This window comes from Coptis chinensis, chromosome 3 (assembly GCF_015680905.1).
Source record: "Coptis chinensis isolate HL-2020 chromosome 3, ASM1568090v1, whole genome shotgun sequence".
Taxonomy (NCBI): Eukaryota; Viridiplantae; Streptophyta; class Magnoliopsida; order Ranunculales; family Ranunculaceae; genus Coptis; species Coptis chinensis.
Genome location: NC_141458.1, coordinates 73,523,983 through 73,589,553, shown reverse-complemented (window position 1 = coordinate 73,589,553; position 65,571 = coordinate 73,523,983). Strand labels below are relative to the sequence as shown.

The 65,571-nt window shown below is 37.4% G+C and overlaps 4 protein-coding genes, 1 long non-coding RNA gene and 1 pseudogene across 11 annotated transcripts; 3 read left to right on the top strand and 3 right to left on the bottom strand.

Annotated features, from left to right (window-relative positions):
* Positions 1-17,865: 17,865 nt before the first annotated feature.
* On the bottom strand, positions 17,866-23,527 carry LOC147510751 (DExH-box ATP-dependent RNA helicase DExH10-like). 7 transcript variants are annotated; one of them, XM_086602593.1, is made up of 8 exons: positions 22,588-23,527; positions 22,418-22,489; positions 22,203-22,316; positions 21,683-21,904; positions 21,385-21,470; positions 20,571-20,613; positions 18,306-18,331; positions 17,866-18,211 (listed from the first exon to the last, which is right to left on the bottom strand). In XM_086602593.1, exons 1-5 carry the CDS (start codon positions 22,756-22,758, stop codon positions 21,387-21,389), a joined length of 663 nt encoding a protein of 220 aa, XP_086458719.1. In that variant the 5' UTR covers positions 22,759-23,527; the 3' UTR covers positions 17,866-18,211; positions 18,306-18,331; positions 20,571-20,613; positions 21,385-21,386. The 7 variants fall into 7 exon arrangements, with proteins under 7 accessions (XP_086458719.1, XP_086458717.1, XP_086458718.1 ...); XM_086602592.1 differs by lacking the exon at positions 18,306-18,331 and having other exon boundaries at positions 17,980-18,211; positions 22,588-22,923; positions 23,384-23,400; XM_086602596.1 differs by having other exon boundaries at positions 18,127-18,211; positions 21,385-21,538; positions 22,588-23,525.
* LOC147510750 (uncharacterized) lies at positions 22,368-27,010 on the top strand. Its single transcript, XM_086602599.1, has 3 exons — positions 22,368-22,482; positions 25,124-25,954; positions 26,036-27,010. Exon 3 carries the CDS (start codon positions 26,285-26,287, stop codon positions 26,750-26,752), a length of 468 nt encoding a protein of 155 aa, XP_086458725.1. The 5' UTR covers positions 22,368-22,482; positions 25,124-25,954; positions 26,036-26,284; the 3' UTR covers positions 26,753-27,010.
* Positions 27,011-30,018: 3,008 nt separating this feature from the next.
* Positions 30,019-31,908, bottom strand: LOC147510749 (protein FAR1-RELATED SEQUENCE 5-like). Its single transcript, XM_086598233.1, has 3 exons — positions 30,449-31,908; positions 30,271-30,339; positions 30,019-30,171 (listed from the first exon to the last, which is right to left on the bottom strand). The coding sequence occupies exons 1-3, from the start codon at positions 31,796-31,798 to the stop codon at positions 30,019-30,021; spliced, it is 1,572 nt and encodes a 523-aa protein (XP_086454359.1). The 5' UTR covers positions 31,799-31,908.
* Positions 31,909-31,949: 41 nt separating this feature from the next.
* Positions 31,950-32,639, bottom strand: LOC147510748 (protein FAR-RED IMPAIRED RESPONSE 1-like). Its single transcript, XM_086598232.1, has one exon. The coding sequence runs from the start codon at positions 32,637-32,639 to the stop codon at positions 31,950-31,952; it is 690 nt and encodes a 229-aa protein (XP_086454358.1).
* Positions 32,640-43,561: 10,922 nt separating this feature from the next.
* LOC147510747 (uncharacterized) lies at positions 43,562-46,214 on the top strand (annotated as a pseudogene).
* An 8,402-nt stretch (positions 46,215-54,616) lies between these two features.
* LOC147510746 (uncharacterized) lies at positions 54,617-55,103 on the top strand. The gene is made up of 2 exons (XR_015216869.1): positions 54,617-54,699; positions 54,789-55,103. It is a non-coding gene; the product is annotated as an uncharacterized LOC147510746 (long non-coding RNA).
* Positions 55,104-65,571: the final 10,468 nt, after the last annotated feature.

Below are 65,571 nucleotides of genomic sequence, written 5' to 3'. Positions count from 1 at the left end.
TTTTATTTAATATAAATTAAATATTAAAAAACTAAATTAAATATATCAATATTCATAAATTCAAAACTATTAAAAATAAATAGCCACAAAATTAAGTTTAATATTTCTTAATTAAACTTTAAAAACATATCATAAGTCTTAACAAAACAAAAAAATAAAAAAATTGAATTTTTAATATTATTTTTTATTTTTTTAGGTCAAAATCCGCGTCCTGACTATGTTGACCGCATCCTGACTGCGTCTTAACCCGCGTCCGATTTAGTTGACTGCGTCCTGACCATGTTGACCGCGTCCGACGTGCGTCCGTGTCCGACACGGACACGGCCTATTAGGAGGTGTGTCCATGCTTTAGAGTTTAGAACGTACCGGTGACAGATATACGGATTGTAAATCGCTTGTAGAACTAGTATAGTGTGCGGAGATAATTCTTTGATATGAGTAGAAGAGTCTCATTGTACCAAATGATTAAATTAGAGAAAGATAGAGATTGATTTGAGAGAATATTTACTTGATTATTTTCTATAAATATTGCAATGGTTTTTTATAAAGATTACAAATTCCTAAAATAGAAACTAAAATATCAAAGATCTAATATCAATACAAATACAAACGGTGCGAATATAACGAATAGTACTCGAGGCGCGGGCGCACTCGAGAGTGTGCTTGAAGAGAGCGCAGGCGCGCTCGAGAGTGTGACTTGCGAATCAACTTCTAATACTCCCCCTCAAATTAGAGAGTGAATGTCAAGAACTCCCAATTTGCAAATTAATCTAAAAAAGGTGTCCTTGCCGAGAGGTTTAGTGAAGGCATCAGCCACCTGATCTGAGGATGGAACGAACGTAGGTGATAGTAATTTGGTCTGTATCTTGTCGCGTAAAAAATGACAGTCCAATTCGATGTGCTTCGTTCGTTCATGAAAAACTGTATTTTGAGAGAGATTAAAGGCAGCCTGATTGTCGCAGAAAATGTCCATCGGAGAAGGATAAGAGATGCCTAAGTCATGCAGAAGATACTTCAACCATTGAAGTTCACACACAAGGGTATCCATAGAATGATATTCGGCTTCAGCAGAAGAACGAGATACAGTGCTCTATTTCTTTGTTTTCCAAGATATAGGACTAGAACCAAGAAAGGTGCAATAACCACTAGTAGAACGATGAGTGACAGGGCAGCCAACCCAATCAGAGTCACAGAAATCAGATATGTGTAAAGACCTATTAGCTGATAAGAGAATCCCTTTGTTGATCAAACATTTAAGGTAATGGAGTAAACAATGAGTAGCATCTAAATATGGAGTCCGTTGAGACTACATGAAACGGCTGAGATAAGTAACATAATAAGTGAAATTTGAACGTGTAACTGTGAGATATAAGAGACGCCCAGTCAAGCGACGATAGACAGTAGGATCCTGAAATAACGTGTCATCATTAGTATGGAGGTTGATGTTCTGTTTTATAGGGAACTCATAAATACGACCACCAGTGGTACCACAATCAGACAGAATGTCCAAAAGACATTTGTGCTGTGTAAGAAATAATCCTTCTTTGGAACAAGCCACCTCAATGCCCAATAAATATTTTAGACGACCCAAGTCCTTGATATATAACTTTGATTCTAAAAAATGCTTCAAGTTCTGAATGAGAGATGGATTGTTGTCTGTGAGCAGAATGTCATCCACATAAACAAGGACAAACGTATAATTAGACCCACAAATATTTGTGAATAGAGAATAATCATACTTAGACTGAGTGAAGCCGGCAGTGATAATAGTGGTAGATAGTTTGGCAAACCATTGTCGAGAAACCTGCTTGAGTCCATATAAGGACTTATTGAGGCGACAAATATTGTGCTCTCCTTGTTTGGCGAATCCAGGAGGTAAGGTCATATAGACAGTTTCATCCAAATCGCCTTGGAGAAAGACATTGTGGACATCTAGCTGATGAAGAGTCCAATGTCTGATAGCAATAATGGAGAGAAGTAATCAAACAGTGACTAGTTTAGCAACGGGTGCAAAAGTGTCGTGATAGTCTTGGCCTTCAATCTGATTGTAACCCTTGGCAACAAGACGAGCTTTGTAACGTTCAATAGAACCATCTGAATGATATTTAATCTTGAAAACCCATTTACAACCAATAGGCTTATGATGAAAGAATGACGGAACAAGAGTCCATGTGTTATTTTGTTCCAAAGCTGCAATTTCAGCAGCCATAATAGCTCTCCATTATGGAATTTTGACAGCTTGAGAAAAATATGTAGAAACAACTGAATAAGACACTTTAGATAAAAAAAACTTTATGACAAGTATAAAAGTTAGTGTCAGAAACATAGAAAGCCATAGGATATAGAGTGGAAGACCGTGTTACCTTAGAGTCCGATTGGATGAGGTTGGTCGAACGAGGGACTGTAGGTGCCTTGGTGAGAGTAGAGTAGTGATAATCTTTGATGAGAAGTGGTGGGGGGTTTCGCACTCTAGTAGATCGAGGTGAGGTAGGAGGGTTGGGGTGTGGTGGCTGAGGGAGTTCCAAAAATGTAGGTGACGGATCTGTCCGAGTTGGAAGAGTGTCAGGAGGGAGGGCGCGGGCGCACTTTGTTTAAACTAGATCAGAGGGCGCACGCGCTCTGTCTACTGGAAGAGTGTCAGTAGAGAAGGTGCGGGCACGCTCGATTTGTGGTGGCTGAGGGCGTGGGCGTGCTATGTCTACTGGAGTTACATGAGATGATTGAAGGTCGGATGTTTCATTGTCTAGGATGGGTAAGGGATAAACTGGCAGATGGAATGGTGGGGAAGATAAATGTTGATAGGGGAAGACATTCTCATGGAAAATCACGTCACGGGAAGTATAAATTTTATTGGAAGATAAATCATAAATGTGATAGCCTTTCTAAGTATAAGGATAACCAATGAAGACGCCAGGTTTTCCACGGTGATCAAACTTATGTTTAATGGAAGTGTTGTGAGCAAAACATAAATAACCAAAAACACGAAGATGGGTAAGAGTGGAAGGTGTTGTAAGCAAAAGCTTATGAGGTGATTTGTCATTTAACAAGGTGCTAGGAATTTTGTTAATGAGATAGCCAGCGGTGAGGATGCATTCACCCCAAAAAGATAACGGGAGATGAGCTTGAAAACGTAATGCTTGTGCAAAGTTCAATAAGTGACGGTGTTTTCTTTAAACAACGGCGTTTTGTTGGGGAGTAGCAACGCAACTACGTTGGTGGATAACCCCATGTTTGGAAAAAAAAATGTTGCATGTTATGGGATATAAATTCGGATCCATTGTCGAATCGAAGAACTTGGATTTCATGAAAATGGTCATCAATGTTGCTATGGCTAGATATGAGCGAATGTATTGTAGAATGAAATTGAGTATGAACCATGACAAAAAAAGATTGTAAATGCATGGCAGCTTCAGATTTGACAGTCATAAGATAAATCCATGTAGCACGACTAAAATCATCGACAATAGTTAAGAAAAAACGAGCATTGGAATGTGATGGTAAATGAAAAGGACCCCAAATGTCACAATGAATCATTTGAAAAGGTCCAATAGTTTTTATTGAACTATGAGAAAAAGATAAACGTGTTTGCTTAGCTTGCAGACATACATCGCAAGTAGCATTATTGGAACTAGAAATGAAAGGAAACTGCTTAGCTAAAATCTACAAAGACGTGGAAGAGAGATGTCCTAAGCGATAATGCCATAAATTATTGGTGGTGGAGTTATGAGATGAGCAAACGAAAGCTAGTTGGAGATGGTAGAGTCCCCCATTAATTGCCGTCCCAATCCAATCTTCTTCTTCGATAACTGGTCCTGAAAAATGCAATAATCATTAGTGAATGTGACAGAGATATGGTGAGATTTGACTAGTTCACTAATGGAAAGCAAGTTAAAATGAAAAGTGGGAACAAACAGAACGTTGTCAAGACGCAAAAGAGGAGATAGAATAACACTACCAACATGAGTAATTAAATGGTTTGTTCAATCCTAGAGTTTAAGAGTAGAATGTGTTAAACAAGTATGATAATGAGAAAACAAATGTAATGATGAACAAACATAATTGGTAGCACCAGAGTCAATGATCCATACGGATTTAGAAAAATACGAGAGAGATATACCTGTTAGATTTGCTTGTGAGATGGTACTACCTGAATCAAGCAAACTGATAAGTTGGTTGTATTGTTTTGTGGAGAAAACAGGAGAATTGGAGCCTGTAGCAACCGAATTGGCTTGAGCAGGCTTAGGTGGATAACCGTATAGTTTGTAACATGTACCAATATGATGTCCAATTCGGTTACAGTGGTTGTAGAATGGACAAGCGCGTGCGCACTCTGGTTGCCTTGTATCGGAGGGCGTGCGTGCTCTAGGCTGAGGTGAACCAGTGTTGTGCTGCGGAGGTTTAGACGGGTCTGATTTCGAAGAAGAAGCCCAGTTGGCCTTTTGAAAGTGAGTACTCATGGCAGCAACGTCTGGAGCAGAAGGAAGAGAGAGAGTGCATGAATCTCTTGTTGCTTCTCTTCCTGTCGGATTAAATAATAAATCTTAGACATATGAGGAAAATGATCCATTAAGAGAATTTGACTACGGATGGATTGAAAATGAGCTTTTAAGCCTTGCATAAATTTTATAGAACGACTGTCTTCAACCTCTTTGGAAAAAATAGATGCATGACCACAAGTACAAGCAGGCATAGTAGACAAAGAACTTAATTCATTCTATAAATATTTAAGCAAAGTGAAATAAACAAATACCGGACGATTGCCTTGCTTGAAAAGAGTGACGAAATCCTTCAGTTGAAAAACCTTGGGTGCATTAGTTTGTGAAAAACGATCACCTAGATCTTTCCAGATTTCGGATGCAGAGTCGATATAGAGGATGCTTCCACGGATATCTGGAGTAACAGAATTGAGAATCTATGAAGCAACGAGGTCATCACATCGCGACCACTTGGATTTTTCTTTAGGAGTACTGGGAAGTGTGACAGAGCCATCGACAAAACCAAACTTATTCTTTGCTTGAAAGACTCTAGAGATAGACCGTAACCAAGTCGGATAATTGTCACAAGATAACATAGGAGATACGATAATAGCCGTGGGGCTATTTGAGTGGTGTATAAAGAAAGGATCATCAGAACATGGAGGAGAGTCATTATTGGTGTTTGAGGCGTCGATCATTGAGAATTGAGAGGAGACAAAAGTTTAGAGTGGTTAGGGTTAGGATTTGGATTGAAATTAGGCTGATACCATGATAAATTAAAGAGAAAGATATTGATTTAAGAGAATATTTAGTTGATTAATTTCTATAGAGATTACAAGTTCCTAAAATAAAAACTAAAATATCAAATATCTAAGATCGGTACAAATACAAGCATTGCAAATATAACGAACAATACTCGAGGCGTGGGCGCGCTAGAGAGTGTGCTTGAAAAGAGCGCAGGCCATTTCGACTTGCGAATCAACTTCTAATAACTTTAGAGGATTATTATCTACACAATTGGGTGCAAGCTATAGACATCATTACTTCGCGTAGTCAATGCTTTAGAAGAAATGAATTTCCTGTGGGCACCTCAAATGGCCACATCACCAAACCTTGTGAACTAGTGAATTTCAAAACGGATGTTTGGTGGAATTTGTTACTTTAAACACAACCTGTTTGTCGTCAACTACTGGTTCTCAAAACAGATGTTTGGTACTTTGGTGTGCACTAGTTGTTTGTCTGGTGGACAAGGCTTCGTTTGATTTCCGAATGTGAGACTTTTTTACTTTGTTTACCAGCACATGGTATGAATGAGACAACGGATATAGAGGCTCCAACTTTATTCCGGACCTATTCTATACCGGGCCCAAGTTTGGATTCTAGACAAATGAATTCGGTATGACATGAAATCTAATAAGACGTATATTCAACTCAAGCCCTACAAGTACTATAAGATGTTCAGCCCAATCCTTTACTTGAAGTGAAGCCCATGGACCCAATTGCACAAAGAACCAGTTCACCAGGCATTGTGTTTCCAGTTTCCACAGATCTACAATTCGTTGTTGGGCTATATTGTTGGGATTGGATTGGGGCTTCCTTGGCCCTTTCTTTCTTGATTAAATGTACCAGACTCTAAGTTCTTGAATGTAAAATAAGTCCAACTTTGGTCTCTGTCCAATGATTGGGAGTTGAGACTTGAGAGTTGCATTTTGGGAGGTGGGAGGTGGGACTCATTTCATTTCAGTAAAATAGAATTCCGAATGATTTGACGATTAAAACACTAAAGAACAAAAAATAAATAATCTATGAAAAAAGACTAATAAACCAAAGTTAATACGGGGATACTTAAGATGAAAGGAAGCCATCTCTTCCAATATAATGTTGTATGAGTTCGGTTCAAATTGTGAAGTGGAAGATCCGGCCAGCGTCACGAAGGCCAAGCCTAATAAATGGGACTTACTCTACAGGACCTTATTCAACAAACTACTACATTTTGTGATGTCCCTATCAGGTTCCTTTTGTTCATTCTTTTGTTAGCCCATAAGCAAGCACAAGCATAAATGGATGGGTCTATGATCATGACCAAGGACCTCATTCTCAAGGAAGAAAGACAACCAATTCTGAGACTGGAAATTGGAGTGCTCAATTCTCCATCCCGAACCACAATTCCTGTATCCAAGGGCACATGGCACATGAAGAACAAGCCGGTGATCCCCATCCTCCAGATTTTTGCTTAAAAAATGTAATCTCCATCTACCCATAAATGCATGGTGTTGGTGTAGAACTTTGCATATAGAAGAATGGAAGGTTGTTGCACAACCTCCATAAGAAATTTCGGATGTTTAATTTGGCAGGAACTCGAAGCCTCCAGCCTGTCGTTAGATTTATCCTGGCCGCAAGAGTGTAGACCCTTGCCTTTGATTTCTCTCCATGCTAACTATTAGTTCATAAGCATATTTCACTTAGTTGAATTTGAAACCCAGCTCATCTTGTCTTTAGTGATTGGTCTAGCTTGGATACCATTGATAATGCCATTCAGCACCATATCAGGAAGCCATACTACGAGCCTAGCATTGTCCCAACACAGATCCATCTGAATACCCAAGTCTGGTGATACATATATTTTAGCTCATTAATGACCGCGCGATCTTAGCAATGCAGCTCACATCTCACCTATAAATATGAGACATAGAACACAATTCTGCGCAATTGGATACGTAGACATCTTCATCACACTAAAAACAACAATAATTACCATTAGTTCTCCCAAAACCTTTCTCTTCATATCTGTAAATGTCTATTTTTATCCCATTAGTCCACTTACAGGATATTACACCAAGTGTTTATGACTTAGCTCTAATTTAGATGAAGGAAGGGGATGATTTTGGTTGATGGAAATGGTTGCTCTTCATGAGTAAGAAGATGCCTATGTATCAAACATTGTGTAAGTGAGACTGGAATCAAGCCAACGTAGTTCTGGGGTTGGCTTTTATAGGTGTTGTGAACAAGCAGTTGGTAGGACACGTGTAGTGCTATGGACAAGTGTGCTGCTAGGATCGGATGAGCGACACATCCTCACTAGTTGCACGTGCGTGGTGACTCCAAGTACTAGGATGTTTGAGCTGGCATAGTAGGAGAGTAGGATTAAGGGTGTAATGATGATAAAAGTGTAGTAATGATGGTGTTGATCTGAATATTACGGCGGATAAAAGCTCGATGCTAATGATAACAATGATGAGAGTGACAAGTGATGACGTCACGAGACAGAGTCGAGTGACGAGTCATTAATATTTTGACTAATGTGCGAGTCACTGAGTGTGGTGAGTGCTCATATGTTTGAAGTAGAGTGGAGTCGTTGTGTCTGGACTACATGTGCATCATGTGTTTGCTTGATAGAATGTCCCTTATATAGCCCTCTCTTGTTAGCATGTCGTTGAAATGGGCGTGTTGACGAGAAATTCAGAATTTGTAGGCACGTGATAGGACGGTTACGTGAAGTAGTGGCGAATAGCGGGAACAATAACTGTTGCTGTTATGATTGTTTTTTGGTTTGAAGAGTCGGCACTATAAGAAAAAATGTTTTATATCACTGTTAAAAACAGTAACAAAAAGCCTTTTGTCACTGTTTTTTTTTTTCCAAAACCGTGACCAAGTGGGAGTCATTTTTTTTCCCAAAACCGTCACAAACACTCTTTGAAGAACAGTCACAAAAAAGTTAGAAACAATCATAATATAACCACCTTTTAGTGATTGTTTTTACTAAATAGTGATAAATGTTATGCATAACTATCATCAAAAGTAACCCTTTCATACCTGTTTTCACAAAACCGTGACAAATGGTTAAAATTTTTACAAAAAAAAAAAAAAAAAAAAAAATTTCACTGAATTGGTTCTGCACTCCATATCTCTACTGAATGCTTATACACCTTTAAAAAAATCTTAACAAACTTAATCCATTAAATTTCCAAATATATATCATTCACAAATATACTAATTCCATTGAACCAATCAAATCCAAACTAGACTTAGATAATTGTTACATGTATTTAAATAAAAATCAAAATGAAACATCCTAATAGTTAAAAAATAAATCATCCTAGCCCGCCAGAGTCATCACATGAACTGAAACACACTTATCGTTCGTTTTGAGCATAGTCCTCAACACGTTCTTGGATGAAGCCAACAAACTCGTGTCCTTGCTTCTCAGCGTAGTACACTTCTAACATGACTACAATACTTCGGAGTACCTCACAAGGTGGGGACTACTCTTAGGATAGCTCCCTCAACAACTCGATTATGATATTTGATAAGAGCTCAAAACTGTAGTTTTAACCCCTCAATAATCATACTTTTAGACCAGTTATGCGAGTAATAAATAAGAGTTAATGCTGATTACGTGTTTTTATGTATTTCAGGCAGTAAAGTCAATTATGTGCAGAAATGTGCCACTTTGGCGAGATAAAGGAGCAAGGGTTGGTTGCTAAGAACTTATGTGATAAAGGCCAAGATTCAAGGAGACAAAGCCTTTGTAAAGCCCGGTCAAAAGTGAAAAAGTCAACACGGCAGCGGCTTGATTAACACAAGTCGGCAGAACTTCCGAAGACCGTATCTTTGAACTCAGACCTCGGAATTGGGCCTACCTTACATCAAAACGACCGGCTCGGAAAGAGCTTTCCAATGGTCTAAGCCTTGACTAAATCAGAGGAGCAGAAGTGGACGAAAAGTCTACTGAAGTCGAAGCCAGCTGAAACGAGCTTTGTGGACTGAAGAAATTGGGCTTTGGGCTCGATTTTCCGGCCCAAAACATGGCTCCTCAGCCCATGCACGAAATTGTGGATCTGGTCTCCTCCTTTGTATAAAATAAAACTTAGCTCTTAAGTTAGATATATTTAGATAGGTTGGAGTAAAAAGTAGCCATTAAAATAGCTTCTAGATCTAGTTTTATTTGAATTCAATTAGTTAAATTAATTAATTTCAATTCATTGTTTTAGATTAATCCTTTAAATCATTGTTCTTCATTTAGTTAGATAAATAAAATAGTTATTCTTGTCAATTCAATTTTTGTCATTTTAATTTATTAGATCTAATTTCAATTGTTGTTATTCAATTCTTAGTCATTAATTAGATTTGAAGTATTGGTTAATTAAAAGTAGTAAAGTTCACATCTTTATATATGTCATTTCGTTATTCGTATCTTGTCGTTCGAATTCACGTCGTAGTATAAAACCTCCACCATTGCTCTCATTAAACTTTGGATTACTAGTCAATTGTAGAAAACTTCAATACTAAGGAACTGAGAGTGGAACGAACTTTTTACTCCACTCTATTTCGATAGAATTGAGAGTATAGAAATCTTTGATAGCTTTTAAGTAATTTAGTTTAGTTTTCTTGCGTTTTGAGTTTAACGCTCATTTTAAGTAGGTAAACTACTCTTTTTACGTTTATCAAATAGCGCCGCTGCCATCTTAGTACTCTTTAGTATTGTTTTATGTAGACTTGATAGTTTTTCAAAGTCCCATATCCCACCCACCCTTGTTTGGATTTTCACTGTGGTTGTCTGTTTCAGATTTGAACGTTTCCACGAAAAATTACTTTCGGGCGCACTGCGCCGGCAAAACAAAGTGGAGCGCACCTGGCTGCACACACTCTGGAATCTCGAATTTTGCTGAGCCACCACCAGCCTCTACCAAGGCCAACTTGGAGTGCCACCTGCACCCACACGCCTGGAATCCCAATTTTTGCCTGAGTGCGACCTGCGCCTTGTCTAGGCATATTCCGGAAAGCCCCTTTCTTTGAAATGGCCCGATTTCCACAGGTTTGTTCAAATTTCCATTGCTTTCAAGTTTTTCAGTGTTCTAACTTGTGATATACACTGAGCAAGCATAAACAAGACACTATTCATAAGCGAAGCAAGGAGACTTTCAGGTACTCTTTTCTTCCACACCTCGCATCTTCTGTTAGATGTTCATATTAGTATATCAGGATTGTTTGGAGTGTTGTTGTTTTAATTAAGATTGGTCTTAGCCTTGTATGAGATTAAGGTCAGGCCGAAGAAAAATGCCTAACGTAATTAACCGACAACGTCATCAAACACGCCTTTCTAGTATACTACTCACTTTACCTCTAGCTAGCACACCACACACCACACCTGAGATTATGGCTGAAGAAAGAGAGTCTCCTCTCTCGGACTTTTATAAAGCTTTGAGCGATAGCCCTAAATCTTGCATCGTTCTATCAGATCCAGTGGGGGATTTCCGAATCCCCCCGAATATATTTAATTTGTTACCCGTTTTTCATGGGTTAGACCATGAAAAACCTTATCGGCTACGTCGTAGGATTGACCAAGTCCTTACTACCTTCCACCATCCTTCAATTGGTCTTTGAACAAATTAAACCGGGGTATTTCCCTTCACTTTAGCCGATGAGGCGTCTTGGTTAACGCCTGGCCTTTAATCCACAATGGACTCGTGGGTTAAACTTGTTCAACTATTTATAGAACATTTTTACCCACCACTGAAGACCGATGAAATGCTTTCCAAGATTCATTTCTTTCGACAGAATCCTCATGAATCATTTTCAGAGGCTTGGAATCGTTTCACCGGCCTACTTATAGAGTGTCCACACCATAACCTAGCGAAAGACATGTTAGTTCGTGCCTTTTTCGAAGGACTTCTATACCACCATAAAGAAGTCCTTGACATAATAAATGGGGGTAGTTTCTTAAGTAAAGGAGCATCAGAGGCTTATAAATTTTTAGAAGATCAGACTAAGCGGAATAATCATTGGGGGGGGGGGGGGTAGTGATGATATTTCATGTTCCGCTAGTTCTTCTACAATAGCTAAAGCCGCCAGTATGTTTGAGATGAAACCCGATCCGGAACTTAAAAATTTAATAGAATCTCTAGCTAAAAAGGTAGAGGCTATTTCTATCCAACAAACGCATATCCCCGTCATGAATGTAAACTCCAATCCATGTAATTTCTGTTTGAGTCCAGAGCATCTCTCGACTCTATTGTCCGGATCAAGATATGAACAACAACAATCACAACAAGATAATGTTTGTTCCATTAATAGCGAACCTAATGCGGCTTTTGTGACAAAACCCCCATTTCGGTTGGCGAAATAATCAACAACCTCCAAGGTTGTTTAACCCAAATGATAGCCAACAAACAATTACAACCAAGGTCCACCAAGACAAGGACAAGGTCGGGAAATTATAATTATAACAATCAAGCTCAACCACGACAAGGACAAGGTCGGGGTAATTATAATAATTATAACAATAATGATTATAATGCAAATTGAGGTATCGTTCGGTTAATAATAATAACTATCACAACCCACCCATAATAATCAACGTGACATAGTTCTGTCCACACAACCTCATAATAAATACCACTTTGCACAACCGGATCACTTTGATACCTTTATGCAAACTCAACAACAGATTTTACAAGCCATCCAACTTTCCTTACGGCCAGGTAGCTCAAGAGAAGGTACAACCCAAAGGTGTGTTTCGGAATGGCGATACCTAATCCTAAAACACCAAACACACCTTTGAAGTAAATGGTAATACTAGTAACGAAAATGAAAACGTAGGAGAGATAAATTCCATCACCACTCTCCATTCAGGCAGAGTGTTGGATAACAAAGTAACGATGTCTATAGTTACCCCACAAGGAGTTCCTACACCATATATTATACTAGATACGAAACAAACCGAAGATCCTACCCCGTAGAGGTACCGGTTAAACCACAACCTAAGAAACAAAAAGCAAAGGTTAGATATCCAAATGAACCATACGCTAAACAAAGTAAGGAACCACCGCTTTCCCCGAAATTAGCAATGTTAAAAAGAGATACAAACTTTGACGAGATTAGGAAAGTTTTCAAAAATCTAACGATTAACCTACCCTTTTCTCGACGCTTGATTAAAAATTACCTCACCACGCTTAAGTTTTTAAGGAGTTGTACACTACTAGGCGTGGGACAAATATTCCAAAATGATGCCTTTCTCAAAGCGGGTTCCAACTTTATCGAACATAATGGAATAGTGAAGTCACAAGGACCCTAGTCGCCCTTTGTCTGATAATGCACCTTAGGAGATACTCACACGACCAACGCTTTATTAGACACGGGGCGAGTGTTAACTTACTCCCTTATTATTTATATAAACAAATAGATTCTACAAGAAATGCAACCTACAACTATGGCGTTGCAATTAGGCGATAGTCTATCAAGTATCCTAAGGGTGTAGTGGAAAATCTACCGTTTAAGGTTCAAGATTTCTACTATCCTGCGGATTTTGTTATCCTCGATCTGAAGTCGCTAATGACTCTGTCCCCAATCATTTTAGAAGCCCGCTTCTTGGCAACCGCCAACGCTTTATAAATTGTCGCGATGGTTCGATGTCGTTATCTTTTGGCCATCTTTCCACCGGGTCAATGTATTTAAACAGATCACACAGATTCCCTCGATATCAATATCGATAGAGAGGTTAGCATGATCGAGAGTTTAGCTCATGATTATTTTAAAACCAAGTTTCCAAATAATCAGATGCACAAATTCCTTTCCTTTGGAAGTTCCAACTTTAATAAGGACTCCGTGGACGTTGAGGAAATTGAGGAAGATTTCCTTTAACTCTTTTTCAACTCTTCTTCGCCACCTCGAGAGTCCCCTCCTATTGATAACCATTCACCCACCTCACATCATTCACCTTCCATCAATGTACCCTATCCTACACCTTTTCAACGAAACCTAGGGTTTGCACTTGACCCTCTTGCTTCTTCTGTGATTAATGATTTTCTAAATTCTCCTAATATGGAAATAATTACCAAGGAAATGGCACTGGACACCTTCATTTTTAGGATTGAGACACTTCCTACCCACACCATGAATGAGGGTTGTGCTAAACCAACATTTTCATTCTTTGCATTCTTTCCTTCTAATACTTATCCTTATCCACCATATCATCCACAACCATCCATTGTTTCACACTCATTCACTTGGATAACCCCTCGTTCAGAGATGAAAAAGAAGGTGCATGCTTGGTTATGTTCGAGGTCTATCAGACTTCACTTTCATTCCACTAGGTTGCGACGTAGGAAATCTTGGTGCTTAATTCTGTTTGGGAATGCATTCCATGTTATTTATTTATGGAAAGACCCACAACTCTTTCGGTTGTTATATATATATATATCCAGCTAATTGTTCAAGTCTCAAGTATCTGACTATAAACGACTCATTTTGTTGTTTGGTGTGCTTCCTTTCATTTCTATATATTGGTAAGTACACCATTAAGGTAACCGGGCCCTCCCTATGGAGTGTGTGGCTGTAAGTACCGGATCCTAAGTCCACGTTTAACATAATTCACGTTTTTCACTCTTGCATATTTTCTCGATTTTCGAGTCATGTTCTTCTATGGTGTGAGTTATGCTTTTAATGCTTTATTGTTTTTCTTATATTAAATTTTATTCATAAAAAAATAAAAAAACTTGTTAAAATCACAAACATAGTAAGTTAAGAAGTCTCGGGAATCTGACTTTAAAAGACCCACTTTTAAAAACAAATTTTCTCAACTATGTGTCTAAAATTTGTTTAGGGGTGGGGTGCTCGATTCCGTCCTGGATTGTTCAACTTTCCAGTTGTGTTGTTTAGACCGTTTAATTGTATTACGATTCGAGTTGACATTTTCTATTAAGTTAGATTTCATTCGTTTGCATAACTTACGTCATGCACGTACTTCGAGGTGTTTTCCATGTTCTTACATGCCACCCACGATCGGAATAGAGTGTGTTATGGATCATTAGATTAGAACTTCTCTCCTGATCATTTCCATATCTCATTCGCAAAAATTGGACCGGTAACGAAATGACAATTTTAGTTTAAAGTTGCGCTAAAAATCGATTTTTTTTATGGGTTTCGAATTGGGCTTGGGCCCAAGCCCACGGTTCAACCCAAGAACGCATCGCGTTCTTCTTCAAAACCGCCATTAACAAAAAAAATAAAAAAGCTTCAAACCTAAAATAAAGATAGAAATAAAGATAAAACCTAAATACAACCACACCCCAAGTTTAAACCCACCTCAAATCTCCTCCTACCTACACCCACCACCACCTCCACCGATTTCAACAACCACAAACCACCGGAATTTCAAAAATTCCGAACTGCCACCACCACCACTGCGCCTCCTGCCATTATTTTTAGTTAGAGTCTTTTTAAACAAGTCTCCCTACCTTATTCCAACCAACAAAACTTAACAAAACTCCAATGGCTCAAAGACGTCGCATATTACCGGAGCACGCATTTTCTGCCGACCACTTCGCGCCGTTTTACGATGACGAGATGGTTAGGTGAGATTGGAGTGGGTTGTGGTACTCGACAGATGATTTTTACCACGAAGATTTGGTCCGAGAGTTTTACAAGACGAGGGAGTTGGATGGGCATAAAATTTTAGTTAAGGTGGCTGGGAGGAGGAGAGAGGTTACTACTGGGTTGTTGGCTGAGATTTTAGGCATTCATCCTAGACACCATCTCGATGCCACATTACAGGATTCCCAGTTTACTGCTGTAGAACCTTTGATGAACGCGACTGTTTCTGAAGGGAACTACAATGAGAGCTCGCATTGTGTTCGCCAAGCTTTTCTCAGAACCAACCAGCTGGTTGTAGCTTAGTGGATTGGTAGGAATGTAATAGGGAAGGAGAAAGTCAGCGACATCGGTCTGAACTGCTTCACGTGTTATGGATACTCCAGGAGCAAAAGTATGAGTTTTGTATTTTGGAGTTTTTGAGAAACATGATTCGGGGAGTTGGGAAGAATATTACACCTTTCCCGATTTTGATTACAAAGATCATGATGACCCTGAGAATGACTCCGACGTCTGGTAGGATCTGCCTGAAAGAGCACCGAAACCCTCATATTTATAAAGAGTGCATCCAACGAGTTTGGAGGTTGCCTGAAGAGAGGGAAGAGGAAGAGGATGACTCGGAGGAGGAGGAGGACACGGCATGTTTTGATGCCGACGCCTTGGAGCACTGTAGGTCGGTTGCCGAACGCATGATGGTGATTCATCGTGGCATGCGTTCTCTCAATACTATTTGCGAAGACCTCCGGACTCGGCAAGCTGCCATGCATCATAACTTTGAGACTTCGTGCGTGCGAGGATGGCGATGAACAGACGAGGGGCGAGATGGAAGCTTAAGCGCCCGGTTCGAGATGACATGCTTGCGCTTTCCACCCCTGGGGGTTCTTCCGAGGCGATCGTTAGGCACGAAGTCGTCGCCGCAGGACGGATGGCTTAAGCCTTTCGGAAGCCCAAGAGCCATCTCCTTCTCATGCGGATTCCATTACCAGTAGTGCATTGTTTAGGCAGATTCTATCCTAAATTCAACTTAAAAGATATTAGGGTTGTTCTAGAATCAAGAATATGAGTTGTTTCCGTTTTCGGTTTTGGAAATTTTATTATTTTCGACAATTGCCTTAAAGCTTTTTGGCAACTTTCCTATTCATTTTAGCAATTTAAAACCTATAAAAACTGCATTCATTCTACACTCACAACCCCAAATACATCTAACATTCATCTCTCACGTTTTACTCCCCCTTTACCTTATTTTTCCTTCGCACTTCGGCCTATTAGCTCCCCGGCGAAGAGCAGGGCGCCACACGCTCTAAGCACTGTCAGAGAAATTCTACCCCGAAGCGACTTGCGCCTATCCATTGAACCGAGGCCACTGCGCCCAACACACTGGAATTCCAGTTTTCATCCAGAGCGCAACCTGCGCCCATCCCAGGCTAAAAGTAAGCGCAATCTGCGCCCAAGTGCCTGGAACTCGAAATTCATCAGAGCGCACCTGCGCCTAGCCCAGGCATAGCTTGAGCGCACCTGCGCCCTAACCCTTGGGGGTCCAAAAAAAAAAAAAATTCCAATTTTCCGAGGATTGTTCCAGGATAGTAGCAGCTGTTCTCGTAAGTAGTTTTGTGATGATTTCTCCTATAGTGATACCGAAGCAGTCCTTCGAACACTTGTTAGGAAGCGAGAGTTATGGACATTGGTTCCGCGAAAGGATCTTGGAGTTAGGCTGGAGGCATCTACTGGTAAGTGCCACCGACTCGTATTCCCCTAAGCTTATTGATTTTTTTTACAATAATGTTAAGTTCTATTGTAACCAAAACGGAGAACAAGAATTCTCCGCCACGGTAGATGACACGCCGCTAGAATTCAATAAGTATGTCGTAGCGTTAGTTTCAGGAATACCAATACGATCCTATTCACACGGGGATATATGACGATAATGCATACCTCTATGACTATACATACTTATGAGTATTATGGGGAGGGATATTTCAGATAATGGGCGAAGGCGTTACAAAATAGCCCTTGGTAGCCCATCCCTAAATGTAGGCACCACCATGTTATTTATCCCGATGAATATTTTAGGGGATTGGCGGTTTACCTCGCAAATAATGTAATCACCGGGTGACGTTTTTCTTGCTTTAGGCGAGGGGCGTCGGCGATATGACATTCCCCGAAGATTAGTTGCTAGTATTAAGAGAGCTAAAGCATGAGGCATAAGTATCTTCTTATGCTGTTTTAGTTTCTTGCGCATCATGCTTTCGGTTACCTAGTTGAATTACGTACCCGGTTCGCGGATTGGAAAGGGTCGAAGTCATGAGACCCACCAATTAGGTGGTTAAGCTCTTTCCGAGTCATGACTTGGCCGGGATGGCAGTGCAATCTCACTTGGTTGCTCCTTACACCCCATCGGACATAGTAACACTTCGACGAGGTTAGCCAAGTAGATGACACCGCCGGGCAGCAAGTTATCATGGCGTGGCGGGGATCTTGAAGGAACCTCATCTCTTTCAAATGGATGATGAGGAAAGAGGAAAAAGTAAAAAGCGGGAGTCGCAGTGCGTTTTAGTTTCGTTAGTGTCCGCTTATGTCCCAAGCAAAGTAATTTCTTACTACCCCATACCGGGTTGGAACTCTTATAGAGTTAAGGTCGGTTTTTATTTCCTATATTAGTATGTTATAACTTTGTTTTCTGGATGTTCTTGAATTATTTCACGTGCTTCAATGGTATTTTTCTACCCTCTTTATTTAAAATACTTTGAGGACAAAGCATCTGAACTTGTTTGGGGGCATAGAAACCGCGTGTAATTAAGGCATCTCTTAGGATATAGATATGTATAATATGCACTTATGTTCTAGTTAAAATTTCAAAATTTGAAAAATTTGATAAATTCAAAAAAATAAAAAAAAAAAAAAAAAGTTTATCTTTATACACTTAGGAATATTGGTATTGTTTTCCTTCTACCATCTTTCTAATAATCTAGAAGTCTCAATGTAGCTTTTGCATTAGAATAATTTTTAGAAACTTAGGTTAATATGTAGGTAATAATCTTTGCATCTAGCTATAAAAATATTACATGAGTATCTATGATTGTTTGGCGATAAGTTTACGAAACTAAAGTATAGTACTTATTCTACAAATCCTGTGAGAATATAAACCTAAAGCCTTATATGAGTGAAACATTTGAAAAATGACACAAGGAGAAAGAAAAATCCCGGATAGAAATCACATGTCCACTTGCTTGATCACTATACCATATCCTAAGCGAGAATTTAGGCCCTTTTGGATCGATATAGCGAAATTCAACCTTTATGAAATTATTTTCCGTTAGTCGCCCCTCTGAGCCTTTCCTTAGCCTTTCATAAACCGCAAATCCTTTAACCTGTTACAAAAATAAATAAATAAATAAAAAAATCAGCCTACCCATTGTTTGAATGAGTCTGAGAATAGAGATGAAGAATAGAAAAGAGAAAGACCTTTGAAATCAAGAATTTGTCAGTCGCTTCAAATAAGAAAAGAAAGTTTCCATCCAAATATATATAAAAAAAAAAAGAGAAACAAAAAAAAAGAAAATAAAGAGTTAGAACTCCAAAAATAAAATAAAATCAAAGGAGTCAAAAGCCAAAGAAAAAGAAAAATATGGCTAAGGATGGAAATAAAGTGTAGAAACGAAAGTAAGGAACAAAGTCTTCTCTAGTTACATAATACGAAGACTCTATTATCTCATACTTGTTCTTTCTGAATATCCACTTTCTTCCTTCTTAAACCATCTCCTAATCCCATGACACCTAATAAAACCTCTAGCTCGATTAGGAATAGGCTAGTGTGATAGTAAGTGGCGGATGTGTTTGATCGACTCCAACTTCCTTGTGTGTCATTGAGATTGTAAGGTAAAGTGTGCCAACCCATTGGGAGGAGATGAAACTTGAGTTTTAAAAATCGAGTGGTTTTGTCTTGACATTTAAGTGAGGACCTACTTAAGGCGCTTATTCGAAGTTTGAAAACGGACCGCTATTGCATTTCATAGTATTACTCATTGAATATATGTTTATTGTAGATGATTGATTATTATGCATATATTAGCTTAGGTTTCGACTTGATTATTCTATATTCATTGCTAGTGAGATGTATAGTTAATTTAGAGCATGAATAAGAAAACAATAGTTTTATTTCTTAGTCGTCGTAGTATAGATGAAGTTTGTGCGTACCTTCACTGAAAAACTCTCACGAGGCTATAACTCGTCCACTAGGGAATTCTTAGTAGTCTAAGGCCTTGTTGCATATGGTAAATGCAATCGCACTCAGCGAAATGAGAGTAGTTAGAACTCCATTTTTGGTCACTTATTCTAATTTCTCATATTTGCTTGAGGACAAACAAAATGCTGTTTGGGGGGTGGTTTGATAAGAGCCCAAAATCTGTAGTTTTAATCCCTCAATAATCATACTTTTAGACCAATTATCACGAGTAATAAATAAGAGTTAATGTTGATTCGTGTTTTTATGTATTTAAAGGCGATAAAATCAATTATGTGGAAAAATGTGCCACTTTGGCGAGATAAAGAGCAAGGGTTGGTTGCTTTAGAAGTTACGTGATAAAGGCCAAGATTCAAGGATACAAGGCCTTTGTAAAGCCCGGCCAAAAGCTGAAAAGTCAACACCTGAAACATTATAAGAAAGTCGGCATAACTTCCGAAGACCATATCTTTGGACTCAGACCTCGGAATTGGGCCTACCTTACATCAAAACGACCGGCTCGGAAAGAGCTTTCCAATGGTCTAAGCCTTGACTAAATCAGAGGAGCAGAAGTGGACGAAAAGTCTACTGAAGTCGAAGCCAGTTGAAACGAGCTTTGTGGACTGAAGAAATTGGGCTTTGGGTTCGATTTTCCGGCCCAAAACATGGCTCCTCAGCCCATGCACGAAATTGTGGATCTGGTCTCATCCTTTGTATAAAATAAGACTTAGCTCTTAAGTTAGATATAGTTAGATAGGTTAGAGTAAAAAGTAACCATTAAAATAGCTTCTAGATCTAGTTTTATTTGAATTCAATTAGTTAAATTAATTAGTTTCAATTCATTGTTTTAGATTAATCCTTTGAATCATTGTTCTTCATTTAGTTAGATAAATAAAATAGTTATTCTTGTCAATTCAATTTTGTCATTTCAATTTATTAGATCTAATTTCAATTGTTGTTATTCAATTCTTAGTCATTAATTAGATTTGAAGTATTGGTTAATTAAAAGTAGTAAAAGTTCACATCTTTATATATGTCATTTTAGTTATTAAGATCTTGTCGTTCAATTCATGTATGCGTAGTATAAAACCTCCACCATTGCTCTCATTAAACTTTGGATTACTAGTCAATTGTAGAAAACTTCAATACTAAGGAACCGAGAGTGGAATCTAACTTTTTTACTCCACTCTATTTCGATAGAATTGAGAGTATAGAAATCTTTGATAGCTTTTTGTAATTTAGTTTAGTTTTCTTGCGTTTTGAGTTTAACGTTCATTTCGTAGGTAAACTACTCTTTTTACGTTTATCAATATTCAATCCCTCCTGTAAGTAAAACAATTAGTGAGCGCAAATCAAAACTTCTATAGTGTAAAAATTACAAGGCAATACCTTGAACCGTTTTATAAGATTCTTGTTTGAATCAAACAGATTCACAAGTGTGAATTTCAAAATATAGAGAAAACAACGAATAATTTCAATGGACTAAGAAAAGGTTAAAGAAAATATACCTTCAGCAAGTCACCAGCCACAAGCATTATAACGGTTCTCATCCTGAAAAAGCACCATGCCAGTGAGGTGAAAAACAGGAACAAATAAAAAATCATTCATAGCCTAGTTATCACAAGATAGAAAACTTAATATTGCAATAATGAACTCACCACCTAAGTCATTAATGAAAACGTGTTGCTACAAGAACCAACCGAACACCAAAAATCATAATGGGTGTCTTAAGATTTACTAAACAAGTGTGGTCAGGGATAAAGAGAGCCATGGGACTCATTGCAACAGTAATGAACTCTAATAACTTTAACGTTTTGGCTACTTAGGGCAACAAGGAAAACTCAAGCTAAGCAGATTCTGAGATCACATGGTGTGTGTGAGTGTATAATATATTGAATAAAAGGAACTGCTGACTGTTTGAAGGAGGGGGACATAGTGTTGATGTAGTGTGTACTGACATTCTTACAAAAAGCTATACAAGAACCGACTCGTACTAGTGTTGCAAGAAACATTATTACCTCCCAACACAATGTACATGGAATAACAAACCACCTGTAGGCACTATGAAAATAAATGCTGTCGAATGTATGACCTAAAATGGAACAGGTTATGGTGACCTAATTGGAATCCATAATGGCGAGACTATCTTAATGTTTTGTGTAAGCTAAGATGCAAGATGCCAGTTGCAAGAGGTAACCAGATAGTATATACAAGTTTGGCAAAAAAAAATCTCTCCAAAAAAGCATTTTTATGTCAAAACTAGAAAAGCATTTTAGATGTTGTACTCAAATGATATAATATCGAAATGGAACAGAAGAAGACCTTTATAGGATTAAGCTTTGGAAAACTGTTAGGAAACCCTGAGCCCAGTTCTTGTACCGCCAGCAGTTTGTCGTGATTCCATTGGTCTGAGGTCGGAAAGAACAGATACTTTATATTTGCTGAGAGCACAAATTAAAGGTAACTAAATAGGAACCTACAATGAGCAAAATGACAAGAATGTAGGATCAGTAAATGTAATTTGACGACTCAAGCTAAGCATTTACTTTCAACATCCTATCCATAGGAATAATGAACTGACCCTTGGTAAAATTGTTACTTCGCATGAGCTTCAACTCACCACGTGCATTTCACCCTTTTCACCAAGACGGGGTGGACAAGGTTTTGTGTGCGAACCATTCTCAGTTGAACCAGGAGAGCAATGAAACAGAGTATCCAATATATAGCCACTACCGTGTGAAGACAAGGCCGATGGCAAATTGCCTAGTGCTGTGGGGAACTTTTTCATGACATTCACTACCACTCCCCATCCCCAATCAGTTCCGTTGTCACGTATCTTAACCTACCACAAACAATTATATTATGACAGTCATTGCATCACAATATAACATTGATATCAAGTATCAACTTAGAAAATGACAGTCCTAATATCTTGAGATCTTAATTCATGTAAGACGGACATTCTACATTATTCATGAATATAATACAAGTATTAGTTCTTGATAACAAGCAATGTCGTGGCAGTCAGAGATGATTAAAGAACCATTTTTATCAATTAAGAGTAAAACAAAAAATAATGAAGACCAACTGAGGACAGACTATATGACGATGATGGACTCCTCATTCCATTTGCCACTTACCAGCCTACCCGGAACAAGAAAATAGAGAATTTTTTCAAGTTTGGTTATCTCTGACATCATCTTCTCAAGTTGCGCTATATCAAGTCTTATCTTTTGATATTCAGCAACTTTCGCCTATAAATCCCAAAATAAATATATAATTAAAAGAAGGCTATATATGTAGAATAGAAGCTCAAATATATGCAATCATGAAAACAAGTAAAGAGGTGGATCACCTCCCCTGACGTATCAAGCACAAAAGCTTCCTGCTCTAGCTTTGCAACCTTTTCCCCAATATCAGGTAAAACCTACATATCCAAACACATGTAATCATAGTTATGATTCTTATTACTAGCAACAATATACTTCTGAACTGGTAATATCAATAAGGTAATCCGAAATATACCTTCTCATACCGGAACTGGTGAAATGAATTTTTAATAACATGCTCAGCAGTAGTAAATTGGCCCTCGACACAGCTCATCAAGTTCAAAATCGAGTAGTAGTTCAGTCTGAAGGTACTAACTAAAGGTGCAGGTTTACTTAATACAATATCCTTAAGTGTATTCATCTCCATATCTTTAAAACTAATCTTGCACAACCAAAAAGTACAAAGTGAGATGCTGATTGAAGGAAACAACACAAAGTGAGATGGCTAGCCAAAAAAATAGAGCTGCTAGCCAATCATTATGATGTAAATACCACACTCGTCTTTGCCACGATGCCTTTCTCTTCCGCTCATCTATTCAAATTTCAAGCAAAAAAAAGGTAGCAGTGGTCAAAACCTTGAAACCTAGCGAAGGATAGGTACTATAATAAATTCAAACCAGATCCTATATAACGATGACTATCGCCATCCCATTTCTTAACAGAAGTAAAAACAACAATTTTTGCAGGCATATTCAAACCTACTGCAAACTGTCAAATGTGAGAAGGATGAAAAATGTTAAAGGTGAAGTTAAATAACTAAAAGAATGTGCCTTAAATAGGGGAGTTGACATCACTGGCTCAAATTTGGTTTCGAGCATGAAGGAGGGGCAAAATTTGGTTTCAAGAAGAGAGGATTTGAGCTATCCACCGAAATTAATGGAGTGAAGTACTTGGCAACGACAATTAGAAAGAAAAGCGGCCGTGTGAAAGAAGAGAATGAAACCTAGTTGTGGGAGATCGAACATTTGATTTGTGTGCAGAGGATTACGTACCTGGAAGTGTTTGAAGAAAGTGGGCTGTGTTTCTAAGCAGTTACTTTTGAGTGGGGTTGTGGTGTGCAAGGAGTACTGAAAATTAAATGGATCTTCCATCTTATCTAAGATGTCACATAAAGTCCGGTAGTATGTAACTGTTGTGGGGGAATAGTTACAAATAATCCTCCACAGATGTGCCCTTCTCTAGAAAAAAAGATTTGTGACAGTTCTAGAGTTGACAGTCACAAAAAATATTTCAAAATAGTCACAAAAACTCTTTTTTGCCATTTGTGACCGTTTCAAACAGAACAGTCACAAATAGCATTTTAAAATAGTCACAAAAGCCTTTTTTTGTACTAGCGCGGTTGTGGAGCTCAAGATGGTAGCCAATGCGTTGATAGAGTTGTGCATGCACGGTACTGATGTTGGATCGTTGGATGGATTTATTCTAGGTCATCGATATGAATTTTGAGATTGAAACTTTGCGCTCAAAATGGTTAGGTGAAAAGTTTTGGAAGTGGGTCGTTGATGAGAAGAATGAGGATTTTCCATCTAATGGATGGGCTTCATCTGGTGAGAGTATATAACTCAAAGGAGTTAGGAAAGGAAGGGTTTATTTCAAAACTGCAAAAAGACTTTGGGTGTTTGCAAAAGGGATTATCTTCTATTTTTCGTGGAAGAGCTTTGTTAGAAGGATTAAAGTTTGCATAGATAAGAAAAGGTGCATTCATTGATCTTGTTATTTGCTTTGTTTTTGTCTGTTTCATTTATTGGCTAGGAGAGATTAGGTTTGTATAAAATAGGAGTGTTTTTGCATTTGTAGTGTATGTGCGGTTATGAAGTATGGTTGGATTTTTGGCTGTGATTTAAATAGTGATAGTGATAGTTCTGATGATACTTATATAGGAGAGGAAGAGTCTGTGAGTGAAGAAGGAAGTGTTTGTTCTAAAGAGGTGGTGTTTGTGATTAATCTCTATGGGAGGGGGGTATTTGTAAAGAGATTCTGGATATAGACGAATCAACTTCTAATAGCAGGAATAGGGTAGTAGGAGTAGTGATCATGGACTGGGTGAGGAGTCAAATGAAGGTTATGGTAATTCAGCTATGAGTGAGAATTCGGCGGAGGAGAGTTTTGTGGTGTTGGTTCATCGAGGCTCACCGAGTGTAGAGCAGTTAAAGGGTTTGGTGTGGGAGATGTGTGGTGTGAAAAAACTTGGTTTCAAAGTGATTGCGGATTTGAGGCCAAAGATGTTTTTTTGTGAGAACATCTGCGTTTAAGCCGCCATTGCAAACGGTTGTGATAGGCACAGGTCAGTTTCGTGTTGGTTTATGGCTTCCATTCTCAAAACTGACCTTGTCATTGCTGAACTTTTGTCACAAGGCACCATATCAGTTTTCTAGTAACAATTGATGTTATATTAGAGTATATTAGAGTGTTTGATATGTTAAATGAAAAGCAAGGGTATGGAATTATGTTGAAGGATGTCTTAGAGTACATGTATGTGAAGTCGACTTGGTCGAAGTGTCGAAAGGTTATGACGTGTGCGCTAAGTTTGAGATCAAGTATGGTAGATGTGTTGGATTTGCCTAACCGGAAGTCATGGTGGGAGTATCCTGTGCTGGTTACTGGTATATTTTGTGAAGCAGGTGTTGCGCTACATAACAGGTCTTGTAATAATGATGGTAAGGGAGGGTTGTTGATGTTTTGTCTTTGTATATGTTTGTCTTGGTCTAACATTTTTGTTTGTTGTGGCAAAGATCCCGAGGTATATGATTCCAGTGATAAAGCGGCGTGGGAAGATATCGGGTTTTGCATAACTTGATAGGGAGCAGAAGAAGGTGTTGTTAACGTCGATTAGTCATTATTTTGATGAACGAGGATCGGTTGTGGCTCGTGAGAGGAAGGTAGCTGGTCAAGTGTGAGCGCAGGGTAGGTTATCAAGTCTGAGGACAGGTGTGAACGAAATGGAGAAAGGTAATTCATCAGGTGCTGCTGGATTGGGAAAAAAGGTAAGTGAAAAGAGGGGAAGAGAAGTTGATGTGGTGAGGGTGGATGGTACTACTCATAAGAGAGGTCGGAGTACATGGGATGGTGCCAATTAACTTTTCGCAGCTAGCGCCAAGGGGAGTGGGGGTTCCTGTTGTGGATTTAGTAGAGGGGGGATGCTGGCGTTGCTGAAGAGATGGTTGGGGATATTGTGCTGGTAGTGAGGGTGCATTCGGAGGGATTGGCAGTGGATCCAGCTTTGGAGGCTATAGATCATGATATGGAGAAAGGTGTTGGGGGTACAAGTTTGTTGGTGATGTTGGGGTGGGTGTAGTGGTTGTGAAAGAGAAGAGGGCGGTTACGTTGTGAGGAAGCCTACGAGTAAAGATTCTTCATCAAGGCTGAGACATGTATGTAAGGAAGGTTAAGTATGTGGATGCTTGTATTTGACAGCGAGGGTTTGTTGTGATGGTGAAGTGTACAATCATTCTTTAATGGTGAGAGGTTTGATGGAGTCAGTGTTTCTGGAAGCGGATCGCAAGCGAGTGGAGTCGATGACTTCTGAAGAGCTGCTGGAACAAACTGCTGTGAATAGCTATCGTGTAAGTGTTGAGTTAACTGTTGTGTTTTTTGGCTTTTATTCCATGTAATGAGGTGAGTGCGCTTCATTTTTTTTTTTGCAGAATATGTTTTATATGCATCAGTTGGAGGTCCTTACTTCGGTGTCTGCAGCGTTTGATACTGAGATGTAGTTAAAGCAGGTGGAGATCAGTGATATGAGGAATCGAATTCAGGAGCTGGAGGCTGCAAACAATACAGTTCGTTCTAATTTACATGCAACTGAAGTGGCTAAAGTGTAGGCGAGGAAGGTAGCAGATGATGTGCAGTTTTTGCATGAGACTGATAAAGTCTTGCATGTTCAGCTGCAGAAGATGTTTGACCAGCGAGTGCTTAAATTGAAGCATGTGGAGCAGGAGTTGGAGTATGTCAAGAGTCATAGGAACAAGTTTGCTCAATTGGTTGGAAGGCATGCTTCAAAATGGAATCGTCTGGCGGGGTTTCTGGCTGAAGGAAAATTGGTGCTGGCTCTTGGTGTTGAAATCGAAGAAATCTCTCAAAGTGATGAAGATGATAGTTTGGCTGATAGTGAAGAATTAGAGCTTGATAAAGGTGGTGAAGTGTCCTCTCATGTGGCTGTGGAGATTGCTTCATCAAGTAGGAAAGATGTGGTCGAGTCTGAATTGTTGGATGAAAGTGGGAGTGGTGTTGAAGTTGATGGTGGAAGTAATGTGCAAGTTACAGCCGATGTTGTTGGTGAAGCTGCACCAGAAATAGTTATTGGAGGGATAACCGATAAAGGTGTTGTATCCGGTGTTGAGTCATCTGATGTTGTTCCATAATTATCAACGATAATGAGGATATGTTGCATTGTGTAATTGTGGCCTCTAATTGCCTTGAAACAGTAGATATAGTATGTCTAGTGCTACTCGCCTTGCTTTTATGATACTGATGTAGAAATAGCAAGTCGTTTCCACCTGGGAGTCCAGATGGGACTCGTTATAGGATTTGTTGTTGCTTGGACTTATTGTTATCTGTTTATGTACTGTGAAAGTATGTGTCTTGTTTGCATATGATTTGCATATCATTGTATTGTGCTTGTCGTAGAGAATATTCTTCTATGGTCTTATTTTGCATGAAATGAATCTAGATGTTTTGGAAAGAGCAGCCATCTCTTGAAACTTGCAGGCTTTTATGGTGGAGATTATGCGTGATTTGACTTGCCATATGTGAGTGGTAGATGGCGGACATGCGGTGGTGAGTTGTACACAGAGCATGGAGCCGTGGATGGTATGTAGAGATTCAGAGATCAAGATAGCCGAACTTGACATATGTGGTGTACGTGGATTTTGCATGGATTTTGTGGCAATCTTGACCATAGATGCAGTTGTTGATTGAATGGGTCAGAGGTGATGAATTGGCCTATTTAAACTGGCTCTTAAGTCATTGTCATTTGCATACTTTGTTGTTTTTGTCATAAAAAATTCTTTAGCAACACACAACATGAACCGAAACTTGTGAACACACTGACGTGTCACTTGAGTTCACGTGCTCTTATTTTTGCTATCTCTTTTCCTTTATTTTTTTTTTCTCTTTTCCTTTTTTGTGTTTCTTTCCTTAAAATCAAACCTGCGCTTCTTTTTTTCTTTTTGTGTTTCTTTCCTTTCCAGAAAGAGAACCCGACCAAGGACTGAAAGAGGAATCGCTCTCAATTTCGCATTCTCCAACAATCAGTCACCAACTCACCATATCACCAATTTTTTTCTATTGTTGCTGCCCTTGCTATCCCCTTGTTACTTCCCATTGATATGTAGTTCAGGTACAATTAATCCACAATTAATTTGGTTTATTTTGTGATTTTATTTTGATCTTTGGCTTGTAGTTGAGGTAAATTTGAATTTGTAAGTTTGGAATTGATAATTGAAAGTTGATTGGGGTTTCTTTTACTGTATTAATTAATTGTTTGTGTCAGTTGTAGATCAATGTGACTTGAGATGAGAGGAGCTAATGGTACCTCGCCTAGTCCAATGAAGGCTAGATGCTAGACAATTATCTAATTTAATGTGAGTTTTTGTTTGACTGATTTCTTCTTACCCTCTCTTCTTTGTTGGTTATCTGATTGTCATTGTAGGCTATCTGTATACAAACCAAAACTGTGAAAGCCTAGAAAAATGCATGCCCAGTTCAGATGTGATATGATTACGTCGCGGTGCCTAAGTACACGATCTAAGAGATAATTGTATCGAGTAGTTGGACCATAGTCTCTTACTATAAAAATGGTTGCATGCGTAGCAGCACCAACTATGAGAAATCCACCGATCCACATGTGATGCGTGAACAACGAAAGTTGTGTACTATAGTTAGTAGCTAGATATGGATGAGGGGGCATGGAATACATATGGTGAGCGACAACAATGGCTAAAGAGCCTAATGCATATCTCGCCGCAGTAGCCTTCCATTACAAGTCTTTCGTCTCTGTCGACGAGGCATTATACTTTTCTAATAACAACTTCTTGCAGCCCAGTCATGATGATGATCTTCTCATGTACGCTCGGGAGGCTAAACGCCCCTTTCAGCTCTTTGCCCATCTAATTGGAGTTACCTCTCCAAATTTGAAGGTTATTACGCCCATCTTGATGTATTTTACATATGCTCTTTAAGTTCTTACTTTTATATTTGTTAGTGTTGAGAGTTAACAATTCTGCTCATAGAGTATCTTGTTAAGCTACTGCTACTTGAATTTCCTTTCTACTAATTGTGCATAATTTTAAAAACTTGTTCATTTTATCATTCCAAAGAATAAGTGGAAAATGTTGTTACTAGTTCTTCTAAAGTTATTTGAAAAGCTTGTTGATGGCAGTTCTTATGTGTATGTTTCTACCTGAGACAATTTACACTGATATTCTTGGAATTGATCATGTGATTTAAACAATGATTGCTAAATGGATCTTTAGCTTAACAGGCAAAGCGCTTGGGATTAATATGCGGCACACGCAATTACATATCCCAAGAGATGGTGGTTCAAATCCACTAAGATCGTTAGAGTTGAAACAAATGCCAAATTAGTATTGATGGCATGTATTTGGTTTCTTGTGTCTTGTCCTTGAAGTCGAGTTAATCCTCTTTACAATCAGTTAACTCTTTTGAATTTTTCCTCACTTGAATATTCTTAGTGTTCAAGTTTAGAGCTATTTGAAGCAGGTGCTCTGAACTATGGCAGCAGCCCTTTGCAGTGAGCAATTACAGATAGCCTTGTTCCAATATCTCCTGACTAAGTCACCAGTAAGTCGGTATGTTTTGCGATTTTTAATTTTTGACATATATGTAAAACAAGGTTAATTGATACCACCCAACACTTAAATGGTTACCCCTCGTTTTTTGATTGACTCCAAACCCACCCTTTTTTTTTACCAACACTTGTGATGTGCCCCCCACATGATCAGCCTTTACCCATCTAACAAGAAACATACATCTAACAAGAAAGATAATTTTAAAATTAGTTAAAACCAAACTAACACCATCAATCATCTCTACTCTTTCTACCAGTAAGAGCAAAATACCCAATCACAACACAAACAGCTGCAACAATATTATCATCTTTAATAACACAAACCCAACAATATCTTTAGTAATTTTCCTTCCTTCAAGAACAAGTGCTCTTCTAGGCTTACCAACAAAAGCAAGTAGTACTAAAACAGTGATCCAAGTTACAACAGTAGCAGGTATAGCAATAGCAAGAGCAGCAGCCATAGAAAGCAAACCAAAAATAGCACCAAATAAAACAGAATCATAAGAGATGTCCACCCAAAAGAAGTAGCAGTACTAGTACTAGTACAAACACACCCATGTTCTTCTTTTGCTCAATATTCTTCTTAACAGTGATGGTGTTGGGTTTGGTTCAAAATACTCATCAATTCATAAGTATGGATCATTATTCATCTCATTCAAAAACCCCTTCCAAAATGTGTAATCATGAGCCTGCAACATTGTGAGAATGCAATTGCTTGTTACTAATTGAAATAAAATTGATTAAATGAAGTACACAAAACAAAACAATCATATTATTAGTAACAAATGATACCTCGACATAATTTTGATTGATCATAGATCATGGCATTGGAAAATCATTATGTGAGACAGCAAACTGGCTAGGTATCCCTCTAGAAGCATCAAATTGGATAGATAACTGATCGTGATTTGCATCGAGACAACTAGATACATCTTGTGAACAATGAGGGATATGAGATTCGATTTCTTTCTCCTGGAAGATTAATAAATACAAAAACATCACTTAAAAACAGACTTACTTTATTTTTTTTTAATAATTGAAATTACATAGAACTAAAGTGATCAAACTCACACGCAAAGAATTGAAATAGCTAGAAATGCCTTCTGAACCATGAGGGAGCTTAGATGCAATTTCGTCATCCTACGGTTTTAATAATTATAAATAAAATAAACTAATAAGAAGCATAGCTCATAATATACAAAATTAATACATAGAACAAAAGTATAACATAATTGACTAGTTTACGCACCTTTTTACTGTTTTGTTTCTTATGTTGTTGCTGCACATATTTCTCCGTTCTTCCTACAATCCTATTGCTACATGGTCGACCTTTACGACGAACCGAGAGCGGATCAAGAAGGGTAGCACTTCCTTTGCTATTACAATCAATAACTCTCCTAGTTAATGAAGTTAGTTGACTATTTGCATTTTTTCCAGCATTGTTCTTCAACTCATTAATAAACGATTCAATCCAACCCATTGCCATTTGAGTAGTATCTTCACTTTCTATAGCCAACTCTACCCCCTTATAAAATGCATTACACAATCTATCACGACGCTCACTCTCAGGATTCATAGCCCAATCTGAGTAAAGAATTTTAATCTTTGTGTGACATCTATCCACATCTTTTCTCCATTGGCGAATGATATATTTTTCTGGCACAATTTCAAACTTTTTGTAAATCAGGACTGTTAAACAATGCCTGCATAAGATCCCTCGAAATTCAAATAAGCGACAAATGCACTTAACGTCACAATCAACAGGGTTAAACATAACAGTAAAAGTGACATCTTGCTGTTTTACTCCAACCAAGTCCTCTTTAACTTCATACCTCTCAATGTCTCCATTTTCCTCAATGCGTGACAAAGTACAATAAAGCTTACCCTTCATCTCATCCTGAACCTCCAAAAATTTCTCATTGGTGTAACATTTTTGGAATTGTTCCTCAATCTTATACTTAGTTATACAAAGAATAGAAGCTCTAAAAGTATCTGAGTCAATTTTCTTCTCCTTTTCCACCTTTGTTCGCAAAGCATTCTCGTACTGTTTGACAAACTGTTTCAAAGTAGTCTTTGAGTTAACATACCCATCGAAGAACGCATTCATGCTCTCACTTCTTTGAGTGGTAGACATCCCCGCCCAAAATGTATCCTTTACAAAAACAGGAACCCAACGATGTCGCTCAGTAAATAAACCACTCAACCACTCATTTTTCTCAAGGCTGAATTTCTCAACGAACTTAATCCAACTCGTTTCAAACCCAGCGGTAGTTAAAGATTCATAAACAATAGACTTCATACAACTCTTAATTGACTGATATTCCATACCGTACCCCTTCAACTTCTCAGGAATTTTTTTCATAATGTGCCACAAACACCATCTATGTCTTGTTGTCTTTGGAAAGACAATTTCAATAGCATTCTTCATTGCTCTATCTTGATCAGTTATTATTGCATTTGGGGCACGACTTTTCATACATGAAAGCCACTTGGAAAATAACCAAGTAAAAGTCTTTGTATCCTCATTTGAAATCAAGCCACATCCAAACAATATTGAATGACCATGGTGATTCACCCCAACAAAAGGGGCAAATGGCATGTCATACTTGTTTGTCAAATATGTTGTGTCAAACGTTATAACATCACCAAACTCCTCATATGCCGCCCTGCTCCTTGCATCTGCCCAGAATAAATTTCTCAATCTACCATCATCACCAAAATCTATCGAAGAGAAGAAATTACTATTGTTTTCATGCATTTTGATAAAGTAATTTTGACGGCCGACAAAGATCCCCATACCCAAGTCTCAAGCGTCTTTCTTTTTCAACAATATTATAAGCATCTTTCATTAAATAAGGCACATTCTCGTAACCACCGGCTTCATTCACGAGTGAATAATAACTTTTACTTGTTTGAATACCTGATTGATCGTGTAACACAAGCTGCCTTTTTGCCGATGGAGGTACTTCTCTGTTTTGCTTAAAATATTGTGCTTTTCCCGGGCTCACCACATGATTGTGATCAAGAAAAACGGTATTAAGTTTCCATTTTCTATCAGGACACAGAACAACACAGATTTTAGCATTGCAGTTAGTATTGCATATGGGTTGCATTTTGAACACATTCTTACCTTTACTCCTTGCTTTGCCCTCTCGACAACACGTCAAAGTAATATATCTTGTTACACCATTATCATCTTTTCTTGAACTCCTAATCTTCACGGGAAATCCTTTTTCATTGCCGTATTTTTGGTAGTACTCCAATATATCATCAACAGTATCAAATGTCATTCCCACTTCTGGTTTATTCAAGGTCTCTTGAGTAACTTCATCATTTTCATCTCCTTCATTTTCCCTCTGAAATTCTACATCCTCCATTGCATCTCCTTTAACATCCTCATGATATCTATTCAAGTCAAAGCAAAAAGGTTCATTATCCATTTCTGATCGATCATAGAAAAGCAAGAAGAAACGGGTTCGACAACTAACGACTTAGATGGTGAGAGCTAAAGAGAGAGAAGACATTTTGTTCTCACGTACTGGAAAGTAGAGAGAAGAGAAGTTGAACAGTTTTCATAAACTATATGACTTAAAAGTCTAAAACAAATAAGGATAAAAAAAAAAGGAAAAAAAAAAAAAACAAAAAGGCACGTGAGTTTCCCTAGCCACGTCATTGTGTTTGCCATTCGGTTCATAATGTGTGTTGCTGTAGAAACACTCTTTTGTCATTTCTTGTTATCGTTTTGGCTTTTGGCTTCTCCTTCCTTTTGTCTCATTGCTATTTGCAGATTGTTTGTATTTGTGTGAATGTCTAGTGCTTGACACGAGTCGATATAGGAATCGCAGTCATTATTGCATAGACGTGACTAGGTGTAGTAAGAGTACACATACGAATAGATGGTCTCTTTGATGAAGTGTATGTTTGCGTCTGTTCCAACATATGCAGATGGAATGGATAATGAAGTTGAAAAATAGAAAAGGTAGCCCTCAATAGGGGTGGGAATTTGGCCCTAACGACCCTAACCCGGCCCTGACCGACCCGACCCTAAGCCTTATAAAGCCCTCACAACTAAAGGCCTCACAGAGTTTAGGGCCGGCCCGGCCCTAATGCCTTCTAGGGCAGGGCTAGGGCTAAGATTATAAAACATAGGCCCGACCCTAATTCAGCCCTCATTAGCCCGACCCTAACCAAGCCCTAACCGGCCCTGTTTCACAATTTCACTATAAATACACATACCATAATTGTCCAACTCTTTGTTAAATATTTTCAATTAAAATAACATTGTCCTTTGTAATTTATCACTTACACTCAAGGGTACTTCCAATAACTTGTCTTATATAACAAAAACTTGTCAACTTAACAGCCATGAAGAACAATGAGCACTAGCCTAATAAAAAATAAGACTTTATTCCTTTGATCATCAAGTCAAAGTCCATAACTTATTATTCTCAATTTCTTTTCTCACTTATTTCTTATAAATTATATTTTTATTCACATCCAAGCCAAGTTTAAAACTAAAGATTTCCTTCCACACCATTAAAGCAAAATACAGAGCAAACATTTGTAACATAGAAACCAAAAAACAACCTTTGTCAGAAAAATGACATTTGTAATCTCAAACCTTTCTCCATCACTTGTTCAAAAGCCAATATTTTCATTTCCATATACAAAGCTTGAATCACTTTTAAATTAGAAGAAAGATAATATTATATTTGTTTGAATCTATTATAGAAATAATTTATGATATTACAAATAGTTTAACAACTTTCATGACCCTTAACCAAAACTATTATGTTTCTTCTTTATATCTATTACTTCTTCCTTTAAAATGATAATATAATTATTTGTCTATGTATTTCAATTTAAAATGTAATTTTAGTGAGGTTTGAGTACAAGGAAGAACAAATTCCGAACCCTCGATGTACTTCAGTTCATTAGATTGTGGATGTGCATTTTAAATTTGTGGACTTATACAGGATTATTACTAGATTGGTTGGACTTTGAGTTTGTAGATTATTGTACATTTTTGTAATATAAATGAGTTTTAAAACTGATGTAGTAAAAAAAAAGAAAATATATAGGCCCGGCCCTAAAGCCTTTAAAGAGGGCTTAGGGTAGGGTAAGGGCTTGAGGTTTAGACTTGTGACCCGGCCCGACCCGGCCCTATGCTGACTTTAGGGCCGGGCTGACCCGACCCTAATATTTGAAGGGCTTTAAATGTTTAGGGCCGGGCTAGCCCGACCCGGCCCATTGCCCACCCCTAGCCCTCAGTGAAAAGATGTGTATGCGGGAGTCGCCTTTGTGAATAGAGTTAGGTGACTGACTATGATATGTAAATGCATTGTAGTCATTGTAAAGATTGTGAGATGTTTTTGGACTTTGCCGAAGGGCGGAAAGATATAAGTAGATATATTGTTAACAGTCTGGAGAAGTCATTGTTAGAATTATTATATAAATCGAGTGTTGATGAATATAGATAGAATATAGTATGTATTATTTACATGTTGAGGGGTTAGCCCTCAGTGTAATAAGAATACTTACCGATGATGTAGTTGAGTTGGACTGATGAAAATACTCATAGACGAAATATGAAGTAGTCGACCAGCATGTACGTGTAGATGTGTTGTGGTCATTGTAAAGAGCTTGTTATCTTCATCAGATGGAAGATTTTGCCAAGAGTCGTGATAAACACCCAAAAGTGTATTTTAAACCCCTTAATAGTATTATACTTAGGCCAATTATGTTTATAATAAATGAGAGTTAGTACTGTTTACGTGTTTTTGTGCATTTCAGGACTTGAAGTTGATTAGGTGACTATAGGCACCAGTTTTGCATAAAAAATTAGTCAAGATGATTGCTAAGGAAGTTCTACATTTAAAGCCCAAGAATCATGGAGAAAAGCCTTTTTCAAGTCTAGTCAAAGTCAATACGGGTAGAAAAAGGACAGAAAAGTCAACAGAACTTCAACAGGCCATATCTTTGGACTAAGGCCTTGGAATTTGGCTTATCTTATGTCAAAATGACCGGCTCGGAATAAGCTTTCCAATGGACCTAGTCTTGTCCCAATAAGAGCTATAAAAATGGATGAAAAGGGCACATAAATAAATTCTAGCAGCTGTGGCTTCTTTAGACTTAACCTAATGGACTTTGGGCTCACTTTAGAGGCCCAAGTCCCTCTTTTTGGCCCATGCACGAAAATGTAACCCTAACCCTCTCGTATATAAAGAGGGTTAAGGCTAAACACTTTGACACCTCTTCTACCTTCCCCTCCTTAGTTAATAATTAGTTTAGTTTAGTTTTAATTAGTTTTACTTTCATTAGGGTTAGCATTTGTAGCCACCATTGCTTTAGTTCATCATATTCAATTCTTGTTTTATTACTTATGTCTTTGATTCAGTGTTTTAGATTAATAAATCCAATGAAACAAGGCTAAACCTCCATTAGAGGGGGTTCATGAAGCCACGTGAGGATGGTTAGCATTTAGTTTCTAATTGTTTTGCAAGAACTTCAAGTTCTTTGTGGTGAGTGTCTAGAGATAGAGCTCACAACATAAAACTAGAGTTTAGAGTCACCATCAAAGAGATTTGTGGTGGAGCTAAACTCTCATGCTAGTGAAGCTTTGATCCGAGAGGACTTGGTGTTCACTAGGGATCAAACAAGCGATTCGATAACTAACTAATAGTAAATCGAATCGCATGGTGGAATTTCCCTACTCTAATCCCTTTTATCATCATTACATCTACTGTTTTCACCCTTAAATCTATTGTTTTGACTCTCACTAGTAAAGCATCTATCTAATCTAAATTTGCATCCAAGTAGTGTACGACTAGAGTTTGGCGAACACGACTACTCATATTTATTTCTACAATATTGAGAGTATATTATCTACTGTTTTCACCTCTTTCTCTACGGTTCAAGCATCTCTAAATGACTATTCAATTATCTATAATCAAGTCATTACTATCAATGGCGCCGCTGGCCATCTAGTTCATTTACATTACGCGTATTTAGATTAAAAACACTATTTTTACTATTCACAAAACCAACACTGAAAACACTGTTCGTAATCTTTTCAAATTTTTCTGCTACTGTTCGAGAGCATACAAGTTGTTTAACCAACTCCCTGCCCTCCTGTGACCTGACCCTAAAAATTTGAAACTCTAGTTTTAACTCACGAGCGCGCGCGCGCCCTCAAATGGCTTTCACTGAGCGCAACCCGCATTCTACTGCTTAGGCACGCATTGCGTCTAATTTGCCCTAATTTCTAAGCGTGCATGCGCCCTAGGTTATTTTGCTTAAATTAATTTTTTAATATTATTTGCAAGATTATCTCACGAGTACAGTATAGTACTCGTATGCTATCAACTACAAAACACCCCAAATTGACACCCCTACTAAACACAATGATTTAATAGTCGATTTTTGGTAACGTAGATATTATCTCCCCACTATAGATATGATCTCTAAAAAAATCAGCTCATTTCAATATGTGTAACGTTGTCAAAAGTTGTGTTGAAGTTTGCAATTTTTTTAACGGTCTATATGTTTCCAGTTTTGTAAATAAATTTGACAAGGTTAGAGATATCGAAATGAATTGAAATTTTGCAGACATGATCAACATGGTAAGAGGGTCATCTCCACAAAAAATCAGCCATTAATTCATTGTAAAAGTGCACATTTTAGTAGGAGTGTCAATTTAGGGTGTCATTTAGGGGTGTCAACTTAGCCTGACCGATATATATATTTCTTCATTCTAAATGGTGTCTAGCAAACTAACAGAATTCAGGGTTCTCTAATTAAAAAACGTGCACGCACAAACAACCTCCCTCAAATTCCTAAGTGACCTAGCCATTGGTTTGATAAAAAATACAAAAAAAAAAAAAAAAAAATTAAATATTAGTTTAGTAAGTAAACCCACCTACTACCAAAGCCCGTTTCATAGGCCTAACATCAAGGCCCAACACGAAGCTCATAGTAAAAAGTATTTTCCTAATTTTTAAAACTTCAAAAACTAATAAGGTTAATCTTTTTACAGGACTTCACAATCCACATCGTGTACCAGGATCAGTACTTGTATAATTGTTCAAATAATATAGACGTGCTTCAAGGCTGTTGAAGACGCTATTTATATACTTAGCAAGGACGCTCCAGGTAACACCTCTATACATCCTCGAATTTACTATCAAAGGATTCTATTTCTAGTAATTATCAGGATATTTTTGCATACTCGTTAGGAACTGCCTAATAGACTTAAAACTTGCATGATATTAAGATCTAGTATGTATAAACCTGCCATATTAGTTTATCGTAGACGCAGAAATAATCGCCTATCTAGAAATTCACCAATCACCACACACACACCACCTACACCCATCAACACTACATTTGTAGAAATGGGTGAAGAAATAGCAGAGAGACCCCTATCTGATTTCTATAAGGCTTTAAATGATGGACCTAAGTCTTGCAAAATTCTTGCAGATACTATGGGAGATTTTAGAATCCCCCCAATATATTTAATCTGCTACCTGTTTTCTATGGGTTAGACCATGAGAAGCCTCATCAACACTTACGTAGGATACACCAAGTTCTTACTACATTTCATCATCCTAACGTAAGACCTGAATAAATAAAGCTCAGGGTGTTTCCTTTCACCCTAGGTGACAAAGTGGCTGCTTGGCTAACAACACAAAAGCCAAACTCTGTCGATACATGGGAAAAACTAGTAGAGTTATTTATGAAACAATTTTAGCCGCCACAAAATACTGATGAAATGCTATCACATATTCATTTCTTTTGCCAAAAACCTCAAGAATATTTTTCTGAGGGTTGGAATTGTTTCACTGATCTTCTAGTAGAATGTCCCCATCATAATCTTGGTAAAGACACACTAGTTCGTGCCTTCTTCAAAGGCCTATCCCAACATCATAAAGAGATTTTAGATATCATGAATGGAGGAAATTTCCTAGATAGGTAAAGGAGCTACAGATGCTTATAACTTTATAGATAATCAATCCAAGAAAAGTAACAACTGGGGAGGTAACGATTACTCCCGCTCCATTCCTTTTTCTTCTATAGCTAAGGCAGCCATCATGTTTGAGGTAAAACAAGATTCTGAACTTAGAACTTTAATAGAATCTCTCACTCATAAGGTAGATGCCCTTTCTGTCAATAAACAAGAAGAGAAACCAACTCCTCTCATGAATATAAACTCTTGATCTTCGCTGTAATTTCTGTTATAGTCTTGAACATTCCGATCATTATTGTCCTCTTGCTTATGAACAACCACAATCATAGCCAGAAGATGTCTGTGCTTTTAATAATATACCTAACGCACCTTGGAGACAAAATCCTAATTTTAGTTGGTGTAATAATCACCATCAAGGAGCACCTCCAGGTTTTAATAATCAAAACACACTACTACATAAATGCTCATTAGCCACGGTAGGTCAAAGCGTATATACCACTGTTTCCCTAATAACAGTGGCTAATAGTCATATGCCACAGTAAGAATACCTTTTCTAATTTCGATAAAAGCAAATGCCACTAATCTCGTAAAACAGTGGTATATAGTATCTTATATACCACGGAACAAACCAATATCGCCTAATTTGTATTTTGATGTTCATATACCCCACTGTATCAACTAAAAAGTGGCTAATGTTGTGCAAAAATATAACCATACCGTGGACAAAGTCAGTCTACCAAAAACCCCACTCCCAAAGAAAAATTAATATTTAGAAAGTAGGGTAAAAAACCTTATGGCGCTAAAACTTACTCTTTTCAACTTCCCAGACTCTCAAAACTTCTAACTTCCGAAACTCTCTCTAAAATTCTATCGGTCTCTTTTTTTTTTCTTAACTTCCATCATCCACTAGGGTTCTTCTTCAACTTCTATCGGTCTCTCATCGCCACCAGTAAAGCAGCAGAATAGTAGTGATTTTATTCTACAGCTCTCACCAATTTCGGCTATCATGTAATTGTTTTTTGCTCTATTTAATTTCAATTTTGGTTGTAAAGCAATTGTTTTTGCTTTATATCATTGGTAGCTGTTGATAGGGTTCGTAAAAAAAATTCTTTCCAATTTTTCTTTGCAAAATTTGGACTCTAAAATTTGGGGATTTTAGTGTAAAAATTGCAGACATGTTATGGGACTTGAAAAAAATCGGAGAGTAGATAGATTATGTTCTGTTGTGGTTTAGGTTTAACTTTGCTTAATCTTTTCTTTTGATGTTTAAAAAAAAAGATTTCCCTCGCTAATGTTCTTCACCTGTTTAGTTGATGTTTATTTTATATTTTTAATTTTCTTTATGTTGCAAAGAAAGAGCATGATCGTAGGGGGAGAGGGGTATGTTCGATCGTGTCTTAGAATCCTAGTACTAAAACACAACAAACAAAAACAAAATCATGTCCATAAGAACCTATACATACTTTTTGACATTCATTTCTTATATGGTTACGTGTATATCGAATCATTTAACCTTTAACGTTTACAGTGACGTGTGTTTAAAGTTCCTAGTTATATTTTTGCACGGGGTATTTCTAGCGTCCAACAAATGCATGTTGATATCAAACAAGGGTTGTAGGGGTGATTTAGTCTAGATGGAGTCGTGGAGATCATAATACCCAGTTGTTTTGCGATCTGCATATATGGACTTGTCTTGGACCTTTGTCAAGAGATAGCCATTGTCGGGAGTGTTGTGCAGGATTTCCCCAAGATGGAATGTCTATGTGGCAATGCCTTTTCCCAGTTGTTTAGTGTTTTCTAGGCTTCACAAAATCAAAACAAAAATTCAAAGGACAATACTTTTATTATAGGAAATTTTTAATTCTTTTTGCAGATAACAGTACAAAACCTGAGAAAACATTAAGTGACCAGCCCCGCGCTTCTCCAGTGAATGGTCTTAATGGTTCCAATATATGTGCTTTTCTAACAATATTCGACCCTTCTATTGGAGGCCAAGAATCCTACATACAAAGAAAAGGATTTTTGTGGTAGTCCTAGCTTTTTTGATGCTTTGAATAGCTGATCCCCAGAGGGCTTGTGCGGATCACTCTGCCATGGCATGATCCCCTTCACATGGGTTACGAGGGATTGGCTTTCTAGAGGTGCTGAATTCCACTTAGTACTTACCCAGTACTCACAGTCTCACAGACTCGACTAGGTCCATAGTTTAGTGCTCAGCCCATATCCATACAAGTAGCCTAAATATTTACAGCATTCGGATTTCACTAAAAACCAATGTGTAGCCCAAACCGAAATAACAAGCCACCATTAAATTAGTTTGGTCTTGATGTAAATCTGATGTGCTTGGTCAGTACAGTGTTTGTTACTTGAATCATATATTTCTTTAAATATGTTAGGAAGCTCAAGAAGATTTGGTGGAGAAACTAATGTCATAAAGAAAAATTATATAAACAAAAAGTAATCGAGTAAAATAGTAAATGTTAAAAGTCATATATGTGCTGGTATCATTTGCTTTTACCCAATACTCTAATAGTAGCAATGATGTTCTATTAGTATTATTTAAGAAGATTCTTTGAAGATTTGAAACATGTGGAACCATTATATGATTATTGAACCGTCTAGCGCCTCTTAAATTGCCATCGATGTGTTCTAATCTCTGTCAGTTATCATCATTCTTCTTCTATTGGTAATAGGTACTCATGGTTATACTGCCTATTGTTATTTGATGTTACCTACCTTTCTGTATTTATGAATGGTTGCTATGATTTGCAGGGACCAAGAAAGAAGATTCTCCTTTCTGTTGCAGGACGTTCCAAACGGTAACATTGATGAATGTTGACTATTGATAGTTATCGTGTACGGGCTCCTTCCAGTAGTTGTACACCCTCGTTTGTAAGTGTCACTATTTTATTTAACTAACAATTGGTAATCTGATCCTGTAATTTAATGGTGGCGTTCATATGCCAGATTATTCGGTATTTCTTTTTTATTTTTTGCTTACCTACTTACCTGGATCTAACTAAGTAGATGTGTAATGTGTCATCTCTATACGCACTGAAAAGTGAAACATAAACCCAGTGGTTTTGAGGTTATATGCAGAATGCAGTATGCTACACCAATTTTCTAGTTGAAAAGATGAAGGCTTCAAAGCATTTGTAGAATGTAGGTAACTTGGTATGCAAAGAAGATGATAAACTGGCGATTCTTTTGATAGTCAATGACAATGTACAGTAACGACCACATATACTCACCAAATTACTACAGACAGTTCACAAGTGTGCCTACCAACATCAGTAGGTCAAGTACTCAAAATACAATCAAAGACCTAAGTACGGAAGGAGTAACTTGGCTTGAAATGGACGTATAGTCTTGTGAATATAATGTAGATGAACTGATGGCCTAGTCCATTTTTTCTATCTATTTTCCACCTTTGTGCTCATTTGGTTCTACCAAAATCATTATCGGTCTACAATGCATCAGCCCATGTACTGTCTTGAGCAGATAGATGAAAGCGGACATTGTTTTCCTTCTTACTAGAGCCTGATAAAACTTGTACAATTAGGGGATCTTGCTAACCAAAAATCATTTTGGTTGATACTAAACTTGTAAAAGAGGTGGGGTCCGGTGGGGGGAATGTAAATATACTCAGCTATTAGAATCACTAAGTTATTCCTAGTAGGCTAGTACTTTCAATTGAATCACCTTAAGAAAATCGTTACTGTTTGTCAGAACTCCAAAAGGATTTGAGCGAATCATTCGAATAGATTTTGTATCACACTGTCTGCCGTGTGTTTAGTGCTTTTCTTCCCCCAGTATAGTAGGTGCATTGATCAGGTGTTTGCATTCCTCAAATTATAATTCACTGAACTGCTTGGGGATATTTTTCATTGAATTTCATGTGAGGTCCCAAAATTATATGAATTCCCATAGCACTGTCTCGATGCATCAAAATGTGGTCCAATGAAAGGTTTAGCAAGGTTTTAGCTCTCACTAAATACTTGCCTTTTAGTAGCCTAGTAAAACTTGTAATGGCCTGGTGATGGCATGTAGTTGCCTATATAGTGGCCTGGCAATTACAATTTTTCTTAGTGGCTTAAGGTGTTTGACTAAAAGAATAAGATATGGAGACTGTTCTCGTACATAAATTGGTTTTAGAAACTTATGCCTGTTGTTTTATTTTTAGTTTGCAAGTTTGCTTATTGTTAATTGATATATTGGCCTAGTGATGGCATGTAGTTGCTTGTATAGTGGCTTGGCAGTTCATGTTTACGGTTTTTGTTAGTGGCTTAAGGTGTTTGACTGAATGAGTAAGAGATGGAGACTGTTCTCATACATAAACTGATTTTAGAAGCTCTTATGCCTGTTGTTTTACTATTAGTTTGCAAGTTTGCTTATTGTTGATTGATATATTGGGCAGGAACGCCTGGCTGATCGTGATTTGAGCTGACAAATAGATAAACACGTACTCAACGGTAAAAAAAATTACTAGCTTTCAATTTGTTGATTGTGTGTGTGTGTTTTTTTTGCAAAGTTAGGGTACTGAATATTATGATTGCTAGGAATTTCTAGTATCAAGACCCTAATCTTAATCACGACACTTAACTATTTCATTTTAGTCTACCAAGTATCTAGGTGGGTGGCGGGCACATGTAAGGAAAGTAGGAATTTCCCCATTCATACGCCTAAATCCATTCCCACGCTACACTTTTGACACCTTAGGTTGATTAGTACAAGGTTATATTGTATGTTTGTATTTGCTTCAACCACCAGATTGAGCCAAAATCTATGAATTGCATGATTTTATCTTGCTTAATCACCTTTTTTTTCATGTGTATGTAGTACTTGTGTATTGAATTTCTGACATTGAGTATGGATAAGCCTTGGATGACTATGGATAGACTTTCTGATGAATACGAGGAAGGGGTCAAGTATTTAATAAAATGTGCTGGAGAGCATGCAGGCCCAGACAATCTTAATTTCATAAGATGCCCATGCTTTAATTGTGGGAACCACTTGCATAAGAGTTTGGACGATACCAGGGATCATCTGTTTCATGTTGGTTTTGAAAAAAGTTACAGAACGTGGATATGGCATGGGGAAAAGCCTCACAATGGAAAGTCCCGAAGTATTGACACGCATGAACCTCCATGTCAAGACTTTGATATGGAAACCCCATGTGATTTTGGGGACACGGTTAGAATGGTTAATGATGCATATGAGAGTTTCACGGGGAATCCTGAAAAGCTTTGTAAATTGCTTGAAGATGCTGAGAAACCTTTGTACAAAGGTTGCAAAAGCTATACAAAGTTATTCTCCCTTGTGGAATTGTTCAACTTGAAAGCCAGTAGTGGGTGGTCAGACACGAGTTTTACCAAGCTATTGAAGGTGTTGGGAAAAATGTTGCCGGATAATAACGAAGTGCCACAATCCATGACCAAAGCTAGAAATATTTTGTCTACATTTGGAATGGAAGTTCAAAAAATACATGCATGTCCCAATGATTGCATACTTTCTGAGGGAGATGAGTACAAGGATTTAACTAGTTGTCCAACTTGTGGAGCGTCGAGATATCGGGGAAAAGAAGGGTAAAGCGCCTGCGAAAGTTTTGTGGTACTTTCCGCCTCTCCCAAGGTTTGCAAAGATGTTTCAAACCGCTCAGACATCAAAGGATTTGGTATGGCATGCAGATAGAAGAGTAGAAGTTGATGGTCAAATGCGTCATCCAGCAGATTCTCCAGCATGGAAAGAGGTTGATAAAAGGTGGCCAGAGTTCGCTGAAGATCCAATAAATCTGCGACTTGCTCTTTTGACAGATGGGATCAATCCACATAGTAATCTCAGCTCTAGGCATAGTTGCTGGCCGGTTATGTTGATCACTTACAATCTTCCACCATGGTTATGTATGAAGAGAAAATTTCTGATGCTGACAATGTTGATATCAGGTCCCCGGACAACTTGGTAATGATATTGATGTTTACCTTACGCCTTTAATTGAATATTTATAGGCTCTTTGGAATCCTGGTGTGGAGGTTTATGATGCCTACAAGCAAGAATCTTTTACATTTAGGGCTGTTCTACTGTGGACGATCAATGATTTTCCTGCTCTTGGAAATTTAGCTGGGTGTAGTGTCAAGGGATATCTTGCTTGTCCAATATGTGGTGAGAAAACTGATTCTACAAGATTGAAACACTCGAATAAAAACATATATCAGTCCCATAGAAAGTTCCTTCCACAAAATCATCGTTATCGAAGGCAAAGGAAGGCATTTAATGGTTAGCAAGAGTTAAGATCACATCCAGACCCGTTAACTGGAGAGGCAATTTCAGAGAAGCTCAAAGGGATGAAAGTTAGATGGGGGAAACCAAAGCTGGTGATTCCAAAGCAAAAAACATCAAGAAAGAAGTCAAAGGCATCCAATGAAGAGTCACAAACACGAGAGAAGCAGCCTAGCACTTTTGATGAGAATGAAAGTGGTAAATATTGGAAGAAGAGATCTATATTTTTTGAGCTTGAATATTGGGAATTCTTGCTTGTGCTACACAATTTGGATGTCATGCATATTGAGAAAAATATTTGTGATAGCATCATCGGCACACTACTTAACATTAAGTACAAGACAAAAGATGGCCTCAAAAGTCGCCTAGACCTCTTAGAAATGGACATGAGGAAGGAACTAGCACCAGAGAAAAGGGGAAATAGGACTTATCTTCCACCAGCATGTCATACGTTATCTAGAGCTGAGAAAGTAACAGTTTGCAACACTTTGCGTGAACTCAGAGTGCCAGATGGATATTCTTCACATTTTAGACACCGCGTGTTGATGCAAGATCTAAAAGTGTATGGTCTCAAGTCTCATGACTGTCACATATTGATGCAGCAACTTCTTCCTGTGGCAATACGATTAGTGTTGCCAAATCACGTGAGGTATACCATCACTCGGTTGTGTTTCTTTTTCAACTCTCTTTGCACCAAAGTAGTGGATGTGTCCAAATTAAAGGAAATTCAAGACAATTTGGCCCTCACTTTATGTCTACTGGAAATGTACTTTCCACCATCGTTCTTTGACGTCATGGTGCATCTATCTGTTCATCTTATAAGGGAGGTTGAGCTTTGTGGGCCATTATTCTTTCGTTGGATGTATCCATTTGAGAGGCAAGTACACAGAAAATTGAATTAACTACTTTCAATAATTTAGTAAAGCTTCATCAATTTGATTGTTTGTTTGTTTGTATTTTCTCTTTTTTTGTTACTTTTTGAATATTAGGTTCATGAAAATACTAAAGGGCTACGTGCGGAATCGAAATCGTCCAGAAGGATGCATTACTGAAAATTATATCCTTGAAGGAGCTGTTGAGTTTCTTAGCGAGTACTTATTTGGAGTGAATGCAGTGGGAGTCCCATTAGTTAGAAACATGGATACTAATGATACGGAGAAAGAAAATACAATTTCTAAGGGAAAGCCTCTTGGTGGTATGAATGTTGTTGAAGTCGACGAGAAGACTTGGGAGCAAGCTCATCAATGTGTTTTGGCAAACACTAATGACGTTCAACCTTATATCGAGTACGTTAGTATAGGATTTTGTTTTCCTTATTTCACCTAGACAGATAATGGTGACCAAGCTTTTTTCTTAACTTGATAGGAAGCATATGGAACACCTAAAGCTTACTTATCCTCGTAAGTCAGCCAAATGGTATCAAGATGAGCACACTCGCACATTCATTTATTAGATTCGTCAAAGGGTAAGATTATCTGAAATTATTTTACATCTAATACAACTTTGCTAAATTCGACTAAGATTCTTGGAAAACTTGGATAATCAGGTTAAGGAGGAGGCAGCAGTTACCGGTAACAAACTTTCAAACACCCTGAAAGTTATAGCTCAAGGACCTCGTCGAGATGTTCTAAAGTGTTTAGGCTATGTTATTGGTGGATACCGTTTTCATACAAAGGATCATGAAGCTTCACTAGCAAACCAAAATAGTGGTGTGGGTTTAATGGCTACAACAGTGCAAATTTCTAGTGCCAAGGATAAGAACCCCGTTGTTTAAGAAATGGGTTACTACGGTGTTATAACTGAGATATGGCTGCTCGACTATTTGGTACTCAAAGTCCCAGTATTTAAGTGTGACTGGGTTGACAACAGAAATGGCATCAAAGTAGACGATTTGGGTTTCACTTCTGTTGACCTTGGTTGAATTGGCCATAAGGAAGACCCTTTTGTGATGGCCTCTCAGGCCAAGCAAGTCTTTTATGTACCTGACCAACTCGATCCAAAATGGTCAGTAGCTTTGAGGACTCCTGAAAGAGACTACCTTGGGGAAGGGAATGAGGATGAGCTAGATCATACAAGTAGTAAAGTCTTTCCAGATGTCGACTTCCTTAGTTCGGTGCATCAAGTATCATCTTATCTTGGCGTGTAGATTGTGAGGGGACTTATGTTGACCCTACCTCTAACGATTAAGTTAGAGCATGTTATGATTTTTTTTCTTTCTATGGGGATGTTTGAACAAGTTTGTTCCTTTATTATTTGACTATTGAATATTGTTATTAAATGTGAATTCATACCTACTTTGATATTTATATTTGCCTTAATACTTTAATTCATGTTATGGATGATCATTTGTCTTATTATTGTTTAATTAATATTGTCCAAGTTATTGATACTAGCTTATTTCATATGTTGTTTCATGTTATACTCGGTTATAGAAATCAGCATGGATCCGAGATTCTCGATTCAGATATGGGAGTTATGGGAGTTGAGACTTCCGATACACCAATGGAAGTTAACAATACACAAGATTCAAGTGTAGAAAGGACAGGAAGAGGAGCAGTTCAATGCAAAAGGATAACAAAAATGAGAGAGGGTGAACTATTGAATGTTCAATACAATGAAGATGGTCAACGTATAGGGGAAGGCGGAAAGGATTTGGCAAGCTACTCAGGTTTGTTAGCGGAGTCCCGAATCTCTATTGTTGATTATGAAAATTGGCATGCTGTCAGAGATGAAGTGAGAGACTTGTTATGGGTTACTATAAAGGTAAATAGCTCCAGTTGTACTATTAATTGTCTAATTAGTCTTAGGTTATTGTAACTTTATAGCTTATTCTTTTTTTATAAGCCAAATTCAACTTGACAGAAGATGAAAAGAAGGGTGTTGTCTAAGATATTGGTGAGAAATGGAAAGAATTCAAGAGTCGGTTGACTAGGTACTATATCACTCCCTACAAAGACCAACCTGAAAAGCTTTTGAAGCCGCCTAAAAAACACGAGAAAAATATTAGACAGGAAGATTGGGAAAGATTTGTGAAGTCAAGGCTGACACCAAAATTTTAGGTTAGGATAACTTATTTTTGTTAGTTTGATTGGTTTTGGATAACTGTATTCATTTATGGTTAACAAGCATTCTACCTTCTGATACTTCCTACAGCCTTCTTCTCTAAAACCTCAGCCCATGTGCTCTTACTTTCTGCTGGATTTTCTACCGGGTGCGGGTGTGGGTAGTAATTTGGTAGTCTCTTTAGTCATAGTCTGGGGGCGAGTCTCACGAGTCTAGACGCTTGCTAGATATTCATAGTAATTTGGCAGTCTATTTAGTCATAGTAATTTGGTAGTCTCTTTAGTAATTTGGTATTCATTTTTGCTTTTTTCATGCTCATTTTCATACTAATGATTAGTAGTTTTTATATTCTGTCTCTCCGTTCCAAATATAATAGATTCCGTATCCGACCTACTATTTTGAATTCGCTCAAGAAAGAATACGGGGCTAAATATTCCGGAAATCAAAAGTTGGTGGTAGGAAGAAGAAATAGTTCAGTTGGATTCTTAAGTCGTATCGGAGCAATGGATTCTAATTGCTACCATACTCTGGTATAAGTCAAGCGGTATTTCTTGTGACTTTCATTAAATGTTTTTTTCTTTTAAGTCCACAAATAGGAGTTTCCGAAGTTGGACTGATTGATTTGTAGAAGCCGTTGATGTTTGATATTTTCATTGTATACGGCAATGACATTGATGTTTGTACTCCTGAACAGGTTAACATGAGAAGCTCTTTGTGAAGAACTTCCCATTCAAGTAGAGTCTGCCAAAGCGTAGTGGTACTTTTAGTATCAGTTCACATACACCATTTAGCGGAGGCTCAGATGCTTATCTATGCTAATTAACCTAATAGCACTGGGTTTACTTGAAAAACTCATCCAGATAGTGTCAATGCTCTTGGCGCTGCTGGTATGTGTAACTTGTGATGGCTGTGAACATCACCCAGTAATTTTCTATCTAAAAAGGAAAATAAAAATGTAGTGGAACCTCTACTCTGTTTTTTCTTAGTCTTCCTTTTCCTGAGGTTGAGTTCTTAACCTACAATTGGAAAAAGTGAGAAGATTAGACTCCGTTAGAATATGTTTACCTTTTTGGTATACTACATATTTGGAATATTTTCTGGTACTAGAACAGGGGTAGTTGAGGGACTTGGTAGGTGGTTCTACAACAGAAATTCCTATTGAAGATGCAAATAAACTTAGCTTTTCATGTTTTAGAATGGTTGTTGTACGAATGTGGACGTCATGAATGAAGGATAAACTCCAATTCTTCTACTATGACATCAGCTAAAAGTTGGATTGATTACAACTTCTTGGGTCAGGGTCTAGAGTTACTTATCGTTTGAAGAACAATTAAGCCTCGTGAGTCGGGGCTGATGATGTTAGCCTTCAGGACAAGTGGGCGCTGATCCCTTCGGAGCTGTTCGTAATGGCCTTCACTCTTTCAAGCCAGATGGACCAAAGAGAAAGAGAGTCTTTGTAAAGGTAGTAGAGGCTCTTGTTGATGTGGAAGGGATGGTACTACTTAAGTGACAATGATTTGCCCGTAATTTTATGGGCAATCAAAATGGAGAACAGAACAGGGGAAAAGTTATAGAAAAGACGAGTAAATAACTTCCAGTCCTGTATGTTCCTAGTTGCTTGCATCTATCTAGCTCTTAGTGTCCATGGAATGGCATTCCCATTAAAAGCTTTGACTGCTGCATGTGAATCCGCCTCTATTATTATTCTGCTATTCTTTCTCTATCTTCTTGTTGTAAACATCTTACTTCTCTTACAATCTCTTGTTCTTTACCTCTTTCTTTCTCTTGGCTTATTTCTTTCCCTTCTCTTAAAATACTCTGTTTTACTAAGTTTCAAAACAGAGTTGAAACAGGGGAATTTGACTTTGATGGAGAAGAGGAATTTGGATTGGAATTTGATGAAGAATATGAAGTGGGGGTGTCTAGTGTTTCACATAAATCATCGGAGTTGCCTTTAGAGTGTCTTAGTGTATCAGGACTTGGGGTCGGGGATTGCGGTTTGGGCTGGTTGTGGAGAAGTTGCACTAAGCTCAAAAGGTTGGAATTGAGAAGTTGTGAAGGTATTGGAGATGGTAATTCATTTACATCCTTTATAAAGTGTTTAAAAGCTCTACAAGAATTGGAAATTAGAACTTGTAGGACTATTGTTGATAGAATTTTATTACTATTAGCTGAACATTGTAGTTCTCTTAATTCACTATTACTCTATGATGGTGGTAGTAGAGAGGGTCTTCATCAGTTTATTAGTCGAAGCGGATCGAATATTCAAAAACTTCGACCTTCCGATTGCCTTTAGACCTTGAAAACAATCACCTATTAGTTGTTGCGAGAGAATATCGGGGGACTTATAAGTCTTAGGCTACAAAGTTGTTGTCTAGTAACAGGTGAAGGCCTTAAGACAATTGGTTCCACAGTGAGTGTTGCACTAAAAAGAATTGGCATTAATAAAGCTGCGATGTCGTTGAGAGAGACCCCGTTGTTAACCACTTTGGGGTGAACACGAAGGGACTCAAGAAGTTGGACTTGTCTTATAATGAAACGTTGGTTGATATGGAATTTGTTTCAATGGTAGTTTCTTGTAAGAATTTGACTGATATTACCTAGTGAAGTCTTCTTAGTATCAAGTCTGTTATGAACATCAAGTCTTCTTAGTATCCTTAAGTCTGTTATGAACATCAAGTCTTCTTAGTCTGCCCTTCTGTTCTGAACATCAAGTCTTCTTAGTATCCTTAAGTCTGTCATGGCGGTGTGCATCCTACCCTTGGATAGCCAACTGGAAACTTTATTGCCCTTTAAGACCTCTCTTTTCATGCTGCCCAGTGGAATTCAGTAATTCATGGTCCTGTCTAGGCCAAATCATCTCAGCTCTAGGTGCAAATATGCCTAGCTATTAAGGGCTCTGTCAGTTAACTGTTAAATTACATGGGTAAGTATTTCCCTTTCATAGAGAACATTTTAGGTTTAATTTGGTCTACGACCACTTTTCAGTAAATTATTTTCCCTGAAAACTGCTCTTCCATCCTGAAATCAGTCATGAATTACTCGTGTTGCTAACTGTTGTTAAATATAAGTTATACAAAATATTTTCCAGAAAATTAGAACTTTAGTAGGTCTCATCTGTTTACAGCTGCTTCTAGTAATGTTTTTCCCTGAAGTCGCTCTTCCATTATATTCTAAGCTTTAATTAGTTACAGGGCCCCAAGCGTAAGCTCACTAAAATTTTGTTTACAACAGAGAACGAAATGAAACTATTATGACGAGTGAGAGTTGGAGCTAGGCAGAGGAGAGTTAGGAGATATAGTTGCGTCAGTGAAGAGTGAGGAGCTATGGCTTATAGGGAACGGGTAGTGACGTTATGCGGAAAGCTTTGGCTTACCTTTGATTCTCCTTCCAGTTCCAATGAAATCCAGGGCATTGCCAGTTTCAAAGGAAAGGACTTCACCTGCCTTCCCCCTCTGATTTATAACTTGTAGTCGACTTTCAAGAAATGTTCGGAACAAGGATAACAGAGCTAAAGCTGAGGTCTTGTCAGAGCTTGAGTGACGAGCTAGAGTTGGAGCTATGGATAGTGACTGCTATCTTTATATATGCATTCCTTGTAGGGTAGCTACTACTGCTGTGTAAATAGAACCTTCTGCTGCTAGTGCTAAGTAGTGACTTCCTGCCAACATTAAGTCATGAAAATCATTATGACGAGTGAGAGTTGGAGCTAGGCAGAGGAGAGTTAGGAGCTAAGTAGTGACTTCCTGCTAACATTAAGTCATGAAAATGCATATGCCTCCAACATTAAGTCATGAAAATCATGTGACTAAGCCTTAAAATGTCTCATTCACTCTTTTGTTCTCCAGTCAACACAATGAATGTTGTCAATATAGGCCCTAACAACATGGCAATCACTGTACGCACAAACCCACCACAGTAAGCACCTTTAAATAGTTGGTCCTCTAAAAATTCTTTACTTGTCTGTTAATAGGAATGTGACCTCCCCAAATTGCTGCTGTCATAGGATGTCATCTACAAGCGGTATTTTTGCACATCTGAACTCAGGCAGCCCCTTTGATAGTCTAGGATTGTGTGCCAACCTAGGTTGTTAATAGGAATGTGACCTCCCCAAATTGCCTTTGACGTGTGCTGTGATAATTAATTCCTTGACTATTAAAGACATCCAATCACATTAAACCCATATATTGTTTTTTATTCCTAAAGACGACTAATTCCATGTTTTCTAGGAAATTAGCAAACTTAATTCACAGCCGGAAAGCAAAAGTATATAACCACCGGGGGCCGGGCAAGGCGGGATTTGCTGATATTGGAGAACAATTGGTGAGTACATTGTCTGTCTCAACATTTATACATGTAGGCACTTGTTAATTTGTTTGGGTATGATAAACCTTCAACCAAGAGTTTCGAAGACATGCATCGTATTAACCCTGTCGTTTGCGTGATTATTTTGTAACCATAGAAAAAAGAGTTGGGACCATCCTTTAATGGAAAAAATCGAAGGCCTTCAATATGGAAAAGAGCTTACTCAAAAAAAGGAAAATATATTGAAGTAGCTACGGAAAGAGTGCCTGAAAAGATTGTAAGTTTTCTAATAATTTATTATTATGTTTTAATGTTAGACATGAATGTAATTTGGATTTGCTAAATCCTTGTTTACTTCAAAACTTAATTGAAGGATGTGCTGACTAAGGAAGTAGAGGAGGGAAAGGTAGTTATTGAAGGAAGTAAAGACATCTTAACTCTAGCATTGGGCACACCCGAGCATCCTAGTCGCACTCGAGCAGTTGGAAAGGGGATCACCCCCACCACATATTTCCATGTTAACAAACGTGGCTCAAAGGAACATGTTACAAAGTTGGAATCAACAATTCAAGAGCAACGGGACCAAAACTACCGTCTTCAGGAAGACGTTAGGTTGCTGTTGGATAGAGTCAGAAGGTTGGAGGACAAAGATAACTCATTACCATCTGAAAAAATCTCTTCAAACAGCAATACGAGTGTCAATATTGATCAAACGATACACTCATCTGGCAAACATCAATCTGGTAGACTAGTAAAAAATGCTCAGCAAGTAAGTTACTACTGTGAATGTTTCTTTTATTTATTTTTATTGGTAACCTGCCATCTATTTGTGCATCATTCATCATTGCATCTAGTGTTTGTGCAACAACAGTTTGACCCAACCATTTTATGCATTCCGACCTTATAACTGCAAATTTTATTTTTCTGACTAATAGCTGAAAAAAAATAGGAAGGCAGCCCAACCTCCATCAAAGCCCAAAGCAGATAATGGTAACAAAGCAAATAAGAAAACACAAGAAGGTCAAACACCATTTTCGAGGCCAACATCTGGTCTAGGACAGGCAAGTAGCATTTTACACGTGATATATATAATTTTAATAATGTTGCATGGTTCTAAGATTTATACTTCAATTGTAGGGCCTAAAGTGTAATTTGGCTCAATCTGATCGTGTGAACAAGGTAAATAAGAATAAAACACGGGGTCAAACATCATTTCAGGGTCCAACATCTGGTCCAGGAGAGGTAAGTAGTGTTTTACACATTATATATATAATTTTAAAATGGTTCTAAGATTTATACTTCAATTGTAGGGCCTAGAGTGTAATTTGGCTCAATTTGATCATGTGAACAAGGCAAATAAGAAAACACGTGGTCAAACATTTGGTCTAGGGGAGGTAAATTGTAGTTTACACGTAATATGTTATTAAAATATAATGTTGTGTGCTTATTATGATACTTAGACATTTATATAGGAAAAAGAATGTTATTTGGCTGCGGTTGGCAGAACAAATATTGTTGCTGAAGGCTTGGTATACGAGGGAAATAAACGAAAAGAAATTCACGGTTACCCTTTGGGACTCAATAATGTTAGGTTTATTTGTTTGTATCGCTTGTTTCTGAAGAAGCTGGCCATCTTGCTCTTCCTATACAAGTGAATGAGGAGTTTAGATATGTCGCAGATGCTCTTGGCACACAAGTTCCTTGGCCAAAGGACCATGTTTATTATAAAGACGACATTGAGGTAAATAACAAGATTCTTTAATATGAAGTTATATAATCGATTTCTGAATTTGGCTTCTCTTTTAATAATTGGTTGTTTTGAATTTTTAATTTAGGGAAGTAAAAATCAAACTAGTGATAGTCATAATCAAGGCGCAATAGATTCGTTTGTGGGATTCCTCAATATGGCGCTTCCAGGGGACCAAGGTTCGATACATTTTCCAGTTGGAGGAGAATTGTTTGGAGATAATATGGGTAGTTTCATTATGGAGAAAAGCGATATAATGGATGTATGTAACATGGGTTGGTTAGATGCTGCTATTTTGGTGGTATACATGAGGTTAGAATATCTGCAAAATTTCATTGTTGGTGCTATCATAAATCTTAGATATTCATATTTAGTTTTAGTAATTATGATTGCTTTATTTTTCTTTCTCTAGGATTCTTTATGAAGAATTTGTGAGTTGTCGTGATGTCGTCGGATTTGTAAACCCTTTATCTTTCACAAGAGCTAATGGGAATGAGAAAACTCAAATTATTGTGGAGAGCTTGCAGAATACAAGTGGAAAAAGAGTTGTTCTTATCCCTTATAATCCAGGGTAAGGATATTGTCTTATATTTTTAATACTATCCATGTTTTATCATTTTCATTGGAATGTATATTATAGTTTTAATGTCTAATTTTTCTTTTTTAACCACACATGCCACTGATCTTTTTGTAGTGGACATTGGGTTTTGATTGCTATTAATATATCGCGGATGACTTTTAATTGGTTGGATTCGATGCATAATCTACCATCTAATGATATGGATATCTATTTTAACAGGTTTGTCATGATTGTGTATGTATATGAAATAATTAGATCATTACGTGCTTATCTTTTACTTGCTAATTAGGTTTTACATTGATCTTATTTTGAAGTGCGGTCATGAAAATAGAAAGACTTGAAGGGAAAATAAGTAAAGGTCCAAAGAAGTGGGGGAAAGATTATGGTAATAAACAAATTCTTATGCATACATCTTGTGTGTTTGGAAAAATATATGCTTATGAATATTTTCCATGTTTGTACTTAGGGCCCGCACCAACCCGTAGTAAAGAGTGTGGGTATTACGTAATGAAGTTTATGAGAGAAATAATGGAAGCTTGTTCAGATAATTCTTTTGAAAATAAGGTATAATTAAATCATACACTAGCATTCTCTATTTTGTGTTACTCTTCATTATTTAGTTATTATATACTTTTTTATCTTTGATCGTGCAGATGACAAATCTATCCCTCAAAGATACATACACACAAGAGGAACTTGATGTTGTTCGACTTGAAATTCTTAGATTCATCCAGCATAATGGAGCGTTCGAGCCAAGCATCGAGTCTTAGCTAGGTTTTGACCCTTTCCAATTAAGGTGTGGTGCTTGGTCTCACCATTTTTTTTTTTTGATATTTTAGATAGAACAAATAGATTGTTTTTTTTTATTGATGCAACAAGTTAGGTCATTATTATTTTGATATAACAAGTAAATTTGGATGTTTCTTTCATTATTGATGACTCAAAAAAGTTCAAAATTCTTTTAGCAATTCAATGTCTTTGTGTTGGATGTGTAAATTTATTTCTTTTGTTTGTGTTGCACTATGAATTGTTTATTTGAGCAATGTGTTTTTAAATCCAGTGTGGATATATATGGTGAAAATGGGCAGGGTTGCAGGTTGAATGAATATGATTAGAATCAAATAATTAGGGGTTTTTATAAAAAAAAAAAAAAAAATACTATAAACCACGGTTTGATAAGAACCGAGGTATAAGCAATTTATATAACCCACGGTTTGTAATGACTATACACCACGGTTTGATAAGAACCGAGGTATAATCAGTTTATATAACCTACGGTTTGTATCCAACCATCGTATATATCATCACTATTTCCCACGGTTTGTAAATATAAGACCAAGCTTTTCGGACTATTAACCACGGTTTGTAAATCCTAATACTACTGTTTTACTCAAAACCGTGGTATATAAGAGGTACTTTTCCCCACGGTTTTGTTAGAAGTATTTGTCACGGTGGTTGTTACCACAGTATGAAAATAGTGGCTAAAGGCTTTTTACACTGTAAATAACAGTGGTATATGAGCTTTTCTGTAGTAGTGACATTAGGCCTACCAATAACTATAATCAATATCAACCAAGGCAAGGACAAGGGCAAGGTAATTATAATAATAGAAGTTTAGTCCCGGTAAATAACAACTATCAAAATCCACCCGTTAATAATCAATGTGAGATAGTTCCTGCTACACAACCCATGACAACTCAACCTTCCCAAAATGATAGATTCGATGCATACATACAAACTTAACAACAGATATTACTAGCTATCTAACAATATATCCATCTAACAATTATCCCAAGAAAAGACCCAACAAAAAGGCGTGTTTCTAGGTCAACCTGTACCTAATCCAAAATCAACAAACACGTTTTTTGAATTAACCGGTAATCCTAGTAATGAAAATTTAATACAAGGATAATTAAAGGCCGTAACAACTCTCCGTTCAGGAAAAGTGGTTGACAACAAAGTAATAATGCCTGAGGATTCCACACAAACTAATAAAGTAAACTTACTAGATACCATAGTTGAAACTGAAGATCCTACCACAGTAGAAGTACCAGTTAAATCTCAAACTAAAGGGAAACTGACAACAATTAAAGAAAAGGGCAATACTCCTATTGACCCTTATGCTAAAAATAGAGAAAAACCACCATTTCCTTAGAGACTAGCGATGTTAAAAAAGGACTATAATTTTGACGAGATTAGAGAAGTTTTCAAAAATTTAACTATAAACCTACCTTTTCTTGATGCTATAAAATATTTTCCAAAACACGCTATGTTTCTTAAAGATTTGTGCACCACAAAGAGGAAAACAAATATACCTAAAGAATCCTTCTTAATAGAATAGTTTCCCTCTTTAACTGAGCACAACGAAATCGTTAAGTACAAGAACCCTGGTTATCCCATTATACAATGCACCTTAGGCGATACTTTCACCACAGCTGCTCTTCTAGATCTAGGGGCAAGTGTTAACTTACTCTCGTTTTACCTTTATAAACAACTAGGTATACATGATCTAAAACCAACAAAAATGATTTTGCAGTTAGCCGATCGTTCGATTAAGTATCCTAAGGGTGTAGTTGAAAATATTCTTGTTAAAGTCAAGACTTCTATTATCCAGCCGATTTTGTCATTCTAGACACAGAAGTCGCTCATGACTCTGTTCTTATCATCTTAGGGCATCATTTCTTGGCAATTGCCAATACCTTCATTAATTGTTGAGATGGTTTGATGTCCATTTCCTTTGGAAACCTTGCTGTTGAGGTAAATGTTTTTAAGATGATGCAACAAACATCAGACACGACTATAGATGGCGAAATTAGCATGATAGAGAGCCTCACTCAAGATTATTTTAACAAAACTTTTCCAAAAAATCAGATGCACAAATTTCTTTCCTTTGGCAGTACTGAGGATTCTTACATCCAAGAAGTACATGCCCTCTTAGAATCTACTCCTATTCACGATCTAGCTCCTGAGTTTGAAGAACTCTTTCCTGAACAAATCTACGTTGTAGAGGAGGAACACCCTCCTGAATCCCTCGTTCCCACTCCTCCCACCCCTGAGCTTAAACCTCTTCTCGCTGAGTTAAAGTACATTCATCTTGATCAGGATGGCACTCATCCGATTATTATATCATCTCAGTTATCTGCTACTGAAGAGACAAATTTGATTAGGGTTATTTGTGAACATCGTTTTGCGATTGGTTGGTCTTTAGATGGCATTAAAGGTATTGACCCTAGCTTATACAAACATCGCATACATTTGGAGGATAATGCGAAAATCTCCTGTGAGCCGCAACATCGTTTGAACTTATGTGTGATGCTAGTGATTATGTCGTTGGTGCTGTGCTAGGACAGAAGTTAAATAATAAATCCACTGTTATTTTTTATGCTAATAAAATCTTAAATGATTCTCAACATAATTACACTACTACTGAAAAGGAATTTCTAGCCATTGTTTATACCTTAGATAAGTTCCGTCCCTACTTAGTTGGTTCCATGACCATCGTTTATGCAGACCATACCACGCTTAGGTACCTTCTCGCGAAGAAGGATGCTAAGCAGAGATTGATCCGTTGGATTCTTCTCCTAACTTAATTTATCTTAGAAATTAAGGATAAAAAAAGAGTTGAAAATGTAGTTGCAGATCACTTATCTAGGTTAGCTAATGAGGATGACAGTGATTCCGAATTGATATCTAACTCTTTTCCAGATGAACATCTTTATTCAATTTTTTTTGCACCTTGGTATGCAGACATTGTTAATTTTTTAGTGTCTGAGATCATTCCTAAATATGTACTAGGAATGAACGCAAGAGATTTTTGGCCAAAGTTAAGTTTTACTACTGGGATGAACCCTACCTTTTTAAATATTGTGCGGATCAGATAATTCATCGTTGCATTCCCCAGTGGGAGCACAATGAAGTTTTATCCTTCTGCCATGAACAATCATGCGGGGGGTCATTTTAGTGGAAAGAAAACTACCGCCAAAGTTCTTCAATGCGGTTTTTATTAGCCGACCCTGTTTCAAGATGCCCATGCACACTGCAAAGAGTGTATTAGATGTCAACAACTTAGGCGTATTACTTAACGTAATATGATGCCCTTAAATCCCATTCTTATAGTAGAGATTTTTTATGTCCGGGGTATTGATTTCATGGGCCCATTTCCTATTTCGCATGGTTTCATTTATATTCTTGTAGCTGTAGACTACGTTTCTAAATGGATTGAAGCCATAGCTTGTCGTAATAATGACCATAAAACTGTAGTATTATTTATGAAGGAGTATATTTTCTCATGTTTCGGCATACCTAAGGCCATCATTAGTGATGGAGGACAACATTTTAGTAATAGAGTTATTGAAGCTTTAGTCAAGAAATATGGAGTTACCCATAAGGTATTAGAAACTAGTGGTCAAGTAGAGGTGTTCAATAGAGAAATTAAAAAGATATTAGAAACAACAGTTAATCCTGATAGGAAAGACTGAGCTAAATGCCTAACAGATGCTTTATAGGCATATAGAACAGCTTTTAAAACACCTACTGGTATGTCCCCTTACCGCTTAGTTTTTGGTAAACTTTGTCACTTGCCTATTGAGTTGGAATACCGTGCCCTGTGGGCTATTAAATGTCTTAATTTCAACATTAATGCTGCTGGTGTAAAACACAAATTACAATTAAATGAGCTTGAAGAAATCCGTAGCGATTCTTACAATTTAGTGAAGGATTATAAAGTTAACATGAAACATATTCATGATAAACATATTTTGCGTAAAGAGTTTGACCTTGGTCAAATTTTTTTGTTATATAACTCACGTTTGTATATTTTTCCTGGTAAATTAAAAACATGTTGGTCCGGACCTTTTCTGGTTACTGATGTCACTCCTCAAGGGGTAATTACTTTGGTAAATTTCAAAGACAACAATACCTTTCAAGTAAATGGCCAACGTTTAAAACATTTTCACGAATTACGTTCGCCCGCTGTAGAAGAAACTCTTCTACAAGACCCTATTTATGAGGACTGACCCTCTATGCTTGGTGTACTTCCTATATTAATTATATATTTTGGGAGTACTCCATTAAGGTAACCGGACCCTCCTTTTGGAGTGTGTGGTTGTAAGTGCCGGATCCTTAGTCCACGTTCATGTAATTCACGCATTAATTCCTTTCTTGCACTTTTTCTCATTTCTTTTGAGTAGTGTTTCTTTATGGAGTGATTTACATTTTTACTTGCTTTATTCTTATATTTTTCAAAAATCCTTTTCATAAAAATTAGAAAATATAAAACCTATAAATATTAGATAGATTAGAAAGTCCAGGGTATCTGACTTTAAAAGACCTTCTTTTTCACCATAACAAATTCTTTTTCATCCTATTCTAAAATTTTGTTTGGGGGTGGGTAATCAACCTACCTTGTTCTCTAAACTTCCTATCTTTGTTTATGCTACTTTAAGTCGTATAGATTTGTGTGACACAATATAGTTTTCTAGATTTTCCTTCGCCCTCATAATTTATGCCATTTACGTATTTTGAGGCATTCTTCCACTATTTCATATGTCACCCATGGTTATATTTGAGTGTTTCCTAGATCATTAGATATCATTTTTCATGCTGATCACTTTCATAGCTCATTCACAAAAATCGGATCGCTAACGAATCGGGAATCTTAGTTTTAAGTTTATGAAGCAGCAGGACAGGATGGGTATTTTATAAAAGATTTGGGCTTGGGCCAAAATTCAATTTCCACCCAACCCAAGATATTCACACCACACCGACCATCCCATTTAAAATCCAACACCGGCCCAACTTCATCATCTTCCCCAACTAAAATCAATCTGACCTAAATATATCCCAGTGCGCATCGCGCCTATACAAAACTAAGTCCAAGCGTGCATCACCGGCATCGAAACAGACCTTCTCCAAATTTTTACAGCACCTTCCCCTAATCATCCCCTACCCGTATTCAAGTTCCATCTATACAAGGGCCCAACCAGTAAAAATCATGCCGAAATTCGCATTTAACGCAGAGATATTCCAGCCATTCTACAGTACGGAGATGCATGCTAGAAGGTGGGATAGAATGTGGTACTCTACTAAGGAGTACTACCATGAGGATTTGGTATTGCGTTTTTATCATAATAAAAGAATACTTCCTTCAGGGAGGATGTTTGTGGATTTGGACGAAGTTCACATGGATGTGACTCATGATTTGCTCGCTACTATCACTAGGATACCGGCAAAACTAGTCACCCTGACCTTACAAAGATCCCAGTTTGACGGTGTACATCAGTTGATGCTAGAGACGCTGCTTGAGGGTCGTTACAATGATCGTTCTCACTGTGCCAGGCAGCAGTCACTGAGGATTAACCAGGTGGCTATAACACAGTGGCTAGGCAAGAACCTCTGTAGCACTTCAAAGCCAAGTGACATCAGCTTGTCATTCTTGCATGTTCTTTGGGTTTTGCAGAACAGGAGGTATGGTTTTTGCTTAATTGATTTTCTACGTGAAGAGCTTATGGTTGTAGGCCTGAGCATTGCACCCCTACCTATTTTAGTTACTAAGATTATATTATCTTGGGGTTGTGTGCCTGAGTCACCTAGGACTCATATTAAGCTTTACCCGAACGCAAAGGCGTATAGTGACTGTGTTAAAAGGCATTGGACATTGCCTGAAGAGAGAAAGTTGATGGTATAGATCAGGATGAGGATGAGGATGAAGATGAATATCTTGTTTGTTTTGCTGAGAATGCTATGAATCGTGATACTTCTGATTTTGCAAGTTTTTCACTACTACATAGCGGGATGCTTACAATTTATGATCATCAGCAAACCTTATCTACGCTCTGTGAATCGATACAGAAGTGCCAAGGTTCCATTCAACATGATCACCACAGCTTAGAGCATAACATTCGAACCATAACTGACAACCACACTGACATGTTTAATAATATAGAGAATATGGAAGAGGCGCAGGCAGCTTTTCAGGCGGAAGTCTTGAGACGATTGCCCCAGCCAGGAGGTTTGCCTTTTTCTTTTGACTCTAGACGTGAGCATCGTCGTCGTTGTCCTTCAGATGGTTCTGGACCTTCTTCTTCTCAGGGATAAATTATTTCTTTTTGATTTGTTGTGATGCATTTGATTTAGATTTATTTTTGTTTTGTAATAACTATTTAATTTCCGTACTTGTTTTAATTTCCCTACTTTAGTTTAATTAATTGTTAATTCCATTTTCAGTTAAGTAGTTAGTATTTATTTGTTTATGTGATTATTCATCTATGCACGTATTATTTAATTTAATGCATGATTAATCACATATTCTTTACCATATAGTTTTTTTGGTTTAGGTAATTTAATTGATCAATGTCATGAACCCCCAAATTGTTTGGGGTGGTATATATTTTAATATATGTGCACGTCTGAAATTGTATGCCTTAATCACATTTTTATAAGTTTTGGGCCAAAATATAAGAACCCTTGGGCCTTGTTTAATTTAATTGGGATCCACAATGTAATTAGGTACCTGATATTTTGAGAAATTTCAAAGTTTTGTGGAATTTCAGAAACTAATATAATAGGGAAACCCATGGGCCTTGTTTACATCACTTGGGATCCATAATGTAATTAGGAACCTTAAATTTCGTGGAATGTCAAAATTTCAGAAAATTTCGGAAGCTAATCATAAATGGAAGTTCTAAAAACTAAAATAGAATTCATGTGTAGGAAACTATTCTAAAAATATGATTTTTCACATCCTTTTATTTTTGTAACAATCCGGCCTTAGACTTAACAACGAAACATTATAAAAACAATCTCTAAGCATGTAGTTTCATAACTGAAAACCCTAAACACATCACTGCATCTTAGAGCGCGCACGCGCCTCACACACAAACAAACTTAGCATGTATCACGCTCGTGTTAATTTGGTATTAGCATTCTTACTCGCGCACCGCGCTCTCCAAAGGGTTATTCCAAGCGCATGTGCGCCCTCATGGAAAGCATCTAGGCTCGGATTTCCAGGTTCTTCTTCTAACACTTCTAGTACTTACGTTCATTACTTGTTTGCTATGTCTACTACAAAAATTATACCGGAACAATCTTTTTATGACTTGCTTTATAGTGACACGTATGGCTTTTTCTTCGACGACATGATTAACCAATTAGGTTGGCACCCTCCCTTGGTATATCCATGTGATACTTATTCACATCAACTTACTGCTTATTTCTATGATAATTGTAAATTTTTTAATAACCAAGATGGAGAACAAGTGTTCTCTGTCACCATAAACAATGAAATAATGGATTTAAGCAAATATTTGTTAGCATTGGCACTAGGACTTTCTATGCCTCCTGGCCAAGACACATGGGATTACATGTCGGATAATGCCTTCTATTACAACTATGCATACTTCCATGAGACTTATGGGGCGGGAATTTTTTGTTTAGAAGACCAAGGCCAACATAACATAGCCCTTAAAAGCCTGTCCCTTAACATAGGCTCTAATATGTTTTTCATTATGCTCAATATATTAGGGTAATGACGTTTTTCAACTATGAATAGCGCCACTTGTAACGCCTTCCTTGCTTTAGCTGAGGGACGTATGCATTTTGATATTCCCAAGACCATAGTGTCTAGTTTAGCATGAGCCCAAACAATGAGGCATGAGTACCTTCTTATGCCTGTTATGGTTTGCCGCATAATGCGATTCTTTTTCCCCAAATTCTGTACACGTTTCACTGATTGGGTTAAGGTTGATACAATACGCACGACCAATTCTATAGTCTGTTCTTTACATGCTATGGTTTGGCCTGGCTGGCGCCTACAACCTCACCTAGTAGCCCCATGCACCCCGTCCAACCAAATTGCACTAAATAGGTTGGCTAGGGTAGATGAAAACAGGATGAATGCATGGAAAGTAGTCATAGATATGCAAGACTTAAAGAAGTCTCATTTCACAAGTGAGGAGCAAATGGAGGATAATGCATGATTACCTCAACTATATATGGTAATATTTATAATTTCCTGTTAGAGTCCGCTTATGTCCCAAGAGAATATTATTTCCTGTTATCTCCATAACAGATGGAACTCATATAGGAGTTGCGTCTGCATTGTATTTCTTTATATTAGTATTGTTTAACTTTCTTTTACAAGTGCTCCCATTTACAAGCACGCTTCTATGATACTCTCTATCTTTTATTTTCATTCCATACTTTGGGGACAAAGCATAATTTTGTTTGGGGGTGGTATAGAAACACGCTGTAAATGTTTAAGCACATATTAGGTTGTATATTACGTATTATTTGTCGTATAAGTAGAAAAATCATAAAAATAGTTTATACTATGCACTTAGGATAATGATATTATTTCTTTTTCCATGATGGTATTAGTCTAGAAATCTCAAGTAGCAATAGAATTAAGCGTAGTTCTTAGAAACTTAGGTTAATATGTAGGTAATAGTCATTGCATATTTTCATTAACATCTTGCATGAGCATGTATAAGTGTACTTAGCAGTATTTTTTTGAGACCTAGGTTAGACTACTTAATTTTACATATCCTATGAGATTCTAGCTTAAAAGCCTCATATTAGTGAGTATCTGAGTGATGACACAAATGAGACATATAATCTGAGTAGAGAAATCACATATCTACTTGCTTGATCACCATACCATATCCTAAGCGAGAATTTAGGCCCTCTTTGGATCGATATAGCTAAAAATTCATACCTATAAATAATTATCTGCTAGTCGCCCCACTGAGCCTTTCATTTAGCCTTTTCACAACCATAAATCATTTACCCATCTTTTAAACCAATAAAAATAAAAATAAGCCTACCCATCTTTGAATGAGTCTGAGAATATGATGAGTGAAGAGAATAAAGAGAAAGACCTGTGGAAAACTAAAATTAGTTAGTTGCTTCAGAAAAGAAAAAGAAAAATAGAAATAAAACAAAAACAAAAACTCCAAAAATAGAATAAAAAGAGTCAAAAAGCCAAAATAAAAAGGCTAAGGATGGAAACTAAGTGTAGAAACAAAGTAAGAACAAGATTTTCTCTAGTTACATGTAATTGAAGACCCTATTATCTCAGACTTGTTTATTTGAATATCCATTCTGTTTCTTCTTTAAACCATCACCTCAGCCCCGTATCACCTAATAAAGACCTCTAGCTCAAATATGATTAATTTGGTGTGATAGTAAGTGGCAAATGTAATTGATTGACCTTGGCTCCTTTGGATGTCATTGAGATTGTGAGTAAAACTTGATTGGAAAAATCAGAGTATTTTTGTCTTGACAAATTGTGAGGACCTACTTAAGGACGCTATTCCAAAAGTTTCAGAAACGGACCTGCCATTGCATTTCATAACGTAGTTCATAACATGCATGTGTATCTTTAGATGATTTGATTATTATGCGTGTATTAGCTTAGATTTCAAAAACATTGTTCTTATTATATTGTTATTGAGATGTATAGATATCTGAGTTTAATTAGAAAATTTTATTTTTATCTCTTAGTCGATATAGTATAATTGAAGTTTGTGAGTACATTCTCTAGAAAACTTTCACGATGCTATAACTCATCCACTAGGGAATTCCTAGTGGTTTAAAGCCTTATTGCATATGGTCAATGCAATCTCACTTTATGAAACGAGATTAGTTAGGACCACATTTTTGGCCACTTATCTGTTTTTATTTCTCATATTTGCTTGAGGACAAGCAAAATATTGTTTGGGGGTGCTGTGATAAGCACCCAAAAATGTATTTTAAACCCCTTAATAGTATTCTACTTAGGCCAATTATGTTTATAATAAATGAGAGTTAGTAATGTTTACGTGTTTTTGTGCATTTCAGGACTTGAAGTTGATTAGGTGACTAAAGACACCACTTTTGCATGGAAACCGAGTCAAGATGATTGCCAAGGAAGTTTTACATTTAAAGCCCAAGAATCATGGAGAAAAGCCTTTTTCAAGCCCAGTAAAAGCTGGGAAGTCAAAGTCAATCTGGGTAGAAAAAGGACAGAAAAGTCAACAAAACTTCAACAGACTGTATCTTTGGATTCAGGCCTCGAAATTGGGTCTACTTTATGTCAAAACGACTAACTCGGAATAAGATTTTCAATGGACCTGGCCTTACCCCAATCAAAGCTGTAAAAGAGGATGAAAAGGGCATAAAAGTAATTTCTAACAGCTGTGACATCTTTATACTTAACCTAATAGACTTTGGGCTCACTTTAGAGGCCTAAAGTCCCCCATTTTGGCTCATGCACGAAAATGTAACCCTAACCCTCTCCTATATAAAGAGGGTTAAGGCTAAATACTTTGACACCTCTTCTAGTTCCCCTTCTTAGTTAATAATTAGTTTAATGTAGTTTTAATTAGTTTTACTTTCATTAGGGTTAGCATTTGTAGCCACCATTAATACCTTATCAAATAAAGCTTTAGTTCATCATAT

Bases quoted from the DNA above. Each gene is read 5' to 3' on its own strand.
- LOC147510748 (XM_086598232.1), bottom strand. From the start codon at position 32,639: ATGGATAATGAACCTTTTTGCTTTGACTTGAATAGATATCATGAGGAT.
- LOC147510750 (XM_086602599.1), top strand. From the start codon at position 26,285: ATGTTTGACCAGCGAGTGCTTAAATTGAAGCATGTGGAGCAGGAGTTG.
- LOC147510749 (XM_086598233.1), bottom strand. From the start codon at position 31,798: ATGCCATTTGCCCCTTTTGTTGGGGTGAATCACCATGGTCATTCAATA. The intron at 30,340-30,448 runs GTGCGTAAACTA...TTAAAACCGTAG, and splicing joins AGAAACAAAACAGTAAAAAG to GATGACGAAATTGCATCTAA. The intron at 30,172-30,270 runs GTGAGTTTGATC...TTAATCTTCCAG, and splicing joins GCTATTTCAATTCTTTGCGT to GAGAAAGAAATCGAATCTCA.
- LOC147510751 (XM_086602593.1), bottom strand. From the start codon at position 22,758: ATGGAGATGAATACACTTAAGGATATTGTATTAAGTAAACCTGCACCT. The intron at 22,317-22,417 runs GTGATCCACCTC...TGGGATTTATAG, and splicing joins TGCTTGATACGTCAGGGGAG to GCGAAAGTTGCTGAATATCA. The intron at 21,905-22,202 runs GTAAGTGGCAAA...TGTTTGTGGTAG, and splicing joins TTCTTGTTCCGGGTAGGCTG to GTTAAGATACGTGACAACGG.